Source organism: Sus scrofa, chromosome 1 (genome assembly GCF_054392235.1).
Source record: "Sus scrofa isolate SSC_HxYL_T2T_F1_AM1 chromosome 1, Sscrofa_HxYL_maternal_Yorkshire_Landrace_v2.0, whole genome shotgun sequence".
Taxonomy (NCBI): Eukaryota; Metazoa; Chordata; class Mammalia; order Artiodactyla; family Suidae; genus Sus; species Sus scrofa.
The window spans coordinates 23,142,437-23,214,525 of NC_139383.1; positions in this window are offsets into that span (position 1 = coordinate 23,142,437).

Below are 72,089 nucleotides of genomic sequence, written 5' to 3' on the forward strand. Positions count from 1 at the left end.
TAAAATTGAAGTAGTAATAGCTATCAGACATGGTTATGAGGCTTAAAGAAGATTTTGCATGTCAGGTGTCTAACACATGGCCAGCATGTGGTGAGCATTAAGTTAAGGGGGCTATATTTTAATCTTGGAACAGTGAATATTTTTATTGATGATACTTGTTCTGGTGTTTTATAACATTTCATTAAACAATTTTTGGTTTTTTAGAGCTTTGCACTTGTATGGTTTTAAATTCATGTGCCATTTGATTGGAAAAACTAGAGGGAAATGCTATAGCCATGATATGAAGTAGGAGCTGGGATTCTGCTGTGTTCAGAAATGATATATTCACTCCTGTTGAGCAAGAGCTGGACTTAAGGGAAAAGTTGACATTTGGTAACTTCCTTGACAGATCCCATGTACAGTGTGTTGTCGGATACCCTATCCCTGCCTAGGTTGTAAAGCCAAATATAGCTTCCATGGTTATTTAATGGACTTGATTCCCTAGATGCTTATCTGCATGATAAGGATTAATTTAGAAAGTTAATAAAACATCACAGATAAGCCATATTTATTTCAAAGAAAAATAGAAAAAACTTTTTGAAGTGAACTGATTGCAAATGCACTAATTTGAATTAGTTTGCTTCACCTGATCTGTTATACTTTTTGAGATCATTAAGTGTGAATAACAAATTGATCTTGATTCTCATATTTAGAGGAGCAGGAATAGATAAATTTGAGCAGTCTTTCACATTTTTAAGATTTATTCTGGAAATTTTCCATTTTGTAAATGGAAGTAATAAAAATAAAATCTAAATTGTAATGCTAAAAGTGGTCTAAAAGGTGATTCTCTTATTAACCAAAGGCTTAAAGCCCAACCTACTTAGAAATGAAACAAAATGTCATTCATTTTAAAGAAATAATAACTTTTATAGCACTCAATAAGGTACTAGTATAAATAGCTTAAGCAAAGTAACATAGTAACAAATGATATTAAATTGAATGTCATAAGATATTACTTGAGTTTTTCTTCTTTAGAATTTCAGTCCAAAATTCATATTTAATGCGACAAATCATGGGAGTTGGACGAAATTTAAAAAAGCTTCTTTGGTGATTTTTCAAAGGCATTGTTTTTCTTTTTCATGACATCTCATTATACCTTGAGAATTAATTCTACTTTCTAGCTTTCTCTCACAATATACATTTCCAAACAATAATGGAATTAAAGATTAAGCCATTCTTCTGCTTTTAAGTAAGGAATGTTTTATTTCTTGAATTTCCCTCTCATTCACATTAATGTGGTTTCATTTTTTCAAATGAAGGCAGAGTGCATACCTGTACTTAAAAATGTATGTGGCAATCATTCTTTGTAAATGCTATTCTTTTCCCTATTGCTATATTTCACCATCAAAATCTCAATTTCTCTCAAATAATAAGTAGCGTGTCCCAAAAAGAATGTTTGATTTTGCTTTTAGAGCCAGAGTAAACTACAATCTGAGAGCTAAATCCATCCCATTTTCTCTTTTTTGTATATCTGTGAACAAAGAATTATTTTTATATTCTTAAATGGTTGAAAAAAATAAATAGGATAGTAGTTAGTGAAATGTGGAAATAACATGAAATTAAAAAAAATTTTTTTTGTCCGAGACTGAGGCCTGTTCCCAGGCTCCCAAGTTCACAGGCCAAGAATCAAACTTGTGCCACAGCAGTGACCTGAGCCGTACAGTGACAACACTGGATACTTAACCCTCTGGGCCAGAAGAGAACTCTTGAAATTTAAATTTTATATCTATAAATAAAATTTTGAACTTTGAAAATTAAATATTTGTGGAAATGTTCTTTCTTTGTATATAAATTCCATATCATATTCTTGATTTTGTTTCTTGGCCAGCAAAGCCTAAATATTTAATAACTATTCCTTTAGAAAAACTTTGGTGACCCTTGCTTTAGAGAAATGGATTGAAAATTTTATGAAATACTACTCTCTCTTCTTTCTTTTTCTTTTTTTTTTTTTCAGAAGGGGGGAACATGCCTCCACAGCATGTGGAAGTTCCAGGGCCAGGAATTTAACCTGAGCCACAGCAGTGACAATGCTGATTCATTAACCACTACACCACCAGGGAACTCTAAAATACTACTTTTTAAATGATTTAAGTGAGAAGATATGCATTCCAAAAACAGAAATTACGTTAATCTTAAAGGAACTATGCAGGATCTTTTATATATAGAAAAATATTGTGCTTTTACGTAATCCTCTGGTGAGAGGATATATTCATGCTGTAAGGTTTGACAACAGAACTATTCTCTAGAGACAGTTTAGGAGACATTAAGATACTGGGCTCTTGAACTTATTAGTTCTGAAAAAAAAGATTTTTTTTCCCTTCTTTTTCACTTTCTAATTTCTTCTTCCTTCTTACTCCTGCAGTTTGAGACAGATAATATCTATTCTTCTTCCATTGACATTTTCTCTGTAACCTCCATTCAAACTTCTTTGTTAAGGTGTCATCCACAGGCACCAACAGAATTTATCACTTATATGCAGAATCTAAAATATCACACAAATGAACCTACCTACAAAACAGCAGTCTCATAGAAATAGAGAACAGACTTGTGGTTGCCAAGGCAAAGGCAGGAGGGAGTGGGAGGAACAGGGAATTTGGGTTGGTAGATACAAACTATTACATTTAGAATGGATATGAGCAGGGAACTAAAATTTCTTGGGATAGAACATAATGAAGATAGTATGAGAAAAAGAATGAATATACATTCACCAGAATGTATGAATGGGTCACTATGCCACACAGCAGAAATTTATATAGCACTATAAATAAACTAATATAATTAAAATTATAAAATAAAATGGGTATATGATCATTATCCTGCAATTCTTAATTTGTCCAACTGCTACATCCTATTAAGATTCTTTATTCAGAGCTGACCACTTTCTACATTTTCAGCCTAGTTTTTCACTCTTCTCCAAACCGAACCAGTTACATGGAAAAACCTGCAACTCCTAGATAATGCTGTGTTTACTTTTGCCTCACACTTTGCATAAACAATTTTTTCTGGGTAAGAAGATTTTGCTCTGTGGATCTACTCATTCTTTCAGGCTTTACATAAGGACCAGCTCTGAGACATCTTACTCTTCACTTCTGCTTAGGCTGAAGTTAGTAATAATCCTGGGAATTTCTTCAGTATTCTGTACTGAATTTATAGCTTTTGTAGCATTCCCAGTGTTGTAATAGTTGAATTTCTCATTCATCTTTCTTCCCACTAATGTGCAAATTCCTAGAAGATTTGACTAAGAGGCAGCTTTCTCTGTAGCCTCATTTACAAGTGCCTCATATTGCCTTCCATATACCAAAATGGCAGTCTTTCTTTCCTACAATTTTTTATTTGAAAAATGTTCAATAACTCAGAGTAGATCTATGGTACTGTAGAAGTGGATACTTTGTAAGAAAATACATGAGAAATTGTCTGAAAGCTTGTGTTCCCTCAAAATCTCATGATGAATCCCAATATCCATGTGATGGTACTTTAAGGAGTGGCATTTGGGAGGTGATTAGGTCATGAGGGCAGAACTTTCATAAATGGAATTAGGGTCCTTATAAAAGAGGCTCAGAGAGAGAGTTCCTGTTCTCTTTCACCAAGCGAGGTGAAAGTGAAAAGATGACTCTCTGTGAACCATGGAGCTGACTCTCACCAGACAGCTAATGTGTTCAGCACCTTGATCTTGAACTTCCCAGCCTCCTAGTCTGTGGTATTTTGTTACATAAGCCCAAACAGACTAAGACGCTATCTGAGAGAAAAAAGAGTGGAAGCTTTATGTATTGCTGGTCAAAAGAAGAGTAAAATAAATTCATGTCAGTTGTGTTGTGCATGTCATAAACTGATAAGGTGCTAATAACTGGCTAAGCATTTATGGTGTCATTCCTGGAAATCAGGAACTGTCTAAATGTGAGATTTTGTGACAAATGTGTCAAACCAGTGAATTGAGAGAATCCACAGTGTTTTGTACTCATGTTTTTCCATTAAAGTATGTATGTGAGTATGATATATATACATGATGTACATATAAAAGTATTGAGGATTACATTTATTTATTTCTATTTTTTTGAATTTGTCTTTGTGCCCGCTAAATTATTTTTTTACCAATGATGTAAATAAAACACTTAAGATAGTGATACTTCAAAATCATGGTCCCTAAGGGTAACAGTGAATAAAATACACATTGTTTAGTCTCATTGAACAATTTGCTCAAATTGAATGCACTAATAGTGAAAATCGTTTACCTCAACAAATGCTCCATTCTGAAATAGAAGGAACTATTCTGTATGGTTTTCAAAGTCATTCTTCATCAGTTGTTTTCAAGCTAAGTAGTTATTTGAGACAACATCCCCAGAATACAATTATAAAACAATTTCATATTAGAAAATACTGAGATTTTCTTTCTTTCTTTTTTTTTGCTATTCTTTTTTTTTCTATCTTTTTTTTAATATATTTTTTTAAATTTTCCCACTGTACAGCAAGGGGGTCAGTTTATCCTTACATGTATACATTACAATTACATTTTTTACCCCACCCTTTGTTCTGTTGCAACATGAGTATCTAGACAAAGTTCTCAATGCTATTCAGCAGGATCTCCTTGTAAATCTATTCTAAGTTGTGTCTGATAAGCCCAAGCTCCTGATCCCTCCCACTCCCTCCCCTTCCCATCAGGCAGCCACAAGTCTCTTCTCCAAGTCCATGATTTTCTTTTCTGAGGAGATGTTCATTTGTGCTGGATATTAGATTCCAGTTATAAGTGATAGCATATGGTATTTGTCTTTGTCTTTCTGACTTACTTCACTCAGTATGAGAGTCTCTAGTTCCATTCATGTTGCTGCAAATGGCATTATGTCATCCTTTTTTATGGCTGAGTAGTATTCCATTGTGTATATATACCACTTCTTCCAAATCCAATCATCTGTTGATGGACATTTGGGTTGTTTCCATGTCCTGGCTATTGTGAATAGTGCTGCAGTGAACATGTGGGTGCACGTGTCTCTTTTAAGTAGAGTTTTGTCCGGATAGATGCCCAAGAGTGGGATTGCGGGGTCATATGGAAGTTCTATGTATAGATTTCTAAGGTATCTCCAGACTGTTCTCCATAGTGGCTGTACCAGTTGACATTCCCACCAGCAGTGCAGGAGGGTTCCCTTTTCTCCACAGCCCCTCCAGTACTTGTTATTTGTGGATTTATTAATGATGGCCATTCTGACTGGTGTGAGGTGGTATCTCATGGTAGTTTTGATTTGCATTTCTCTTATAATCAGTGATGTTGAGAATTTTTTCATGTGCTTGTTGGCTATCTGTACATTTTCTTTGGAGAAATGTCTATTCAGGTCTTTTGCCCATTTTTCCTTTAGGTTGTTGGTTTTTTTGCTGTTGGGTTGTATAAGTTGTTTATATATTCTAGAGATTAAGCCCTTGTCGGTTGCATTATTTGAAACTGTTTTCTCCCATTCTGTAAGTTGTCTTTTTGTTTTCTTTTGGGTTTCCTTTGCTGTGCAAAAGCTTTTCAGTTTGATGAGGTCCCATGGGTTTATTTTTGCTCTAATTTCTATTGCTTTGGGAGACTGACCTGAGAAAATATTCATGATGTTGATGTCAGAGAGAGTTTTGCCTATGTTTTCTTCTAGGAGTTTGATGGTGTCCTGTCGTCTATTTAAGTCTTTCAGCCATTTGGAGTTTATTTTTGTGCATGGTGTGAAGGTGTGTTCTAGTTTCATTGCTTTGCATGCAGCTGTCCAGGTTTCTCAGCAATGCTTGCTGAATAGACTTTCTTTTTCCCATTTTATGTTCTTGCCTCCCTTGTCAAAGATTAAATGACCATAGGTGTCAGGGTTTATTTCCGGATTCTCTGTTCTGTTCCATTGGTCTGTCTGTCTGTTTTGGTACCAGTACCACACTGTTTTGATGACTGTGGCTTTGTAGTATTTCTTGAAGTCTGGGAGAGTTATGCCTCCTGCTTGGTTTTTGTTTCTCAGGATTGCTTTGGCGATTCTGGGTCTTTTGTGGTTCCATAGAAATGTTTGGATTGTTTGTTCTAGTTCTGTGAAAAATGTCATGGGTAATTTGATAGGGATTGCATTGAATCTGTAGATTGCTTTGGGTAGTATGGCCATTTTTACAATGTTGATTTTCCCAATCCAGGAACATGGAATATCTTTCCATTTCTTTACATCTTCTTTGATTTCTTTGATTAAAGTTTTATAGTTCTCGGCATATAGGTCCTTTACCTCCTTGGTCAGGTGTATTCCGAGGTATTTGATTTTGTGAGGTACAATTTTAAAAGGTATTGTATTTTTGTATTCCTTTTCTAATATTTCATTGCTGGTATACAGAAATGCGACTGACTTCTGAATGTTAATCTTATATCCTGCTACTTTGCTGAATTTATTAATCAGTTCAAGGAGTTTTGGGGTTGAGTCCTTAGGGTTTTCTATGTATAGTATCATGTCATCTGCATACTGTGACAGTTTTATCTCTTCTCTTCCTATATGGATGCCTTTTATTTCTTTTGTTTGTCTAATTGCTGTGGCCAGGACTTCCAAAACTATGTCGAAGAGCAGTGGTGAGAGTGGGCATCCCTGTCTTGTTCCAGATTTGAGTGAGAAGGCTTTCAGGTTTTCCCCATAGAGGATTATATTTGCTGTGGGTTTATCATAAATGGCTTTGATCATATTCAGGAATGTTCCCTCTATACCCACTTTGGCGAGGGTCTTGATCATGAATGGATGTTGGACTTTGTCAGATGCTTTTTCTGCGTCTATTGAGATGATCATATGATTTTTGACTTTTTTTTTTGTTAATGTGGTGTATGATGCTGATTGATTTGCGTATGTTGAACCATCCTTGTGAACCTGGGATGAACCCAACCTGGTCATGGTGTATAATTTTTTTGGTATGTTGTTGGATTCGGTTGGCTAAGATTTTGTTGAGAATTTTTGCATCGATATTCATCAATGATATTGGCCGATAGTTTTCTTTTTTGGTGGTATCTCTGTCTGGTTTTGGAATGAGGGTGATGGTGGCATCATAGAATGTCTTTGGGAGTATTCCTTCTTCTTCAACCTTTTGAAAGAGTTTAAGGAGGATGGGCACCAATTCCTCTTTATATGTTTGATAGAATTCACCTGTGAAGCCATCTGGTCCTGGACTTTTATTTGTAGGGAGTGATTTTATGAACTCTTCAATTTCATTTCTAGTGATCGGTCTGTTCAGTTGGTCTGTTTTTTCTTGATTCAGTTTTGGCAGGCTGTAAGATTCTAGAAAATTTTCCATTTCTTCCAGATTGTCAAACTTGTTGCCATACAGTTGTTCATAGTATTCTTTTATGGTTTTTTGTATTTCTGCTGTATCCGTTGTGATTTCTCCTTTTTCATTTATAATTTTGGTTATTTGGGTTCTTTCTCTCCTCTTTTTAGTGAGTCTGGCCAGGGGTTTGTCAATTTTGTTCACCTTTTCAAAGAACCAGCTCTTGGTTTGATTAATTTTCTCTATTGTTTTTTGAGTCTCTATTTTATTGATTTCTTCTTTGATCTTTATAATTTCCTTCCTTCTGCTGCCTTTAGGACTTTTTTGTTCTTCTTTTTCTAATTCATTTAGGTGGAGGGTTAAGTTGTCAATTTGGGATCTTTCTTCTTTTTTGAGAAAGGCCTGGATTGCTATAAATTTCACTCTGAGCACTGCTTTCGCAGCATCCCATAGGTTTTGAGAGGTTGTGTCTTCATTATCATTTGTTTCAAGGTAGTTTTTAATTTCCTTCTTGATTTCCTCATTGACCCATTGGTTTTTTAGTAGCATGTTGTTTAGTCTCCATGTAGTAGGTTTTTTCTCTTTCTTTTTCCCATGGTTGATTTCTAATTTCATGGCATTGTGGTCAGAGAAGATACTTGAGATAATTTCTATGCTCCTAAATTTGTTGAGATTCGCTTTGTGTACCAATATGTGGTCGATTCTTGAGAATGTTCCATGAGCATTTGAGAAGAATGTGTATTCTGCTTTTTTTGGATGTAGTGTCCTGAAGATATCAATGAAGTCTAACTTTTCTATTGTTTCCTTTAGGCTCTCTGTTGCTTTATTGGTTTTCTGTCTAGAGGATCTGTCCATTGATGTGAGGGGGGTATTAAGGTCTCCTACTATGATTGTATTCTCATCAATATCTCCCTTTATGTCTGTTAATATTTGCTGTATGTATCTGGGTGCTCCTGTATTTGGGGCATATATGTTGATGATAGTAACATCCTCTCCTTGGATGGATCCCTTAATCATTAAGTAGTGTCCTTCTTTGTCTTTCTTTATGTCTTTTGTTTTAAAGTCTATTTTGTCTGATATGAGCATTGCGACTCCTGCTTTTCTGTCATGTCTATTGGCGTGAAATATTTTTCCCCACCCTTTCACTTTCAATCTATATGTATCTTTTGTCCTGAGGTGAGTTTCTTGTAGGCAGCATATTGAAGGTTTTTGCCTTTTTATCCACTCAGCCACTCTGTGTCTTTTGATTGGGGCATTCAGTCCATTGACATTTAAGGTGATAATTGATAGATGATTATTTATTGCCATTTGAACCTCGTGTTCCAGTTGATTCTATGGTTCTCCATTCTTCCTTTCTTTTTTTTTTTTGGTTGGATGATCTACTGTTATTATCTGCTTGAGTATATTTTTTTTTTCATTTTTTGCAAATGCAATATTTGGTTTTGGCTTGTGGTTGCCCTGTTTTTTAAGTATGCTAACCCCTTCCCATAATTGTGTGTTTTAGCCCGATGGTCCTGTAAGTTCAAACACTTCATTACTATATTAAAATTAAGAAGAGAAACATACAAACAAACAAAAAGGGTTATTTATTTCCTAACATCCCTTGCCCACATTTTATGGTTTTGATGACTCTTTTTTATTTTTTTCTTTTTAATTTTATTTTGTTTGAAGCATGTTCATGATTAAATCTGTACGCTGGCTTATCTGAGTGACTGCTCTCTGATTGCGGTTTCCTCAGTCCTAGTTCTTCCTCTTCTTCTTCTTCTTTTTTTTTTCTTTTCTTTTTTCTTCCCTTTCCTTCCTTTCTTTTTGGTTTAGAGAAGCCCTTTCAATATTTCCTATAACCTGGGTTTTGTGTTGCTGTATTCTTTAAGTTTTTGTTTGTTGGAAAAACTTTTTATTTCCCCTTCTATTTTAAATGATATTCTTGCTGGATAGAGTATTCTAGGTTGCATATTTTTTCCTTTTAGCACTTTAAATATCTCTTGCCATTCCCTCTTGGCCTGTAGTGTTTCTGTAGAGAAATCAGCTGATATTCTTATGGGGGTTCCCTTGTAGGTAACATTCTGTTTTTCTCTTGCTGCCTTTAGGGTCCTCTTTATCACTAACTTTTGCCATTTTTATTATGATGTGTCTTGGTGTGGGTCTGTTTGGGTTCAGTTTGTTTGGGGCCCTCTGTGCTTCTTGTATCTTGAACCCAGTATCCTTTAGATTTGGGAAGTTTCCATCGATAATTTCTTCAAATATATTTTCCATCCCCTTATCTTTTTCTACTCCTTCTGGAATTCCTATTATGTGTAGATTGGCCCGCTTTATATTATCCCATAGGTCTCTTATATTGCTTTCCAGTTTTTTGATTCGGTTTTCTGTCTGTTGACCAGATTGAGTGATTTCCATTATTCTATCTTCCATATCACTGATTCGTTCTTCTGCATTATTCATTCTGGTTTTTACTGCCCCTAGTTCAGTTTGCATCTCTGCAAATGAATGTTCTAGTTTTTCTTGGCTCCTCCTTATATTTTCTAGTTCCTTTCTGAGGGTATCTGCATTACTGTTCATATCTTCTCTTAATTCCTTCAGTATTTTCACTATTTCTCTTTTGAACTCCAGGTCTGTCAGACTGCAGAGATCTGTTTCATTGTTGACTGTTTTAGGTGAGTTCTCCTGTTGGTTTGACTGGGGGTCGTTTCTCAGCTTCTTCATCTTGTTTGTTGTTTTCTTTCTCCTGAGGGAGTTGTACTCTCCGTTATCGGGCAGTGTTTGCCCTGTCACTGCCGTGGAATATTTCCTGAGGGCTGGCGTTGTTGGTCAATCTTTTTTGAGGCAGTGTGGCTTTTCTGGAGTGTTGATGGGTCTAACAGTGTTTCTTTGAAGCAAAGGAGGGCTTCCTGAGGGCAGACAGGACTAGGAGGTCCACCCCACGATGGTAGCAGATTTCACTTGGTCATGCAGAGCTTGCTCTGGTGTTTTTAGGCTGTGGGGTTCTTGCAGGGGGTTGGCGGTGTTGGGCAGCTGCTCTTCAGGGGTGCATCACCCCCTGGGGGCTGGAGCAGCTATCTGGGTCACTGAGAACCTAAGAGGCTCTTCCCTAGGGCAGCCCAACTCAGAAGGACAGCCTGAGAATGTAGGCGGATCTTTTCACAGTCTGGCCGAGCTTGTTGCAGCTTTTCTGGGCTGCAGGGGCTCTTCCAGGGGGCTGGTGGTGCTGAGCAGCTATTCCGCAGGAGTGGGGCACCCCCTGGGGGCTTGGGCAGGTAGCAGGGCCACTGGAAACTCAAGAGGCTCCTCCCCAGGGCAGCCCAACTCAGAAAGACCGTCTGAGATCTTTCCCGACTCGGCCAGGCTTGTTGCAGCTTTTCTGGGCTGCAGGGGGTCCTGCCTGGAGCTGGCAGTCCTATGCAGCTGATCCACTAGGGCACCCCCTGGGGGCTTGGGCGGGTAGCAGGGCCGTTGGAGACCCAAGAGGCTCCTCCCTGGGGCAGCCTGACTCAGAAAAACCGTCCGAGAATTAGGCCGATCTATTCACAGCCTGGCTAGGCTTGTGCTAGCTTTTCTGGGCTGCAGGCCTTTTCTTGGGGACTGGTGTTGTTTGTTGCTGCTCTGCGGAAGTGTAGCCCCTCCAAAGGGCAAGCAGGCCTGTGCAGGGACAGTCCCTGCAGTGGTAGGCTTCAGGCAATTGTTGAGGCCAGCCCTCCTGGATGGCAGGCAACTCCAGGTCTGGTGAGAGCATAGGGGGTGGCAGGGGTGGGGGTAGGGGATGCACTGGGAAGGACAGCTTTCTGCTGGCTAGCGGGCCTGTAAGCTTGCTGTGGCGTGGGGGGTATTCTATGGGGACCCACCCCTTCTTCTCTCCCCTCCCCAGCACGGGCGCAGACCAGGCTCTTCTCCCAGGTTCCCTCTGATGCGGCTTTCCACTTCCCCGCCCCTACAGTATTGCTCCCTTCCTCTGTGGCAGCTTTGTTTTCTAGTCTCCCAGGCAGTCTCTGCCCCGTCAAATGGTTTCTAGACCTCCCAAGCAGTTTCCGCTCCGCCCCGCCCCCCCCCCAAGCCTGGGGACTAACCTCTGGAGCCGAGGATTCGGTGCCCAGCCCCCACCCAGGCGTCTCAATTTTTGGTGACTGTGCCCATAGTTCAGATGGTCCGTTGGGTTCTTGATTGGCTTTTCCGTACTCCAACTTACTGCTACACTCTTCTCTGCATCTGGAGATTCCTCCGGTTTGTTTGATCTTTCCCCCGGTAGGTGACTTTCCAGGGTACGGGATCCCTTTCTCCTCCTTTCCCTTTCGGGAGTGCCCATCCCGCTCAGATTCACCTTCTCTCACTCTCCTCTTTTCTCCCGTTCTGCCCAGTAATGTCACAAACTTCTTGCCGTTATTGGAGTTTAGGTTCCTCTGCCAGCGATTGGTTGCTGTTCTGTGCAAGTCATTTATTCTGTAGATGTGCTTTTTTTTGTTGTGTTTGTGGGAGAGGGCGAGCGTGTCCCCCTACTCCTCCACCATCTTGTCCTCTCTACTGAGATTTTCTTTGCACAGTATACACACAATTAAACATCCACTTGCCTACAAAAAAGTAAGCATCCTATTTATTTGTTTATATTGTTATTATTAATTGCAAGTGAACAGCATGATTGCTCAACAATCTTTTCTCTTTAATTGATATTATATTCTTATTTGCAATAAATTGATGGAAGTCCCTAAAATTTGTGCATGACATTTAAATAAACATTTTAGTATCAAAAGTATTCCCAATTCTACAAAGAAGACTAACATTTTCTAATGATGTGTTATAGCCTTGTGTTTGCTCACCTAAAGAGTATGACGCATTATTGATTTATGTCCACAGATTTACTCCAAAATTTATTCTGCTTACTATTTTGTTTTTTATTATGTTTGACTTCTCTTAGATTAAACAGTGATTACTCTGGTTAGGACCTCAAAGTCCAAATTCCTAATTTTCTAATATTTTCTAATGATGTAACTAGTCAAAGTAATACAATGTTTTTTCACAATGTATTATATGAAATGTTATTTTTCAATGTATTAGCAAATTACAAAATTAAATTAGTATCAGTAATAATTTTAAAACACTAAAACGTAATTAGCACAACATTTAAAACATACTCTTGTGTACCATTAAAGACCTTTTATATCAGTCCTAGCCAGTATCAAGTACTGATTCCTTAATATAATTTTTTCTTGTACAAACGCTATAGTACACAACTTTAATACTGTTTATTTAGGAGGTCCCATCGTGACTCAGCAGAAACGAATCTGACTAGCATCCATGAAGACACAGTTTCGATCTCTGGCCTCAGCTCAGTGGGTTAAGGATCTGGCATTGTCGTGAGCTGTGGTGTAGGTTGCAGACTCAGCGCAGATCCCATGTTGCTGTGGCTGCGGTGCAGGCCGGCAGCTATAGCTCTGAGTCAACCCCTAGCTTGGGAACCTCCATATGCTGCAGGTGAGACCCTAAAAAGACAAAAAAAAAATACTGTTTATTTAAAATAAAATTTATTTCTTTATTGTATATGATGTGTTTTTAAAAAAACACTTAAATAACAAAGTCTATGCAGCTCTTTCATTTTCCTAAAGAGTTAATTTTGAAACTTTAGTTTGAGTAAGTAAACATATCTGCGCTTGGAATAATCATTCATATATATGCATTCTTATATTTGTTCCTCTATAGGTAGGGTGTTTTTCCCCCCTCTGGCTTCTTTCAGAATTTTTTCTATATATAATATATGTTTGTTTGTTTGTTTTTCTGTACAATTAGGTGTTTGGCAGCAGTTTCTTTTTCTTTTCTTTTTTTAAATTAGAGTGTAGTTGATTTACAGTGTTGTGTCAATTTCTACTGTAAAACATAATGACCCAGTCACATATACATATACATTCTTTTTCTCATACTATCTACCATCATATTCTATTCCAAGAGATTGGATATAGTTCCCTCTGATGTACAGTCGGACCTCATTGCTTATCCATTTTAAATGTTATTGTTTACATCTAGCAACCCCAAGCTCCCTGTCCATCCCATTCCTTCCCTTCTCCTCCTTGGCAACCACAGTCTGTTCTCTATGTCTGTGAGTCTGTTTCTGTATTGTAGATGTGTTCATTTGTGCCATATTTTAGATTCCACATATAAGTGATATCATAAGTTATTTGTCTTACTTCACTTAATATGAGAATCTCTAGTTGCTTCCATGTTACTGCAGAAGGCATTATTTCATTCTTTTTGTGTCTGAGTAGTATTCTATTCTATACATGTACCACATTTTCTTAATCCATTCATCTGTTAATGGACATTTAGTTTGTTTCCATGTCTTGGCTATTGTGAATACGGGCTGAAATGAACATAGGGGTGCATGTATCTTTTTGAATGAAAGTTGTCTGGGTAAATGCCCAGGAGTAGAATTGCTGCATCATATGAATTTTCTATATTTAATTTTCTGTGGAACCTCCACATTGTTTTCCATAGTAGTTGTAACAATTTACATTCCTACCAACAATGAAGGAGGGTTCCCTTTTCTCCACACCGTCCCCAGTATTTGTTATTTGTAGACTTGTTAATGACGGCCATTCTGACAGGTGTGAGGTGGTATCTCATTGTAGTTTTCATTTGCATTTCTCTAATAATTAGTGAAGTTGAGCATTTTTTTTATACAACTACTGGATATCCAGTATGTCTTCTTTGGAGAAATGTCTATTTAGGTCTTCTGTCCATTTTTTGATTAGGTTGTTTGTTTTATTGTTTTTGTTGAGTTGTATGAGTTGTTTGTATATTTTGGAAATTAGGCCCTTGTTGGTTGCATCATTTGCAAAGATTTTCTCCTATTCCATGGGTTGTCTTTTTGTTTTTATTAAATATCTTTGATTTTCTGTAGTTTGAAAATGATATGCTTAGGTATAGTTTTGCTTTCTTTTTGCTTTTGGCTTTATCCTACTTGGTATTATCTGAGCTTCCTGGATCTGTGGTTTGGTGTCTAACATTAAATTGAGGAAATTTGTTGTCATTATTTCTTCAAATATTTCTTGCATTCCTTTCTTTTTCTCCTTCTGATATTCCCATTTTACTGTGTTACACTTTTATAGTTGCCTCTAAGTCCTTGGATATTCTGTGTGCATGTGTAGGGTGAAGGGAAATTATCTTTGTTCTTTTGCTTTTCAGTTTTAGAGGTGTCTATTGAGATAAATTCATGCTCAGAGATTTTTCTCTGAGCTACGTCTAATGTACCAGTAAGCCCATTAGAGGCAATTTCTGTTTCTGTTACAGTGTTTTTGTTGGTTCTTTCTTTGCATTTTCATCGCTCAGCTTACATTGCCTGCTATTTTTTGCATGTTGTCTATTTTATCCATTAGAGCCCTTAGCATTTTAACCAGAAGTTATTTTAAATTCCTTGGCTGATAATTCCAACATCCCTGCCATGTCTGGTTCAGATGCTTGTTCTGTCTTTTAAAATTATGTTTTTTTACCTCTAGTATGCCTTGTAATTTTTTCTTGATAGCCAGACATGGTGTTCCTGGTAAAAGGAACATCCCTAAATAGGTCTTTAGTAATGTGGTGATGAGATGTGGTGGGAGGGAAAGTGTTATATAGTCCTATGATTAGGTTTCAGTCTTAATGAGTTTATACCCTTCTGGACTGTAAATTTCCCAGGTGTTTCTCAGATTTTTTTTCTTTTTTGACCCCCTTTAGGTGGAATAGGATAACTAGAGTTGGCTGGAGTTGAATACTTCCATTCCCCCAAATAGAAGACTAGCTGTATTCCTTGTATTCTGCTTATTTTATGCCATTAGTATTTCTTATATTATAAAATGCGTGACTAAGCACCCAATAAAAATAGCGATGACTAGGTAACTTGAAATGATTGAACAAATATATCGTCCTAGAAGATCAATGATTATAACAGTGTAACTCTAGATACAGGAAGAAATAACAAAAGAGAATTATTTCCTGAACCGTAATAGACTAATAAGACAGGTGGTCTAGAGGCTTTCAGCTACTATTCGCTAGTCCACTAATAACACATTGAGTGTCCTATTAACAAAAATCCTTGTCTGAACTATGATTGAGCTTTCCTAGGGATGTAGGACAAATCAATCATAAAATTCCTCCCAAAACTTGGTTGAAATTAAGTCCAAAATGAAGGGGGTAAAGTAAGGAATGTTGCCCACCATCCAGTTCTATGAGAATCCAGTTACTAGCCAACATATTCTCAGACTTAACAATTCCAATCCTGGAAGGAATTTGGGATCAAGATAAGGATGAGGTGCTCTGTGGAAAATAGCAGAAACAGTCTTCAAATAATTAGAAATTTTTGGGAGAAAATTTTATGAACCCAGCTTCTTGCATCTTCCCCTCCTTAGAAAGGCACAAAAACCATTAGAAAAATATCTGTTCCTCATGAATAACAACAGTAATATTCTTCCAAGATGTATGCTGGATTGCACATATCCCTTTGCTAAAATGACACACACACACACACACACACATTTTTTCAGGTTTATTGGAATGCTTTTAGTGTTTGCTTCTTCTCTTCCTCTTCTTCACAAAATAAATATTCATTAGCTTATGTAGAAGTAAGCTTATTTTCTAGAGTATTCCCAAACACATCTCACTCCTCCAGAGCAGAAACAGCCTCAAGTATATTTGCCAAATGCCTTAATCTCTTGATTAAGTTATTTGTTTATGCCTTTAGCAATAAATTAGTGGCAGGAGAGGGATTAGAACAGGCACTCCTGAGATGCTTCTGTACCTGCTGCTTCAGTTATGGAAAGGAAAATAATGAAGATTTTTCTGTTGCATGCTTTTTGGTAATTAGACTTTCTAAATAATAATTGGTTTCTTATTCAATCTATTTACTTAAGGTGAAATACAATTTGTGTTCTCTTCATGACTTTTTCCGAAGACGACAAAACAGCTAATGAATGGAAGGCGGTTCAGTGTTTTCAGTGAATGCAAACCAATGGATATATAAGGAGTTTATATATTTTATTAGGGCTTTTTAGATAACAGATGCATCTTGGTTTGCATAGATTTACCATTATTAAAAATCTCTAGCATTTCTAACAGGCCATAATGGGAGAACAGAATTAAACCTGTGATACATTTGAGCAAGGATCCCTACAACTCTCTACATCTTCCCTATCTCCTTCAGGCTATTCAGCTCTCTCTTCACTACATTAATGTGCTTGAAAGCCCATCAGGCATGACTCTTCCTGCTGTGGGCACACTGCACGCATGCGTGTGTGCATGTGCATGTGCGTGTGCGTGTGTGTGTGTGTGTGTTTGTGTGAGTTCAGGTTCCTTCAAGAGGCAAAGTCATCACATAGTCATGGTGATAATAACTTTCTGTTTGCAGCCATTCAGAAAAGCTAGAGACTGCCTCATGCCTATACCAACCACTCTTTATTGATGTAGGTGGTGTTTTTGTTTTGTAAAAAGATGCTCAAGTTTCTTAGAAGGAAAAATGATCTGGTAAAATTGGTTAGGCCTTTTTTGTATGATGAAAAAAATAAATAGCACAGTATGAGTTTTTTGTTTATGTTTTGAAGTAGTTTAACTCACAGTCAGTTGCAATAATAGGTATAGACCTTACCTCTGATCTCAGGTCTCCTTCTACTCAGCTCTTCCCACCAAGGTGAGTGTAGTATATTTTCAAAGCCAGGAAACTGACCCTCATACAATGCTATTAACTAAACTACAGACTTTATTCAGATTTTACCAATTTTTCATGAACTTGTTTTTATTGTTTTGTTTTCCAGCATGCAACATAATAACAGTTTTATCATATGTACGGATCCATGTAACCACCTCCAAAATTAAGACATAAACTATTCCATCAACACAGAGAAAAACCCCTAATCCCTGGCTCTTCCACCACAATTTTTTTTTTTCATTTCGAGAATGTTATATAAATAGAAGCATATAGCATGTAAACTTTTACAGTTGGCTTTTCCCACTCAGCATCATGCCCTTGAGAAACATCCAAGTAGCTGAGTCTTTCACTAATTATTTTCCTTAATTTCTGCCTAGTATTCCATAGTATGAATAGTCTATTTTTTTTAATTCCTGGGTTTTTTTTTTTGCTTTTTATGAGGGACATTTGAATTATTTCTAAATTTTGGTTATTATAAATGAAGTGACTAAGGACATTTATGTACAGGTCTTTGTATGGACATTAATTGTCATTTTTTTTGCTGGAATAAATATCCAGGAGTGATATTACTGGATTGTGAAATAATATGAAAACACACACACACATGCACTCACAAACCCACACACAGATTCATCTCTGAAGTATGTAAAGATATCTGGAAAGGAATGACCATGAAACAATCTACCTTGCAAATGCATTTAAATTTTAGTAAGCACATTAAATATTATATCCAAAAGATATGTCCAAGTAGACTTTCTAAGTACTCTGTTCTGTAACCACTCTCTGATTGGCATCAGAAGCAGCCTTACAAAATCTGATCACAATTTTGGATGTATAAAAACAAAAAGTCTATCCACCAAAAATTTTCTTTTTACATATTTGTGCTTAATGCATGTGGAAACACATTTTTATATCATTTCATATATAGCTGTATTCCTAACCCCACCTTTGATAATTATCGCAGTATAAATTTCAGAGTAATTCATCCTTTTCTAATCTGGAATGTCATTTTTGCTATGTATTAAAATTCCTTACTCACATTTCTATGTTCTGTATTTATTCTGGTACTATACTTGTTTAATACTTTCACTAAAATAGTGTTGCAAATTTTATAGTATCTTAAGATATTATTTTTGATTTTTGAAATGTCTATCAAGCACTTTATGACTCTTAAGCTATTATGCCCTTTATAAAAGAATACAAACAATTCTGAAGTTTTGCAGTGGATAACTAATTCTGAGTATAGCCTTTTTTTTTCCATTTCCTAAGTCCACAGTAAATACCAAGGTTTAACTTACTTTTGGAGCCTACATCCATAAGCTACAAGCATAATGCTGCAGTATAATTAAAACTGGCTTTTGAATTATAGAAAGAACTAAACTATAGTTTGGGCCAATTCTTTGTAGACATGTTAATTATACTCAAGAGACTAATTATCTTTCCCATTTTGATGTTTTAAATTTTGTAGTGTGGGTTCTTTGCCTTAAGGTAATTAAGCAATTTTTTATTTTTAAGGATAAACCCAAATGACTTACTTTAGAGGACTATACCCCAGGAAAATATTGCTTTTCTTGAAAGGAAACAATGCAGAAATGCTAAAATTTCATTGTCTTTATTTATCTTAAGCATAATATTTACTTTGCTATAAAATAAAGGATTTCTTAATTATGACCAATTTTTACTTTAAAAAAGTTATAAAAATGCCCAGTTTACCTACTAATGTTAATCAAATGTAAATAAGTTAATTATACAATTCATTTCAATTAAGGTAATCAGAAAACCTCAAAACACTTTCACATAAAATAAAGGGCAACCAATCTTAAATATTAAACTAACTTATCTAATCATGTATGTTTCTATATTTTCATGAAAAGGGTACCTACTGATAAAGTACAATATCTTTTGTTTGATTTGAGCTTTTGAATCTTGCTTGCTTCTTTTAAAATTGCAGATGTGAATTTCTCACTTTGCACTCTTTTGAAAATTGTATCATCTTGACAAGATGCTAAACCTGTATTTATATTCTAACTATAATAATAATGTAGTGACATTATTCAACAGCTTATCTTCAAAGAGCTCAAAGGCTGTAGATAATATGTTATCACACACATCATAGCATTCTTGTGAATTCTGATGCTTTCTTTTCTTTTCTTTTTGTTTGAATTAAATAATCCCAGAATAGGGTGTTGAAAATGAAAACACTTCATACTGGAAACATTATGAAGAGCTTAGTTCATTATTTTCTTAAGCTCTAAAATGGGATATTTGAATTTGTAGGTTTAATCAAAAGTTATAGGGACATTTAATTAGAAAAAAATCCAATTAATCTTACTCAACCTCTCTTGTACAGCAGGATGACCTTTTACTTTACTCCATACACAGTGTCACCCAAGTGTAGTCTCTTCCAGTGTTAAATAGCTCTACTTCCCTAAAATACCTTTTTAATTTTGAGCTGAAATCTGTCTACATGTTCATTTTACCTTTTGGATCCAGTTCTTTACTATAGAACAGCACATCACTCTCTTAGCAGTCGCTGACCCATTACTCACACAGGATTGAGGCATTTCATCTAATGAATAAAGGCTTAATGGTAGAGTATGACCTGAGGGCCTGAGTTTACAGTCTCTGAGCTTTTTATAAACCATGGACAACCAATATTTTTTTAAGGATGAGAAAGATTTTGAAGGGAGAATGTTGCACTGAGTGAATAAATTGTACATAGCAGAGCCTGAGTGTACAGAAAAGGTTTGCACAATGACCTAGGAAAAAGAGAATGGGAACCTCAACCAATAAAATAACAAAAAGGGTGAAAAAAGGGGAAGAGTTTGGAATTGCTTAGAGTCAGCTTAAAGATATAGTGACTCAATAGATTTGTGGCAGAATCACATCAAAGATGACTAATATTTGGAGCCTGATTGACATCGAGAATTACAGTGACATCAAGAGAATATCTCATTTAATCAATAGTTACTGAAATTCATCTTGTAAAAAATATATATGTATATATCACCCCTGCTTAAACCTTTTGTCTGTTTGCTCATTACACACAGAAAAACAACCATGTTCCTTACCATGTTCTGTAAACGCTTCATAATCTGACTATTCTTTTCTACCCTTTGACATCATCTCATGTCACTCCAGCCCCTATGTACTGTCTTCCATCCTCACTAGTCTTAGACACTTTATACATTTACTATTTTGCACATTTTATGATAATCTTGTTATTGTACTAGTGTTCAATAAATTTGCTGTAACCCATCCCTGAAATACTCATTCCTGAAATCTTCATAGTTATTCAGATCATAGGTATAATATCGTCCTCCTAGAGAAGACTTTTTTGACTAACAATCCACATTTTTTGCTTGCTTTGAATCAAACCATGGTTTCATGGTTTCTTAGTTTTGTTTTTTAGTTTTATTTTAGAAGTATTTTTTTTGCCTCTAGTTTATGAATGATACTGCTGCAAACATCCACATTCAGGTTTTTGTATGGACATGTTTTCAACTTCTTTTGGGAAGTGCCAAGGAGTGTGATTGTTGGATCATATGGTAAGAGTATGTTTAGTTCTATAAAAATTACTAGACTGTCTTCCATAGTGGGTATACAACTTTGCATTCCCACAAGGAACCTATAGTTTTTTTTTTTTTTATGTTGAGCAGTAGGGTTCAAGCTTCACAAATTTCATGTATTTTTGCCATTATCATAGCATCTTATGTTTAAATAGCATCCTTTTCCTTATCAAGTTGTCTTAGGACTTTTGTTGAAAATCAGTTGACCTTTTGTGTGTTAGTCTATTTGTGAGCTCTATTCTGTACAGCAGTAAGTATTAAATATTTTTAAATTTTTGAATAATGATTTTCTCCTTTAACAATAAGAATAAAGTAAAAGTAAAAACCAATAAAATTATATATATATATGTATATACATATATCCCTATCCCAAAATATTTTTCTTTTTCTTTTTTTTTATCTTTTAGGGCTACACCCACGGCATATGGAAGTTTCCAGGCTAGGGGTCCCATCAGAACTGTAGCCACCAGCCTACTCCAGAGCCACAGCAACACAGGATCTGAGCCACGTCTATGACTTACACCACAGATCAGGGCAACGCCAGACCCTTATCCCACTGAATGAGGCCAGGGATTGAATTCACATCCTCATGGATGCTAGTCGGGTTTGTTAACCACTGAGCCATGTTAGGAACTCCCCAAAATATTTTCAAATGAAGGATAGAAGCACATAATACTGTAGGGAACAGTGAATTCTGGGCTCAGGAAACAATCAGATTCTTAAATCATTCTCCTAATTGAGGCATCAAATTCTGCCAACTCCAGTTCCTTGTCAACTTTCATCCACGCTTCAACTCAAACTCCATATTTCAACTCAAACTTCAATTCAAAACAGAAAATAATTGTTTAATGCTAAGCGCAATGATATTTACTACAAGTGAATGCTGGTGTGAGCTTTTTTGAATGGCTGGAGAAGAGGCTTTTGGTTTAGCTTCTGGTACGGATTACCAGAAGACACCACAAAATTGCTCATCAAAGGAACTGCTATCTCTATGACATTCACAAAGTTGGGAAATAAAATTGCTGCTGTCCAACTTATGCTCACTGCACTGCACCAATTTAACCTTGATTTCTGGGTCAGAAGAAGCCTGCCACGCATATTTATTCCAGCTCTTTGTCAACAAAATGAATATCATGAATACAACATGTTCTTTTCCTACCCAAACCACTCAATGTAAGTCTCCCACAAGTGCACCTTGTTTGTTTAGCTTTTTGCAGCATCTGCAACATAGGAATGCACACCGATGTAGGAACAGATGTTGAAAAGGTCATCTGTCATACCCATTTTAGAGCAGTGAACTCAAAATCTCTAGCTATGTCAACCAAAGGAGAAAAGAGTGTGTTTTGGTGGACATGTGGGAAAAGAGTAACAGTCTATCTTTTCTGAGTGGATGGTTTTTTTTTTTTTTTTTTTTAACAAGTCATGTCTTTGTGCTCTGTCTTACTGGAGTTTTATTTAGAAAACTTTTCCTTTTCCATCAAGAATATGTCATAAGTTCCAAGACAGAGTTTTTCTTTTCTGTCAAGAATGTTTCCTAGCTAAAATTTAATTAGGAGCTACTGATTTGAACTACTTGTTTATTGACTAAGGATGTTTTTAAAAAGCATAATTTAAAAGGTTATAGAATTTATACAGAAAAAAAAAAACCTTAGGATGTATACAGAACAAAAAATCAACCGAGATAATTCAAAGCTAGAACACTTAGTAGACAGCAGTGCCAGCAGTAGGATGAGTGAAGATTTTTTTTTTTTTATGTATATCTCTTTGTAATGAAACCCATGTCTTTTTGGGTTTTTTTTTTTTGTCAAATAGTTCTGTCAAAACAGGTAAATCTACAACTTTATTAGGCCTTATCATTTTGTAGGTAGAGGAGTTTATTTTTTCATTTTTTAAATAGAGAAATGGATTAAGGGAGTATGGCTTAAGAACTAATACAATTTTTATTGTGTTTATTACCAAAATATATACAACATTCTTCAGAGATTTTACAATATCTCAAAGAAAATAAAGCACTGAAACCATGTGGGATCTGCAAAGGTAACAAAATTTAGTTTCTTTGTAAAGATTTGAAATAAAGTGGAAATAAAATTGTTAGATTTTATAAGGCAGGGGTATATTAACTTATCAAATAAACATCTCTATCTTGTGCTTTTCAGGATGAAGCTGAGATTACGAAACTCTTGAGGGAGAATGTTGGAAACAAATCAATAAAACCAATTATAGTCTGTTTTCAGCTTTCTTAGAATTGGGATGATTGTATGACAATTGAGTTGAGCTAAAAAAGAATAAGAGTAGTTTTATTTGATAGATTTTATGATGTAAATAGCGTTTATGTATTTCAGTAAAACATTTCTTATTCTAAAAATTTTATAAAACATGTAGACATATTTCCCAAGAGTTCTAGTTTTTATAGATGGAAAATAGAATAAATGGAGACAAAAATATATGAGCAATATTTTGGGAAGAAGAAAAAAAATGTGTAATACATCTTCATTCAGTCTTATATATTAGCATTCTCTTTAACTAACAAAATTTACCCATATAACATCCTCATATGCTCTAAGATATGCCTAAAATATGCACCAGTAAAAAAATGATACCCATGAAAACTGGGTTTATTCTAGGTGTAGAAAGTGAAATATGAAATGTGTGATTTTTATTCTACTATACTGAAAACTTTAGTCAGCTTAACAGATACTCCTCTCACAAAATAAATATTAGGCTTTGCTTTGTTGTTGGTGGTGTTACCATTAAAAGCTTTTTGAGAGAGAAATCTTATCTTTCCTCCAGATATTTCTTTAAAGGAAATTTTGTTACTGTTATTGTGCCATTGTATATCAGGGGCTTTTATCAACATGGAACTGAAATGAAATATTGATGTAAGATTAGTCTTATTTGAATCGGTATAAAAAACGAAATCTTCAGAAATAACTTGCAGACTCTAACATCAAAATATCTTCTCTAACTTCTTTCTGTTTTGCTCCATCTGGTCACCAGAAGAATCCACAGCTGATAATATACAGAAAAAAAGAAAGAAAGAAAGAGAGAGAGAGAAAGAAAGAAAGGAAGGAAGGAAGAAAGAAAGAAACAGAGCTCTTTTCACAGGCAATAAGATTTCCTTTTTAACAACTGTGGTTTATCACCATCAGTTAAGTTCTACTTCTGAAATAGTCAGTTGCTGAGAGGTGTTTTGAAATTTTTAAATTCTTTCTATTTTGTATCAGAGGGGGCACCTAGATTTGTATCAATGAACAAGAAAAATTGATCTACAGAGAAGTTTAAACACAACAGAGGTATAATCAAGCAAATCTTTTGGAAGTAAGAAAAATAATTAGGTAAATATAAGGCCATTTGTTTATGCTGTTTCTCCCTAAAGGAAGATATTGGTTCAAACAATGTAAAAACTGAGGAAGGGACAAAATAAAAAGTAATCTCTTCTGTCTCTCAAGGCTATAATATTAACATAATTGACACATGCAACTTCATAAACAATATTTTCCTGCACATTTTCTTTTTATTCCTACAACTCACTTAAATGAGTATAGTAAGATAGATGGTATTTTGAACAGATAATTAAATGAGGTATAGGAGCTGGTTTTGGTGAGAAACAAAATAAAGATGGCATGGATGTGGGGTCAGAAGTTCTGTATCTGAGGTATCTTCATTCGTCTTCCCACAGGCATCTTGTTTTCTCACCATAGGAAGGATGCTGCTCTGTTCGGTTGTATTATAGGGTGACATTTGGTCCACATCTGTATAGGGTGGAATGATTATGTATTAAAAGAGCAGGCTGCATGGGTGTGGCTTTTCTTGCTTTTCTCCCTTCTGCAAGGTGGAATAATAAGGACCAGGGATTATTTCTCCATGGGAAGAGGTAGAAATCTCTCACAATCCCATCCTGCTGTCCTACTTAGAGTTACAAAGTGATGGTAATATTGGCACCATGTTCCAACTTGTCATCTTTTGCTCTACGTCTTTAGTTCCATACCCCCAATACTGGGTGAATGTTCATCTCTTAAAAGACTGAGACATCTTCTCGGCCTATCTGAGCTTGCAACTCTTAGTCCTAAACCATTTTAGGATAAAGTTGCGTAGTGCAATGAGGCTCACTAGTATTCTATGTGTTGAGTTATATGACTCCAGCCTGGGATCATTTTGCCTCTCATTTGATTGCAATTGCAACTTCTGAAAAATGCTTTGTGTTTGAAGACCAGATGGAGAGGTATGATTTCAGTCTGAGGAACAATATTCAGAAAATTCTGGATTTCCTGGCTCTAATATATAATAGCCTAACAATTTCATCCTTTCTTTTTACACTGGGGACCACAGAGTGTTGTTTTAAACCAGTAACTTTTAATTTATACATAGGTTCTTAAAAACATGGTCTTTCATGTTGGAGAGAATTGGGTAACATAAGAGAGGTAACAGAAAATTCAAAAAAAAAAAAAAGGGAAAATAATAGGACCTTATAAAAAGATTAAAGAAAGAAAATGTAGGCTTGAAGATTTATTGAAAAATAATTATCCAGGCATTGTCAAATTATGAGTTGTTTTACAAAATCTAAATATAGATCTGGTTCTGTAATCAATATTGGCAAGTTACTTTTAAGATGTCAAGTTTTCAGTACATCCTTTCAAAGTGAACTTTAAAAATAAAGATCTGTATCTTATAAAACAAACACAAAGCCATTAGGATAAAGTTCAGAAGATGACTTAAAAGGATGTAAAAATGAAATGCCTTTCTATTGTTCCAAATGCAGAAAAATCCTGTCCCTGTTTTGGTGAAGAATTTTGAATAACTTGAATACACCAGTTATCATATCCAGAAGCCTTGGCTGTTTCCATTGTGATTTCAGTCCTGCGGACTTTCTTAGCAATTCCAACATTTATTTAAAATAAATCTGATGCTGCATAGACAGCTCTACATTGCTTTAGGCTGATTGTAATGTAACAGCTTATGCCAAGATGTCATTAATAAATTCTTCTTCTCCTTGCAATTCCCAAATTAAGCTACCCAAATCTGCTTATTCTACTTCTGAACTGTCCTCTATTTCTTTCTGAATTCCCATGCTATTATCTTATTACATTTTGTGTGAATCACTGCAAAAGCCACTGTTGCTCTTCTTACTCTAGTTTTATCATTCTAACTTCAGAGTTATATTGTATTACATGTGGATTTCTGCTATGACAGGTATTGATGAATGTGGGATTATTATTTGCTTCCCAACTAGATGAATGAAACATTACCCTAAATAATATTCATCAACCTAAAGCAGTTAAAATAACTTCTTCAGGATATTGGGCACTGGCAATACCTCCTCTGTGTCAGCAGAATTCAAAATGTTTAAGAGGTGATAAATCCCCTGCCTCTTTCATAATATACCAAAAGCAGCTAAACAACCCAATAGAATATTCCCTTTATTTTCTCAAACTTTCAATTATATTTAAAAGGTAGTGGGACTTTATATAAGTATGTTGCATTCCTGGCCACACTAAGGATAATTGTTTGTAGATGGCACTGGTGACCATCTGAATCTCTATGAATTAGTGAGATACCTGTGATGGAATGCACAGTAATTCCCTGTGGAGCAAATCAACTATAGTTTGTGTATTTAGACTTTAAGTCAACTTATTTGTCTGAGATCCCTTGTTAAGAAAGATGTGTTCATTAAGAATATTATAAAATATATGGTAAATATTCTATTAGGAGAGAAATGTCTACAAGACTCACTCTATTTTAATGAAAATGTTTTCTCTTTGATATCTCAGTTCGAGCAGACAATCTTATAGACAAAGAAATACAAAGTAGGCGTGCTTTCACATCTGCTTTCTAATAATTCCCTATCATACAGTTTTGATGCTTTATAATAATGGGATTTATCATGAAGGAAAGTACTTTTTTCTCAGCTTTCTCATTGTGATGAAATAAAATTATTTTATGATAAAGTATAAATATAACTTTAGCCAATATTAGTGAGGGCTAAAAAACTGAAGATTAAATATATACTCAGTTTCTCTTTTTCCACAGAACTTTTTCTGCTTTAAAAGATGAGTGGACAGGGAAGACTCTAAATTCTAAAATCATACTATTTGTACAATATGAATGTTGGCTGGAGCATAGGGGTGTAGCCATCAGCTTACTCCTACACAATAATATTAGAAAACACTGGTAAGGATTTCAGTGGGATTCTTCCTGAAAATGTTATGAGGGAATAGTAACACAGAACTGGGTAAAATATTTAGCTAAGTTTTTACGATAGAAAAAGCTCAGCTTTTTAGATCATGTTTACTTCCCAAGGAGCAAGGAATGGGGGAAGGAAATGGAGCAAGTTTCCTCTTGAGTGGTAAGAAGAACTACAACTCCCCCCTCCCCATAAATTGTCTTATCCACAAACTCTTAATAAGAACACACATTATGTATCTGCCTCTTCAACATAAGCTGGTCAGGAAATCTCAAAAACCTGTGTTCCTCCTACAGAAAAGGGAAATCCCTAACTGAGTGTTCAAGCAAGTCTTGGAGGCAGAGGCAATCAGCCTCTGGAGAATCTATCAGGGAAAGAAAAACAACAAACAACTTCATAAAAAGTAAATACCACTCTTGATAACACATAAACATAGCCCAGGGTTGCAGGAACTTGCCTTAGTTATAGGCAGTATAGTCCGGTGGTTAAGAGAGATGAATCCAGATCATGTTACCTGGCTTTGAACTCCTGCTCTACAATTGACCAGCCATAGGGTCTGGAACAAATGTACTTAGTTTCACTGTTTGTCCATCTTCTTTCCTGAAAGATGAAAATAATAATACCTACTCTGTCAACATTTGTGGGAGGTTTAAATGAGTCAAGACATATAACATGCTTGGGAATAGTGCCTACCATATAGTAGGTGTTTCATAAATATTATAATAAGTATTATTAATGTTGCTGTCATTGAGCTTCTGGTATGTTATTTACAAATAATATGCCCATCAAGAGAAGAACTGGAGAGAAAATTATTCCTTTAGTTTTTCCTCAAATCAAGGAAAAGAGATATACTCCTTCCCACCCACAGACAAGTAATAGTTACACTGACCTACTAATAGATGTATATTTAATATTGTGGCATTATTAGATGGTATTATTAATTATGTAGCATTATTAAATACTACATACATCACTCTTGAAATTTCTTAGAAATGGAAATGTTTACTCTAGGCACATGTACCACCTGCTGTTAGCTTCTCAAACTGATGGTCACAGAGAAGCACATGCCCCATGTATGCGATGTGAAAGAAACTGAGATAAGATTTTTCAGCCTACTTCTGACTTTACATATGCTGTGTCATCTTCCTACACACATGGTCCTGGGTAAGATGATCATAAAAGAAGCAGTTCAATAGAGACAGATGCCAACAAGATGACAGTAATGATTATGCAAATAAATGAGAAACAGCTAATTTGTTTTTTTTTTCTTGTGTAACGGAATATGTTTCTATCATAGAAGATAAATATTTAATATATAAATATAGCCTCTGGAATTTGGAAGACTTAATATATGCAAATACAATAGGAGTATCCAAAAACATTGAAGAACTCAATAATTTTACTGAGATAAATGAGAGAAATTCCAATAGGAAATGTTAAGAATATTTTTTGTTAGGCTTATTTTAGAAAATTTTATATTTTAAATTAAAATTTAAATTGTATATGAAAATTTTTCTGGGAGTTTGTCTTATTATGTTTTTATAACTGAGTCTCTCTGATACTGAGAAACATAACTTGTATTAGCACTCACTAGGGAGGGGTTCCTCACATCTATTAATTATCCAGTTGTCTACTATTCAGCAATATGGTCAACTTAGAATTAATTTCCATCATTTATTATGACATAAGAATGTGAAATATATAGCAACTAAAAAGAAAAACTGAAGTTTTTCCCACTCTTGCCCTGTTGCTACCCTTAACAAAAACGCTTATGTCCCTTTATTCTAATTATTTATTATTTAACTGTTTACATATGATGCTTAATTACATCATCTGTGTAAAATTTCAAGTAAAATGGTATACTGTAAAGATTGAAATGGTATCTTGCTCTATTCAATTGTATTAATCTTGCCAAAGTACAATACAACTTAAACTTGGAATATATCCCTCTCAAGACTTCTGATAGCGTTTATATATGTATGTGTACCTAAATGATTTCATATTCTTTATAATGCTCATTTTATTTTTTTATTAGCATTTTCTGTAAGATTTTCTGCCCCTCAATTTTTCTTTGAAATTTTATGAAAATGAGTACTTTAAAAAATCCTACTTACTACCTTGCGATTTTTTCTCATCTGAAAGCTTCTTTCTCTAGCCTTCACAAACGTTCTTTACATCATTGTTCCCCACCCCTTTACTTTCTTTGATGCTTTGCTTTAGTGCCCCATTAGGTGAGACTGGCTTTCTGAATTGATCTTCCATCACTCTCATATTTTTTTTCCTTCATGCATATTCTATCTTCATATTTTGAGTTTACTTTTGGGGTGATTTGCTTGGTTTTTCTTGCAATATTTATTTAGATGTTTATGTTAGCAAACTTTCTCTACATAATATTATAGTAACAATTCATTCTAAAATCTTAATGGCTTAAAGTCTTTTATTTTGGGCTAATATTACCCTGTGGCTATGGCTCTGCTCCACATATTTTCTTCTCTTTGAGACCTAGGATGAAGACAGAGACAGTTATCTGGTACCTACTATTTTCCAGGTAATATGAGAAGAACAATGGTGGATTCACGCAATGTCTCTTAAAGTTTATTTTTAGATGTAGTATTTGTCAGTCTGCTCACATATTATTGTCCAAAACAAGTCACAACAGAAGCCCAAGTCTGACATTAGTAGGGTGGGAAACAGACTAGGATGAGTGCCCTATAGGCCCATCAGAGAATTACAGATCTACTTGAGCCTGTAATAAGGCTATCATGCATCTTTACATCTTTCTTTTCCTCTGATTGTCTCCTTTTCATTGTATACTGACTTCTACTATCACTGCAATATTTAAAAATCTTTCTAAGAATTCTAATTGGATTTTTATTATTATTGTTTTTGTTTCCTTCTTTTCAGTATATTTTTAATGTTTATTTCTGGGACAATTTTTCTATAGCTTATATTGATAGTTTACATTTTGGCTGTTGGTTTCCCTCCATTCCCTGGTTATATCTGATCATATTTATGAATGATAGATTTGCTTAATTAATTAAAAACCAGGAATCTATTTTCAACACAGTTACCAGCTTCATTTTTAAATGAAGATCTTTTTCTCTGTGTGTGTCTGCTTACCTCTTGACAGGTTATACTTTATTTGAGCAAAATACAAGAAACCTGAAAATACAGGCTTTTAGCCTCAAATGTCAAGTTTGGATGGGCATCAACCCTGGCCCTGGGAATGGCAGCCCCCACCCACCCCCACTTCCATTACTGACAGCCCATTCCTAATTTCTCTGGAAGTTATTTCTCTGATTTCCACCAAAGGGGGAATATTAATAGTGGCAATGCAGGACTTTGAGTAGTAACTGTGTGTTGAGGGCCATTGAGGGGTAAATCCTACATTGATTCTATAGCCAGTTCACCAGTCAAATTGCTTTGGTGCCTAGTTGCCTGGTACTTCAGGAGGGTTCTACTAGTTCTACTGCTTCTTCTGTTTTTTCCTTCACGTGTTCTGTGTGCCATCCTCCTGAGCTTTGAGTTAAGGATCAATTTCATTCCACTAATACTTTTAACACCTTTTCCTCACCTACAGTTTATTGATTTGCTGAGGTATCTGTTTATATTCAGTGCTTAATAAACTAATTCCTTTGTAATACTTTTCCCTCCCTTGATATAAATTGGCCAAAGACCTTAACAGATACCTCACCAAAGATGATATACAGATGGAAAATAAATGTATGAGAAGATGTCCTACATCATATGTCATCAGGGAAATGCAAATTAAAACAACAATGAGATACTACTGAATGTGTATTAAAATGGCCAAAGTCTGGGACACTGAAAATGTCAAGTGCTGCTGAGGATGTAGAGCGACAGGAATGCTCCATCGGTAATGGGAATGAAAAATGGTATAGATACTGTCAAAGACAGTTGGGAATTTCTTATAAAAGTAAACATCCTCTTACCATAAGATCCAATGATCACACTCCTTGGTATTTACCTAAAGGAGTTGAAAATTTATGTCAACACAATAACCAACACCTAGAGGTTTATAGTAGCTTTATTCATGATTGACCACACTTGAAAGTAACCAAGATGTCTTTTAGAAGGTGAATAATAAACTGTGATATATCCAGACAATGGCGTATTGTCCAGTGCTAAAAAAAGAAATGTGCTATCAAGCTATGAAAAGACATGGAGCAACCTTAAAATGTATGTTAGTAAAAGAGGCCAAACTGAGAAGGCTACATATTGTGTGATTCTAACTATATGATATTCTGGAAAAAAACCTTTGGAGAGAGTAAAAATTGTCAGGAGTTAAGAGGAAGGAAGGGTGAATAAATGGAGCACAGAGGATTTTTAGAGCAGAGAAACTATTCTACATGATTATATAAATGGTGGGTACATGTCATTATGCATTTGTCCAAAGACATGGAATGTACAAAACCAATGTGAACCCTAATTTGAACAATGGACTTTGAGTGATAATGATGTATCAATATAGGTTTTCAATTGTAACAAATGTACCACTGCAGTGGGGTTGTTGATGTGAGTGAAGCTATGCGTTTGTGAGATAGGGAGTATATGGGAAATCTCAGTACCTTCCACTCAATTTCACTGTGACTCTAAACCTGCTCTTTAAAAAAGGGTGTATTTAAAAAATAGATTTTTTTTAATGATGGAAAACAAAGAGACGTCTTTTTTTCTAGACTCTATATTGAATGCATCTGTGAAAGAATGTTGTTTATGATGTTTGTTTTCATTGCTAATAGTAATTAAGGACTTTCTCATAATTTCTGTCATTACTGTTATTCTTTTTTCAGGTCATAAAGTTTTGAAGAAGCTCAAAAAAAAGGGTAAGATTTATCTTTTCTATGGTTTGGCATTTGTAGATTATTTGAACTTGGACTGTCTAACAAAATTAGCATGTATTTAATATTGAAATATTACTAAAATTCTTGTTTTGAAATTTTTCTAAGTAACATGTTAACACATAGTGATAGATTACACAAAATATGGTGATTCCAATGAAAGTTGAGTAATTTAAAAGAGAAAAATTGCAATCCATTTTGTGAAAACATCAAAATTAATGATATTTTGTAGTCGCAGACTCAAACATCTCTTTTCTGTACCTGTGTGTTTGTTTCTGTTTCATTACAATTGTTCATTTATTTATTTATTTTTTTAGAGTCCACATATAAGTGGAAGCATACAGTATTTGCCTTTCTCAGAGTATCTTTATATAATGGAAGACTACATAGAAATGAAAATAAATGAAATACTAGTACATACAGCTATATGAATGAATATCACAAATATAATTTAGAGTGAAGTCAGTCACAATAGGGCATGTACTCTGTTCATATGATTTTTCTGCTATAGGCAAAACCCAATCTATTGTGATAGAAGTTAGCAAAGTGTTTAACCTTATCAAGGTACAATAATGATGAGTGGGGAAATGAGTGCAGACTCTTTGTTTCTACAAATTTCTTGATGTGGGTGATTTTTATAAGAGTATATTCATCTTGTATATATTCATTAAAGAAATACACTTAAGATTTTTCCTTTTGCTGTCTTTCATTCTAACAGTACCTTAAAAAAGACAAAAAAAAACCACACATAGGGTAATATGACACTGAAAATAATAGGAGATCCATTCAATTAATCAATCAATGACAAATTTATTTTACAGATGATTTACTAATTATCCATAAGGGTTTGCTACAATATGTTACAGTATCTCTAACTAATAGGTTAGTACATTTTTAGGAACATAAAATTTTGATTGAAGAAATAACTTTGAAAGGTTTCTTTCGAACAAAAAAATATGTTTCTATTTTCTGGAAAAAATCCCTTATGCATTCATAATTAGAAAGTCAGATAATATTTTAAAAGCTTTTGGAATTCTTTTATTCCTTTGTGATTTTATGCTGGAATTTGCCCTTACATCTGTTTGCTATAGAAATGTTATTTGACTCAAATATGAAATTGCATTTCTTCTTAACATCATTATCGTGGCTCACTAAAAATGTATCTCAAACTTGTAATGTCTTTTTAAAATTTTATCTTGCAGCTAGCTCTGGCATTAATTTAGAACGATGTGCGGCCTATGAGCAGCAATTTTGACATTCAGATAGATCATTTCTCTGTTCAAAGGAGCTTCTAAGTTGTAGGCATAAAATTGTGTGTGTTTCAGCATCATGGAAAGTTTCATTTTATGAAATTTTATAAGAATTAAAACCCAACAAGCTGTAGTAGAAAAGTCTGGAAAATTATGATACAAATATATGTGTTCTATTTCCTTTGAGAAGAAACAGACACAGACACAGCTACAGTTGAATTTTTTAAAAATAAGCAAGCTTGCTGCATCACAGATATTTATCAGTTTATCAAATAATATTTTTAAATGGCTAACAACATATTAAAATGTAAATTATCTGTAAGAAGAAAAACATTGTTCAAGAACTTATATTCAAAATGTAGGAGGTGTAAAAGAAAGCTTTAATGCAAAGCTGTGAGTATATCTAGATAATGAGTAATGTCAAGTTAAACTGAAACATGGAACTCTGACAATATTTTGCTTATTAATTGAAAATGTTAGTTTCTAACATTTACTAATTTTAACAAAACTCTGTTGTGTCAGCATAAAGATCTTCCAAGTAACCTAGATTTTATTTTTTTCTCTTTAGAGAGGTTGTGGTAGACTCTTTTTTTTTTAAATTTTTGGTGATGTGACTCCCCCAGGTTTGATGGTATTCATGACCTCATATACTTCTCTCCCACACTGATTTTGGATTTATCCAATTTTTGCATAAGTAGGCATGACTCAAAGGGGCCGTTGATAAGCACACATACGTTGGTACATGTTCCTTTGGAACATTCTTGAGACCCAGACATTATGTAAAGAAACAAGGTAGCTACATGAGGATATTAAGAGACATTTTCATTTCAGATTAATCTCGCCTATAAATTGAATGACATTGTCTGAATTCTCTAACTCCTGTAACTCCTCCACTACCTTACAGCAATTTTTTTCCAGTTTCCCTTAAACATCTCATGAAATTTATTTGACGTATGAATATATAAAGTAGAAACTAGAGCTCTAAATTCAGGCCAGCATATTACCTTTATTATTATTATTTTTTTGAGCCAGGAGAGTGGGATTATCTTTAAAATTATTCATAAGTGCTTTTAGGTGAACAAACACAGTGTGACTGACCCTGGGCTTTGCTATTTCCTATGATGTCATGCCTAAAATGTTTCATATTATTTTACCTGTCTAGCCCCTATAAGAACTTGTAGTTTTTGCATTTGAGTAAATGCAGAGGTTCAAACTGCAGGATGGCATGGTAAGAGTATATTCATTTTTGTAAGAAACAGTTGAACTGTTTTCTAAGACAGCTGAACCATTTGGCATTCTTACCAGAAATGTGTGAGAGTTCTTGTTGCTCCATATCCTTATCAGAATTTGGGGTTGTCAGTGTTCTAGATATTGGTCATTTTAATAGGTGTGTAGTGGTATGCCGTTTTGTTTTACTTTACCTTTCCTCGATTACATATGATGTAGAACATCTTTTTATATGCTTATTTGCCACCTGTGTATCTTTGGTGATGCGTCTATTAAGGTCATTGGCTCATATTTTACCAGGTTGTTAGTTTTCTTGTTGTTGCTATATAACATATAATGCTGAGCATCTTTTCATTGCTCTATATTTTTCTAGGACAAGAAAAGTGAAGTCCCAGTGATTTTGGATAAGCCCATTGATGTATCAAAAGTGCAGGTAATATCTAGCATTAGTATAAAAAAATAAAGTGACATATGAAGGAGGGTGGAATCAGTCTATGACCTTACTTGGTAAGCTCCATACTGATCCCATTACATTCTTCTGTGGCTCTTGGTGAATGGGAACTTAAAATATCAGGTGCCATTAAATGATATGGGGTCCAAGGTAAGCTGTATGCAACAGGTGATACCTTCTAAAATTGTGATAGATTTATAATCCAGAATTTTTATTAATGGACATTACCCTGTATGTGTTATAGAAGTGAAAAGAACTTTTGGAGAAACAAAAAATACTATATACATTTATATGCATATATACATATCTTTATCAGTTTGTCTATCCATCTATCCAATCCATTTATCTGTCCATCCATCCATCCAACCATTCATCTATCTATCAACACTTCTATATCTTAAAGTTAAATTTCCAAAGTAATAGAAAATTAAAATGCTGAAACTATTTAACACCTTTTCTTTCCTAAGATGGGTAAGCATGGGGTATGCATGCTGACAAGGCCGAACACATGATTAATTTTTATGCCATTTCTTCCTTGGAATAGCAATGAAGTATAAAAATAGTCTCTCATTTATTCCATTCACATATAATTCCTTAAACACTGAAATTTTTTTTCTCTCTCAATTTATCCCTTCACTACCCCCATCTAGCTATTAGTGTTTCTTTATCATTAGCAGCATAAAAAATAAACAAAAAACAGAAGCTCAAAAACTCTATTTGTGGACTTCAGTCTAAAGACAATGAAGTATGCACTCTTTGATACATTTCCTCTGTTTCAAACATGAGAATTGAGCTGGCCATAAAGGAAGACAAAAACAAAGTAGTGAGCAAGATGTATCTATCCTTAGGCTGATGGGCTGTTGGTCTGGAAGCAACTACAGGCAGTTTAAAGATTTGTTCTTTGAATTAAAAGGGTAAAAATTTGCTCCATGGGAGGTAAAAGATTGAAGCTAATCCCACTGCTGCAAATCAAATCACATTTTGGGATAGAGTTAAACACTGCCTCGGGGCTCAAAATATATAAAATTTCAGATTGAGGGAAGGAGGTATTCTACAGAACGGACACCAGAAATGGAATAAATTTCTGTACTGTCTCAAAGATTGTTTTGGCAAATTGCCCTTTCTGTTGTTGCTGAAGGAGCTTGTAAATGCCAATTAAAGTCCAGAGTCTGAACTAAGGTTTGATAGCTGGTTGAAAAAAAGAACAAAACTGCTTACTGCTTGTGAGGTCAAGCAGCAGGGGGAAAGTAAGTGAATCAAAAGAAATGAAAAGAAATGAAAAGAAATCAAAAGAAATGAGGCCAAAGTTAAACTAAGTGATGACTATAAATGTTAACAAGTACTGCTAATGAAATCAAGGATTTTATGATAATCTTAGTCTAGATGGAAATTAAAGTGATAGAACAGCTTCACAAACATGAAAGAACAAATGTATTTAGAATGTTCAAAATGATAAATAAATGGATACTATGTAGAGATTGTATTAATTTTCTATGATTGTATAATAAATTATTTCAGACTTGGTAACAACACCTAATTATTATCTCTCAGTTTCTGCAGGACAAAAATCCATGGAAAGCTGAGTTGGGTTCTTGACTAAGAGTCTTAGAAGGCTGCAATCAAGATGTTAGATGGAATCAACTATACTTAAATAAAAAATAAATTAAGGAGTTCCTGTTGTGGAACACAAATAGATGAGCATATAGAATATTTCACTGATCCACTAAAAAGCCTCTTTCCACCCATACTACCTTCCAGAATACATACATGAGGATGCGGGTTCAGTCCCTGGCCTTGATCAGTGGGTTAAGGATCCGGCATTGCTCTGAGCTGTGGTACAGGTGGCAGATGTGGCTTGGATCCTGTGTTGCTGTGGTGTAGGCAGTCAGCTGTAGCTCTGATTTGACTCCTAGCCTGGGAACTTCTACATGCTGCAGGTAGCAGCCCTAAAAAAGAGAAAAAAGTAATAATTAATTAACTTAAAAAAGATGTTACATGGGCTGGACTCTCATCTGGGGGCTTGACTAGGAAATAAGTTCTTTCGAAGCTTATTCAAGTAGCTGGCAAATTCAGTTCCTTGAGGTTATAAGACTAAAATCCCTGTTTCTTGCCTGTTGTTATCTGGGTACTTCTCTTGGCTTCTAGAGGTGGTCTGCAGCTCCCTCCCATGTGACTGCCTTCATGAGCAGTTCACATCTTGGCTACACTTCTGGTATTTCCCTTCAAAGAAGGTCTGCACCCCTTTTCCAGTTCTCACATTAGGTCTCAAGTTAGGTCAGGTCCACCCAAGACTGTCTGTCCATGAACACAAATTCGCTAATTAGGCATCTTAATTACATTTCTAAAATCCATTTTATATTTGCCATATAATGTAGTCTCATCACAGGAATAAAATTCAATCATATTCACAAGTCCCATGGAGGAGAAGGGTTTTATAGTGATATGTATTTTTTAGGGCATGGAGATTTGGGGCACCGCCTTAGAATTCTTCCTAACAGACCATCTTTAATTAGAGGTCTAGTGAGTTCTAATTGGCTTAAATTTCTTTTGCATGTCTTCCAAGTTGATTTCAAATTAGCATACTTACTAAAAATGATGACAGATACAGGAAAACTAGAACTTCCATAACCTGATATCTTAACTAAAGGCATAAGTAGTTATATAAAATCAACAGCTTGCAGAAGGTATAAAATCTGTACATTCTACAGTATAAAATCTAGGGTGTCATTATTTTTTTCACAAGTCCCATGGAGGAGAAGGGTTTTATAGTGATATGTATTTTTTAGGGCATGGAGATTTGGGGCACCACCTTAGAACAATAATATCAAAGCAATATTGTCTCCTGTTCCTAGAGTGGAATATCTTATCATTTCAGTTTTGTTATTTAATCTCTCTCAATTCTAAACTCTCCTTCATTCATTCTTGCTACCACATATTTAGGCCAAACTTCTATCATCTTTTATTTGCTCTAATAGCTTGCTTACTAATTGCAAGTTACTTTTGTACCTACTTTCCCCCTCATATAGTCACTTCACAGCAATTAGGGATATTTTTCAAACAAAATCTCAGTAAGTTACCTACATATTTAAAATTCTTCTAAGGCTCCCATTGTTCTAACAATCAAGAAGAAAGACAAATAAATATGAGTAAGACCAAGTGAGGTGGCCTCTGCTTACCATTTCAGCTTCTACTGAATCCAGTCATTCTTGTTCTGTCTTCACCAGATACAGGGGCCTTCTCACAATACGTTGGGTGCTCTATTCTGTCTTCTACCACAGGGACTTTGAACATGTTTTTCTTTTCTCAGGAATGTTGTTCTCACCTTCTCTTTCTTTCTTAACTTGGTGAATACCTAGTTATTATTCTAATCGTATTTCTAGCTTCACTTCTTCAGAAAAATTTTCCCTGGCCTTCCAAACTAGATGAATTTTCTTTTTCATGGAGTTTCACAGATTTTTCTCATAGAAAACTCAGTTTCCTTCTGAGTTTTTCTCAGGTAATCATATTTTAATTAGTGCGATTATTTGAAAAAAACTATATTCTACTAAACTGTGTAGTTCAGGAGATCGAAGACTGACTTTTAATCTTCGTTAGGTACACAGTGTTCATCAACTAGTAAATGTCAATATTTCTTGTATGAATCACTGATTTTGCTTCATGACACTGAGTATTTTTAGTCCTCTGAGTTGAATGCGTCCAGTTCAGGGACACAAACCTGAAAGACAAAGAGCTGATCTGGGTCAATATTTTCCATCTTGGTAGTCAGAACCTGTGGTATACCAGAACTTGGGCCAGTTGGGCAGTTAGTGTTAAGCTGGACTTGTAAAAGTATGTCAGTTACATGCTGGATGGCTAAGGTCTATAATGATCAGACAGGATACTAACCTGTAGGAAAAATAAAAGAAAAACTCAACAGGCCTGCCAAAAAAAAAAAAAAAAAAAAAAAAATCAGAAATGCAGATCATGTGGTCCTTGAGAAAGAGAGAGGCTTGTTTCTAGTTTTTCTACTCCTAGCTCTAGTTCCCTTGGCTGTGTTTGCTGCATTTGGATTCTGTGAAATTTCCCTGTTTTGCATGTCATGAAATCCCAGTGGAGAATAATTCTGTTTGACCAATCAAACATACTTTGACTCTACCATTTCATATTCCAGTTTTCAAATATAAAAATGATCACCTAAAAGAAAGCAAAGGGATAAATATAAGCTTATGATTTCTAGACCTAGTAAATAAATATGTCTAGGGTAATATTCTTCTAACAAAGGACAGAGCTCATTTGAGAATGATTCACAGAGGAATATATTTTTTAAACTTTAAGTTAGTAGAAGGAAAATCATGCTTTTCAATAAGTTCTTCATTTCAGAATGGTTTACAATTACCCCGTACATATGTTTAAAATTCTCTGAGATGCAGTCAACATTTCCTTAAAACTCTCTATTTTCAGTGAAATATTATTTTGATTTTGGTGCTAATGATATACAACTGTTTATCACTCTCCAAATGTACCCAAAGATCCTTTCCATAGTGTCTCCTACTGAGCACAAAATATGCTAACATAGTCATTAGTGTTTCTAATTTAAATCCACTAAGAAGGGGAAGATAATATTGAAGATGTTACCAATTTGCAAAATAACCTAATTTATATGCATTTTCTACTCTATTTCTCAACTATAGCTATGTTGGCAGAGCACTAAAATCAATTTAAACAATTTTCTCAAAATATCCTGAGACCATTTAAAGTCAAAAGACACTTGTGATTCAGTTATTCTGTAGAGCTAAAAGAGGAATATTAGCAGTTTCCTTCAAATTAATACATGAAGGATGTATATATATAAACACATGTATAGTATAATACTCTCCTTCCTGTGTTCTCTTAAATCACTACTCAGAGTTCTTTGGCTCTCATAAAGTCTTCCATTTGTACTATATTTATTTGCTTTATGTTCACTCCAGAGATTTTGTTATTTAGATTGTACATTTTTCTTTGTCAAAAGTTTTTTGGAAAAATGTTTAAAGTTGTCATGTATTAACAGGATTTTAAAGATTTTTCAATTTTTTATCCATGTGGATAATAGGTGATGAAAACTACAGAAGAAAAAAGCAATATTCTCTAAGATTGTGGACTTTTGAAAGCAAGAATTCTAAAAAATGAAGTGTGGCCTGTGACAGGCAGTGATTTATCTATGCTATCACCTTACATGAGTGGCTATGGTCCTTGACCCTGAAAGCAATCCATAAGATTTATAGAATCAACAAGTTTGAAAATCTTGTTGCAAATTGAGGTTGCTTTTCTGATTCTACTCTTAAAAATATTGTGCTAGATGACCTTGAAAGAAATTGCTTATGTTCTCCAGTCTTATTTATTTTCTAGGAAAACAATATTTGCTATTGAGACTAAATTATTTTAAAAATTGCCTGTATAGATAGATGAATACACTTGGTATTTCATTTTGTTATTTATTATACTGCCTCAACTTAGGATATGTGTAGAATTCTTTCTATTTTCTAGATGGATGATGTATTACAATGTTTATGTGGTGTTTGAATAAGATGCAGATTTATTTCAGATTTTAGTTTAACAGATGAATTATCCCTCTTCCAAAATATACTCAAACTCACAATGGGGACAGGGACATCAAGCAACTCACCATGACACTGAAAACTATGCAGCTTTATTGTTGGTTTATTTCTGGCATAAAAGTATAATGCACTTGGAAAATAAAATAGCATTTATACTAGCTTAATCTGTCTTCTTTAATTTATATGAGATATTGCATAACTGATACCTAAGTCAATTTTAACAATATTTTAAAAACATCAAAATATTTTTAGTGATTGAAACACACTGACATATGGAATGCAGAAAAATATTTTATGGCATAAAAAAGATAATTTTTGTGCTATCATCTCTTATCCTACTTACTCAAGTCACACTATGTAGTATCTTGGTTCAGATTGGAATTGACCACTTAAGAAGTTCTGGGGAGAACAGAGGGAGGTCCCTGAGGGAAACATTAAAAAAAGATGGGAGTGGGGAGTGTTGTGTGCTTCATTAAGTATGGCCTGATGCCCTCCTCCCACAAAATACAATTTTTTAAAGATATTTTTTGAGAGAGGATCAAGATGGCAAAGGAGTAAAATGTGGTGCTCACCTTCTCCCACAAACATATATAAAAAAAAATCTATGTGTAAAACAATTCTCATAGAACATCTACTGAACACTGGCAGAAGACCTTATACCTCCAAAAGGGTAAGAAACCCTCCCCATGACCAGGTAAAGCAAAAGAAAAAAAAAAAAAGAGAGAGAGAGAGAGAGAAAAGGATCAGGATGGGACAAGCATGCCTGAAAGGGAGCTGTTAAAGAGGAAAGGAACCCACACCCTGGAAAGCCACCTAAATGACAGGGAGATCAGCTAAGATGGAGGGACCTCAAAGTCACCAAGAAAAGTCAGCTGGACTGAGGAGGGCAAAGAGTGAGAGCTGCACAGACCATCCACTGCCCCAGACACCACAGCCTGAGATGCTCGGGCAGGGGCTTGGTGCTGAGACTCGGGCTCTGGAGGTCAGTTCCAGGGAGAGGACTAGGGTTGGGCTGTGTGGAGATAGCCTGAGGAGCTAGGGAGCAGTGAGCCACAGGCCATGATGCTGAGCATCAGAGCCAAGGGAACCCAGGCAAAGGTCTGGGCCCATAGAAGAAGCAAGGCACAATTGCTGGGGAGGACGAGTGGAGGATAGGCAGACTGACATAGGAGTCTCATGTGGATACTCAGAGGGCAGGGCACCTCTGACACAGGCTATGTGTGGCGAGGCTCCACTTGCTCAGGATATGGGAGACCAGGAGCCTCTTGTGTGGGTTATGCGTGGCTGGGCACCTCTTGTGTGGGCTAAGGCAACGGGGGGCTAAGCACAACGCAGTGCCTCTTGCATGACCTACAGGTGTCGGGGATAGACCACAGCAATCGCCTCAGAAACCAAAGGTGGGGAGTGGCCCACCACCACTAGGGGTCTGTGAACAGGCTCCACCTGTGGTCCAGGTCACCTCAGAGGTCGAAAAAGAAGGCACTGCAACAGAGCACCATCTGTTGTTGCTCTCACTCTCCTGGAAACACACCCACGCTACTGCTGCTACCCCAAATGCTCCAGGTACTGCCTATATGTCATTGTCACTTCCTAGAACCCTGCAACCAGGAGCAGCCTGTGCAGCACCTCCTGTGGGCTAAGGGGGATGGGGTGCTTCTTGAATGGTCTACAGGTGGCAGGGGCAAACCACTGCAATTACCTCTGACTCCAGAGTGGGTGTGGCCCACAACCAGTAGGGGTCCAAGAACAGGCACCACTTGTGGCGCGGATCACCTCAGAGGTCACCACAGAGGAGGGCATTGTGACCAAACACCACCCATTGTTGCTCTCACTCCCCTGGGAACTCACATACACTGCTGCTGCCACTGCCAAAGGCTCTGGCGTCGCCTAAATCTTCCTGAGGCTCATGACGACTTCCCGGAGCCCTGCAACTAGGGGTAGCCTGTGCTACCTTCTGGCAGGTCCTTGATACTGTCAAGAGCCCAGCAACTAGGCACTAATAGCTTTTCCCATTGCTTTCTCCCTGGAAACACACACAGCACTCTATTAAGGGGATAACAGCCTGATCACACGGAGGAAAGAGACAGCAAATATCCAAACTCCCATGCCAAAAATAAATAGTAATTCCCCACAAAATACAAAGGGGCATTTGTTGCATTGAAATAGTCCTCCAAGACTACAGTAGTTGGTTTCCCTAAACTCACAGAATAAGAAAAATATAAGTAGCCAAGGAAACACTCCCAGTTAAAAGAACAAGAGAATTCACCTGAAGCAGCAAACAATGAAACAGACCTCTGCAGTCTCATTGACACTGAGTTCAGAAGGGAGCTAGTGAAAATACTGAAGGAATTAAGGATGAATATGAAGGAATTAAGAATGGATATAAACAGTAATGCAGATTATTTTAGAAAGGAAGAAGAAACTATAAGGAGGAGCCAAGAAAAATTAGAAAATTAATTTGCAGAGACACAAGCTGAGTTAAAGGCACTAAAAAGCAAAATGAATAATGCAAAGGAACGAATTAGTGATGTGGAAGATATGATAATGGAAATCAGCCAATCAGGACAGCAGAGAGAAAACCAAATGAAAAAATGTGAAAGCAATATAAGAGATCTATGGGATAATATAATGCAGGCCAACATAATAGGAATTCTAGAAGGAGAAGAAAAAGAAAAAGGGATTGAAAATATATTTGAATATATATACAATGGAATACTACTTGGCCATAAAAAAGAACAAAATAATGCCATTTGCAGCAACATGTTTGGAACTAGAGACTCTCATAATAAGTGAAATAAGTCAGAAAGAGAAAGACAATACCATATGATATCACTTATATCTGGAATCTAACATACAGCACAAATAAACCTTTCCACAGAAAAGAAACTCATGGAGTTTGAGAATAGACTTATGGTCGCCTAGGGGGAGGGGGAGGGAGTGGGATGGACTGGGAATCTGAGGTTAATGATGCAATTATTGCATTTGAAATGGATGAGCAATGAGATCCTGCTGTATAGCACTGGGAACTATATTTGGTCGCTTGTGATGGAGCATGATGGAGGATAATCTGAGGAAAAGAATGTATATATGTATGTGTGACTGGCTCACTTTGCTGCACAGTAGAAAATTGACAGAACAGTGTAAACCAACTATAATGGAAAAAATAAAAATCATTTAATCCCCCCAAATAAAATGTATTTGAAGAAATTATGTCTGAAAACTTTCCAAATCTAAAGGAAATGGATATCAAGACACAGGAAGCACAGAGGGCCCCAAACTAATTGAACCCAAATAGGCCCACATCAAGACATACTATAATAAAAATGGCAAAAGTTAAAGTTACACAGAGGCTTCTAAAGGCAACAAGAGAAAAACAAAGCATTAATTGTAAGGGAACCCCCATAAGGCTGTCAGCTGATGTATCAACAGAAACACTACAGGCCAGAAGAGAGTGGCAAGATATATTCAAAATTTTAGAAGGGAAAATTTACAGCCTAGAATAAGCTACCCAGAAAGAATATAATTTAAAATAGAAGGAGAAAAAAAGAATTTCTCCAACAAATAAAAACTGAAAGTGTACAGCAATACTAAATCCATTTTAAAAGAAATACTGAAAGGGCTTCTCTAAATATAAAAGAAGTAAGAAGACAGAAGATGGAGGAAATCACAATTGGAAAGCATCACTTAAATAAGCCAGTGTACAGATATAAAAGAAAAAAAATTATTGTAAAAATGATGATAAACACAAGAAACAGCGAAAGGACAAACATGAAGATGTTAAAAAAGGATTTCAAAATAATAAAATGTGGAGAAGGAAAGTAAGAAACTCTAGACTCCTTTTTTAATTTTTAATGTTACTTTTAAATTTTTTTAATTAAATTTTATTGGCGTAGAGTTGACTTACAATGTCGTATTAGATTCACGTCTACAAACAGCAATTTTTTTTTTATAGCCTAAAGAATGTATGTCCCACATTAGATCCAGAATCCTCAAAGATCAACTTTTTTTTTTTTTTTTTTTTTTTTTTTTTTTGTCTTTTTGCCTTTCCTAGGACAGCACCCGCAGCATATGGAGGTTCCCAGGCTAGGGGTCAAATTGGAGCTGTAGCCACTGGCTTACACCAGAGCCACAGCAATGTGGGATCCAAGCTGCATCTGTAACCTACACCACAGCTCACCGGCAATGGTGGATTCTCAATCCACTGAGCAAGGCCAGGGATCGAACCCACAACCTCAGGGTTCCTAGGTGGATTCGTTAACCACTGAGCCACGACGGGAACTCAATAAAGATCAACTTTAGAAAGCAAGTAACATTGCTTTCTCTATCATAAACCTGAATACAACTATAAGAGGCTGTTCATTTCACTTGCCAGAAAGATTTACTGCAAAGACATAGGTATTAGGGAAAAATTGCACTGTGAAACAGATACTGAATGCAACATGAAAATTCAATGCATTGGAGTTCCCATCGTGGCGCAGTGGTTAACGAATCCGACTAGGAACCATGAGGTTACGGGTTCGGTCCCTGCCCTTGCTCAGTGGCTGAATGACCCGGCATTGCCGTGAGCTGTGGTGTAGGTTGCAGACGCGGCTTGGATCCCGCGTTGCTGTGGCTCTGGCGTAGACCGGCAGCTACAGCTCCGATTCGACCCCTAGCCTGGGAACCTCCATATGCCGCAGGAGCGGCCCAAGAAATAGCAACAACAACAACAACAAAACAAAACAAAAAAAAAAAAGAAGAAAAGAAAATTAAATGCATTAAGTGTTAGCATTTCTTCCAGTCAGTGATGTTATCCATGGCTTTATTAGCTGACAGGTGACAATGATATGTGAGAGTTGATTTCATATTTTTTTTTTTACATTTATTTTTTTATTTTTAATTTTTTTCCCTTAATTACATTTTTTATTACTCAAATGAATTTATCACATCTGTAGTTGCATAATGATCATAACAATCTGATTTCACAGGATTTCCATCCCACAGCCCAAGCACATCCCCCCAAACCCAAAACTGTCTTCTCCGGAGACCATAGGTTTTTCAATGTCTGTGAGTCAGCATCTGTTCTGCAAAGAAGGTCAGTCTGTCCTTTTTTCAGATTCCACATGTAAGTGAAAGCATTTGATGTTGGTGTCTCATTATATGGCTGACTTCACTCAGCATGATAGTTTCTTGGTCCATCCATGTTGCTAAGAATGCCGGTATTTCGTTTTCTTAATGGCTGAGTAATATTCCATTGTGTATATGTACCACATCTTCTGGATCCACTCCTCTGTTGATGGACATTTAGGTTGTTTCCATGTCTTGGCTATTGTAAATAGTGCAGCAATGAACAATGGAGTACATGTGTCTTTGCAAGTTGTGGTTTTCTCTGGATAGATGCCCAGGAGTGGGATTGCTGGGTCAAATGGTAGTTCTATGTTTGGTTTTTTGAGGAATCTCCATACTGCTTTCCACAGTGGTTGCACCAATTTACAATCCCACCAGCAGTGTACTTGGGTTCCTATTTCTCCACACCCTCTCCAGCACTTACTGTTTGTAGACTTTTGGATGATGGCCATTCTGGCTGGTGTCAGGTGGTACCTCATCATGGTTCTGATTTGCATTTCTCTAATCATGAGTGATGTTGAACATGTCTTCATGTGCTTTTTTGGAGAACTGTCTGTTTAGATCTTCTGCCCATTTTTTGATGGGGTTGTTTGTTTTTTTGGTATGGAGCTGCTGAAGGTGTTTATAAATTATAGAGATTAATCCCTTGTCAGTTGATTCACTTGCAAAGATGTTCTCCCATTCTGTGGGTTGTCTTTTTGTGTTGTTTAGGGTTTCCTTTGCTGTGCAGAAACTTTGAAGTTTAACCAAGTCCCATTTGTTTATTTTTGTTTTTACTGTCATTACTCTAAGAGGTGGATCTGAGCAGATGTTGCTGTCGTTTATGTCAGAGAGTGTTTGGCCTATGTTTTCCTCTAAGAGTTTTAGAGTGTCTGGTCTTATATCTAGGTCTTTCATCCATGTTGAGTTTATTTTTGTGTATGGTGGTAGGGAGTGTTCTCATTTCATTCTTTTCCATGTGGCTGTCCGGTTTTCCCAGCACCACTTATTGAACAAGCTGTCCTTTCTCCATTGTATGTTCTTGCCTCCATACAATGTAGGTGTGTGGGTTTACTTCTGGGCTTTCTATCCTGTTCCACTGATCTATAGTTCTGTCTTTGTGCCAGTACCATATGGTTTTGATGATTGTTGCTTTGTAGTATAGCCTGAAGTCCGGGAGCCTGATTCCTCCAGTTCCATTTTTCTTTTTCAGGATGTCTTTGGCTAGTCTGGGTCTTTTGCGCTTCCAAACAAACTTTACAATATTCTGTTTGAGTTCTGTGAAAAATATCCTTGGTGATTTGATAGGGATTGCATTGAATCTGTAGATTGCCTTAGGGAGTATAGTCATTTTGATAACATTGACTCTTCCAATCCACGAGCATGGTATGTCTTTCCATCTATTTGTGTCATCTTTGATTTCTTTCATCAGGGTCTTCTAGTTTTCAGAGTACAGGTCTTTTGTCTCTTTGGGTAGGTTTACTCCTAGGTATTTTATTCTTTTGGATGTGATGGTAAACGGGATTGCTTCCCTAATTTCTCTTTCTGCTCTCTCATGGTTAGTGTATACAAATGCCGTTGATTTCTGTGTATTGATTTTGTATCCTGCGACTCTGCCACAGTCATGGATGAGCTCTAACAGTGTTCTGGCAGAGTCTTTAGGATTCTCTAGGTACAGTATCATGTCATCTGCAAGTAGGGATAGTTTTACTTCTTCCTTTCCAATTTGGATTCCTTTTAGTTCTTTCATTTCTCTGATTGCTGTGGCTAGGACTTCCAGAACTCTGTTGAAGAGTAGTGGCGAGAGCAGACATCCTTGTCTTGTTCCTGATCTCAGAGGGAATTCTTTCAGCTTTTCACCATTGAGAATGACGTTTGCTGTGGGTTTGTCATCTATGGCCTTTGTCATGTTGAGGTAGGTGTCCGTTATGCCCACTTTCTGAAGGGTTTTTATCAGAAATGGGTGTTGGATTTTGTCAAGGGCTTTTTCCGCATCTATTGAGAGGATCATATGGTTTTTATTCTCCAGTTCGTTAATGTGGTGTATCACACTGATGGATTTGCGGATATTAAAGAACACTTGCATCCCTGGGATAAATCCCACTTGATCATGATGTACAATCCTTTTAATGTATTGTTGGATGCGGTTTGCTAATATTTTGTTGAGAATTTTTGCCTTGATGGTCATCAGTGAAATTGGCCTGTAGGTTTCTTTTTTTGTGGAGTCTTTGTCTTGTTTTGGTACCAGGGTGATGGTGGCCTCATAGAATGAGTTTGGGAGCATCCCTTCCTCTGCAATGTTTTGAAATAGTTTCAGAAGGAGAGGTGTTAGCTCTTCTCTAAATGTTTGATAGAATTCGCCTGTGAAGCCCTCTGGTCCTGGACTTTTGTTTGTTGGAAGTTTTTTAGACACTCCTTTTTTTACAGAAGGTGTTTGAGTCTGTGTGACTATGAGGCTAAAGCAAGCAGATATAGGAAGGGCTTAACATAGTTGAAAAACAGGGAAACCACAAATCAAAACCAAATATTATGTTCACAAAAACTAAAAAGAAAGGACACTACATAAAATAAAAGGAAATATTCCAAACAAAGGAAAGACATAGAAGGACATAAAGAAAGACAAAGTAGAATACTGTTTAATGATAAAAGGATCCATTCAAGAAGAGGATATTACAATCATCAGCATATATGCCCCTAATATAGGAGCACCCAGATACATATGGCAGATGCTAACATAAATAAAAGGAGAAATTAATGGGAATACAATAATAGTAGGAGATTTTAAACACCACACTCACATCAATGGACAGATCCTCTAGACAGATAATCAGTAAAGCAACAGAGATCCTAAATAATGCAATAGAAAAATTAAACTTAATTGGGAGAAAATAATTTCAAACAATGCAACTGGCAAGGGCTTAATCTCTAAAATATGCAAACAACTTATACAACTCAACAGCAAAAAAACCAACAACCCAACTGAAAAATGGGCAGAAGATCTGAATAGACATTTCTCCAAAGAACATATACAGATGGCCAACAAGCACATGAAAAAATACTCAACATCACTAATTATTAGAAAAATGCAAATCAAATCTACAATGAGAGAGATTGTCAGAATGGCCATCATTAAAAAGTCAACAGGAATTCCCGTCGTGGCGCAGTGGTTAACGAATCCGACTAGGAACCATGAGGTTGCGGGTTCGGTCCCTGCCCTTGCTCAGTGGGTTAACGATCCGGCGTTGCCGTGAGCTGTGGTGTAGGTTGCAGACGCGGCTCGGATCCCGCGTTGCTGTGGCTTTGGCGTAGGCCGGTGGCTACAGCTCCGATTCAACCCCTAGCCTGGGAACCTCCATATGCCGCGGGAGTGGCCCAAGAAATAGCAACAACAACAACAACAACAACAACAACAAAAAGACAAAAGACAAAAAAAAAAAAAGTCAACAAATAGCAGCTGGAGAGGGTGCGGAGAAAAAGGGAACCTTCTTACACTGTTGCTGGGAATGTAAATTGGTACAACCACTATGGAAACCGGTATAGATGTAAATCAGAAAACTAAATTTAGAGCCACCATATGACCCAGCAACCCCACTCTTGGGCATATATCTGGACATAATTTTCCTTGAAAAAGACATATGCGCTTATATGTTCATTGTAGCACTATTCACAATAGCCAAAACATGGAAACAACCTAAATGTCCATCAACAGATGAATGGATTAAGATGTGGTACACACACACACACACACACACACACACACAATGGAATACTACTCAGCCATAAAAAAGAACAAAATAATGCCATTTGCAGCAACACAGATGGAACTAGAGACTCACATTACGTGAAGTAAGTCAGAAAGAGAATACCATACGGTATTACTTATATCTGGAATCTAATATATAGCACAAATGAACCTTTCCACTGAAAAGAAACTCATGGAGTTGGAGAACAGACTTGTTGTTGCTGAGGGGAAGAGGGAGAGAGTAGGATGGACCGGGACTTTGGTGTTAACAGATGCAAACTATTGCCTTTGGAGTGGAAAAGCAATGAGATTCTGCTGTATAGCACAGGGAACTATATCTAGGCACTTGCGATGGAGCATAATGAAGGATAATTTGAGAAGAAATACATACATATATATATAAAACTGAGTCACTTTGCTGTACAGTAGAAATTGACAGAACACTGTAAATACACTATAATGGAAAAATAAAAATCTTAAAAAAAATGTAATATTTTTCAGCTAAAGTCTATCTATTCTATAGTTTCAGCTCAAAGATCATCTCCTCCATACAAATTTCTTTGAATCTCTTGGTTGCATCACCATAATAATAAAAGCTAATATTATGTGCCAGGCAGTCTTATAAGCACTCTCAGATGTTAATTAATTTACTTCCTACACATATGCTAAAAGTTAGGTCTTCATTTTACAGATGACAACATGGAAGCTTTCAGAAGCCAAATATTTTGCTCTGAGTCTGCTAGTTGGAATTCAAAAAGAGTATCCAGAATCTGTACAATTAATCCTCATGTTTAGATTCCCTGTTTTCCTTTGAACTCTTAAGTTACCTATTAAACTTACTTAACTCTCTTTTATTTGGTACTATTACTTATATAGATATATCTTACTTCACACAATGGAGTGCAAGTTTCTTGAGTATAAGGACCCAGAAAAGAATCATACAATAAGGCTGAAAAAACCTACTTAGTTTCCTCTTGAGTAATGACAGTAAAGGGACATTCCAGAATCTGCTGGACCTACTACCTCCCTCCTGTATATTTCCCTAACTTAGACCAGAGTTTCTCAACTTTGTGCTGTTTCCATTTTGGATTGGGTAATTCTCTGCTGAACGTGCTGACCTGTGCACTGTAGGATGTTTATGTGCATCTTGAGCATCAATAGACTAAATGCCAGTGACATGCTACTTTCTCTCATTCAGACTTGTAACGAAATATCTCCAGACTTTACCAGATATCCCATTTGGCAATAAAAATAAAAATAAAAATAAAAAAATAAAAAATCACCCTACCTGCGAATTACTACTTTAGACAGAGATTTCTTGCCTAGTATATGGACACATTTTGCTTCTTTAAAAATTCAGCTTCTGTCATCATATAATCAATCAAGTTCAGCCTTCTAGAGAACATATATTCTGTGTTCTCATTCATTTTCATGGGAACCCATGAACCATTCCAAGTTATCCATCAAGAGTGCCCTTAGACTTGCTTCTTCTAGGGCCAAACATAAATTATTTCCTTAACTTTTTTTAAAGGTAATATGTCTCCATACCTTTCAATATCTTGCTTTCCCTCCTTTTAGCCTCTTTAGATAGTCCATGATTACTATAAACAATGGAACTGAAAACTGAAGAAATTGTTGGACACCTGTTTCCAATCATTGGAATATTCTACAAAAAATATTACCTTAATTTTATTTTATTATTATTATTTTTTATGGACATGCTTGCAGCATATGGAAGTTCCTGGGCCAGGGATCATTCCGAGCTGCTGCTGCAATCTATGCCACCCATATCTGCAGCAATGCCAGATCATTTAACTCACTGCACCAGGCTAGGGATTGAACCTGTGCCTCTGCAGTGACCTAAGACGCCACAGTCAGATTCTTTTTTTTTTTTTTTCCAAACATTGACAGACTTTATTGTGGGGGGTTCCCAGCTGGGATCCCACCCCACAGTCAGATTCTTAATCAACTGTGCCACAGTGGGAATTCCTTTTTTTTAATTTTATTTTTATTGTTAATCTCATGACATTTAATGTAGTACTTTTTTTTCTTTTGTCTTTTCTAGGGATGCACTCAAGGCATATGAAGGTTCCCAGGCTAGGGGTCAAATCGGAGCTATAGCCTCCAACCTATAACACAGCCACAGCAGTGCCAAATCCAAGCTGCGTCTGCGACCTACACCACAGCTCACGGCAACACTGGATCCTTAACCCACTTAGCAAGGCCAGGGATCGAACCCGCAACCTCATGGTTCCTAGTAGGATTTGTTTCTACTGCGCCATGATGGGAACTCCTAATGTAGTATTTTTATCAAAAACATTTTAGATCTTTTATTTTTGGAGATTTGAAATAATCTAACTTTGTAAAATTAACATATTAATGTAGAAATCAGTGCTGTTTTTGCTATGTAGCTATTTAAAATTGTTTCTGTAAGTGATAAATTCATTTGTTCATATATTTTAAGTCATGTATTTTAATATATACTTTTCTGAGTTTTCATTTCTAATGACATGTTTGGCACTTGGCAGGTGAAGTGAAGATATGAACTTTGGGCGGTGGATGTCAGCGATTTTGAAATGACTATGTGAGTTTAATAATTCATGTGGGACCTAAAATTAAAAGTTACATATAGGGAATGAGTATTCATTCAAAAATAAACTCATTCGTAGATGTATTATTTTGTTAAACCCCATGAGTTCAGTATGAAAGAATGTGATGGGTCATAGGTGAGTTGTGTCATTTAAAATAACTCTGTGGAAGCCAAAACCCAGAAGGAGGTTTGAGAAAGAGTTGATTCATCTCAAAAAAAATTAGCGGTTTGTTTCAAGGTTGTGTTGGAAAAGAACTGGATATAATATATCACAAAGAAGAAAAATGGGTGAAATTGTAAAAGATAAAAATGTTAACTTGTTTAAGGAGATGCAAAAGGCAAAAGGAAAGATTTTGGGGGAATAGTGATACTCTATATTTTGACTGAGGCAATTGTTACATGACTATATACAGATCTCAAATTTCATCAAACTCAGAACTTCTATGTGTGAATTTTATTACATGTTGATTATACCTAAATAAAGAGGTGGGAGGGGGGAAACGTCATTGGTCTCAATGACAACTGTGCTAGGTAATTAGGGTTGGAAACAATTGCTTCAGGTGCCTGTACCCCACAGGGCAGACTCAACTAGGTCTGTTAGTAGAGTGTTGTCTATTGCTAAACAAGCTTTTTCACTGAAAACACTGACTATTATTATTTTCAGTTTTCCTGTTCTTGGAAATACGACCTATAATGATCCTAGTGGAGCAGGATAAGAGATTGAGACTGATATAACCAAAATCTTTGAGAAAAGACATACTTTTAAGCTGTTGGATAAACATTGCTGTATATGTATATAGTAAAGGTATATGAGGTTTTTAACTTGCTTAGTGTTTCAACATCACATATTTACAAATCATATAATATCAGCTTTCTATATTCGTCCTGATACTACAATTACAGCTCCTCTAGCAAATGTAAGAAAGAGGCAGTAATGCTGATACACAAAATTGCATTGCAGATTAACTCATTACCATAGTAACCAGATGAGATGTAAAATTTCATCATAATTTGTTTTAAAGAGCATTGCCTTAGAAGTTTTGTATACCAATAATAGTCAGTCTAAACATGAGGAATTTCATAATTCTTCCACTTTAAGAAAAGATACTTTTATTTAAAAAATTATTTTGTCTTTTTGTCTTTTTAGGGCCTCACTCAGGGCATATGGAGTTTCCCAGACTAGAGGTCAAATCAGAGCTGTAGCTGCTGGCCCATACCACAGCCACAGCAATGCCAGATCTGAGCCCTGTCTTCGACTTATACCACAGCTCACGGCAATGCCAGATCCTTAACCCACTGAGCGAGGCCAGGGATCGAAACTGCATCTTCATGGATCCTAGTCAGATTCGTTTCCGTTGAGCCACAATGGGAACTCCCTAAAGGTTTTTTTAATTTATGTAAGCCCACTAACTTCAATTTAAAAATCAAAAGTAAATATAGCTTTGGATGTTAAAATGGATTTTTATGTGGGTTCTATGAGTTGAATTCTTAGATTGGTTTTTTATAAGGTCACAGAAATTTTCCAACTGAAGATAAACAAATGGTTTATAGAGAAAAACATCCAAGAAGAAAATAAAAATTGCAGATAACTAAAGTTTAGTCAAAGTTATCAACAACATTATGTATTTTTTTGAAGTTAGTGAGATTTTCCATGTATAGCAATCATTGTGCTAGTCCTTCATGTATTCAGAGATTAATAAATAATATTCCTATTTTTAGAACCTGTAGTCAATCAGAAAAATGTGCAAGAAAACATAATTAAAACTAGTAAGAAGAGTGCTTAATTCTGTTTAGATAAGTTGGATAAATTTTCCTGAAGTGGTACCGTTGATTGATTTGAGATTGCAAAGAATGAGGGTTTTGACAGATGCATTAAGTAAGCAAAACCGTTAAAGCAAAAGGGAAAACAAAGTGAAAGTTCATAAAATATAGCTGGATGAAAGGTGTGTCATATTTGAATAATTATGTGGCTGGAATATAAGATGCATAGGAAAAGGAAAAAATGAAATAACTTGAAATATTTTTAAGGGCATATTCATTAGCTTGGGATATCATAGTAAAATGTCAAAGACTGGGTGGCTTAAACAGCAAAAATTAACTTTTTCGTAGTTCTAGAGGCTGAAAGTCTGAGATCACAGTGCCAATATCATCAGTTTATGCAAAGAGCTCTCTTCCTGGATTGTAGGTAGGCATCATCTCTCTGTGTGCTCACTGCGAAGAGCAGAGGGCATATGGCCTTAATAAGGAAGAATCTGGACAGCTCCTGAGAGTGTCTACCAAATTCTGTTTAGCTTTACTCTCTCTTTTTCGTGGAGCATATCCTTCAGTAGATTTCTGCAAAAGAGTGCAAGGGAGGTAAAAAATTTGAGACCTTGCCTGTCAAAAATGCCTTTGTATAGCCTTCTACTTAATTGAATAGCTGGGTATACAAATCCAGGCATAAAATTATTTTCCCTCAGAAATTTGAAAGAATATCACAATTTTCTTCTAAATTATGTTGCTTTGAGAAGTCTAATGTATCAATTATTTTTCTTCATGGAGTGTACCTTTGGTGGTGTATCTAAAAGTGTCGTTGTCATGTCCAAATTAAACAAATTTTTTCCTTTTTATCGTCTAGGAATTTTTTTTTATAGTTTTATGCTTTACATTTAGGTCTATGATCCATTTTGAGTTAATTTTTTGCAGAGTGTAAGATCTGTGTCCAAATTCATCTTTTGCATTTGAATATCTACTTGTTCTAGTACCATTTCTTGGAAAGACTACTTTTATTGTAAATAGGTGATTGTTTTGTCAAACGTTTTTTCTGCATTTGTTGATATGATCATGTGATTTTTCTTTTTTAGCCTATTGATGTGATAAATTGAATGTAACTGATTTTTCAATTTTGAATCAGTTTTACATATCTGGGATAAATCCTACTTGGTCATGGTGTGTAATTCTTTTTATACATGGTTTCATTTGTTTTGCTAATATTTTGCTAAGGATTTCTTTTATCAACATTCATGAGAAATATTGTTGCATAATTTTCTTGTAATATCATTGTCTGGTTTTGATATTGGGGTAATGCTGGCTCCATGGAATAAGTTAGAAAATATTCCCTCTACTTTTATCTCCTGTAAGAGAATCTAGGTAATTGGTACAATATTTTTTCGTTAAATGTTTGATGTAATTCACCAGTGAGCCTATCTGATTGTTCTAGTCTGTTTTTAATATATTTGTTATATTTATTTTATTTTATTAATTAACTTATTTTTTGTTTTTTTGTCTTTTTTTTTAAAGTCACACCTGTGGCATATGGAGGTTCCCAGGCTACGGGTCAAATCAGAGCTGTAGCTGCCGGCCTACATCACAGGCACAGCAACTTGGGATCCAAGCCCTATCTGTGACCTACACCACAACTTACAAACTCCAGATCCTTAACCCACTGAACAAGGCCTGGGATCGAACCCGCATCATCATGGATACTAGTTGGGTTTGTTTACCACTGAGCCACAATGGAAACTCCTGTTATGTTTATTTTATAATTGATGATAGGGCTGTATTAACCTCGTTTGTTTTAGATGCCATGTTTAATCAGAAATCTGACAATTTATGAGTTAACTGCTATAAAAAGATGTCTTTTTTTTAGAAGATGTATTTTTTTTTTGCCATTGGGAGAAGCTAGAAGGTCAAGAGACAGGTGATTCATAAGTAAGGTAGGAAGTTTACCAACTATCCAGATGACAGATATAAAAACTTGGTTAAGGAAATATGAGAGTAAATTTTTGAGAGAATTAGTTTTAGATTGTGTTTCCTAAGCCAGGAAGAATAAATATTTAAGAAATATCAGCTGGTTAGTAATATAAAGTGCTGAAGAGAGATATTTAAATTGAAGACTAAGGATAGACAATTAGATTTGGTATTCAAGGGATCACAAATGATTTAAAAAAGGGGGGGTTCATTATTGGGCAGAAAAAGCATCCAGATTCCACAAAATTGATGGGTTATCTGTATAAATAATTTTTTTTGTTTTGTTTTGTTTTGTTTTGTCTTTTTGCCATTTCTTGGGCCACTCCCTCGGCATATGGAGGTTCCCAGGCTAGGGGTCCAATTGGAGCTGTAGCCACAGGCGTATGCCAGAGCCACAGCAACATGAGATCCAAGCCACATCTTCAACCTACACCACAGCTCAGGGCAACACCGGATCCTTAACCCACTGATCAAGGCCTTGGACTGAACCCGCAACCTCATGGTTCCTAGTAGGATTCGTTAACCACTGAGCCACGACAGGAACTCCTAAAAATTGTTTTGATTGACTTGATAATATCAAATCCTTTGAATTTGATTCCTGTATTATGTTAGAGACTCAGTATACTATGGCACTCCCTGTTTACTAAACCTGTAACTCATTCGCTAATTTAAAGTTGTATTTGTTTTAGCTGACAACGTTAGACATGGGAAGAAATAGCAACACTACCATCAGGATAATATATTTTAAAAAACTGAATATTGAGTATGTTGACATTTATGAAAAGGAATAAGAATAATTTGTGTATAATATAAGAGGTAGATATTTATTCCAGTTCCTTGATTCTCTGTATATTCTGAATTGGATACAATTATACTGACAGAAGTATAAATCTGTGAACCATGGTTCAGAACCCTCTACAAGAGAGTTTTCAGTGAAAATTATTGCAGTATTATACATTTGATTTTACAACACTGAGTAATATAAATGATCTTTCTTTTAACTATAAAATCTTACTGAGTTTTTGACTATTATATTGAACATATGCCAAAGGTACAATGTAAGATTTTGTCAGGTGGTTTTGAGAGCAATTGAAATTTACATAGACTAGGATAAGAGCAGAAATGGAAAATATGACAGGCACTGCAGGATAACTTTGGCTAAAATTCTAATTCTTAACTACATGTGAGCAACTTCATGGGGTCTCTCAGAAATGACAGAGAGAGACTTTGAATGGGACTAGAAGCTCTTATGTGAGTAAGGTTAGGGACCATTTCTTTTTTTGACAGCGTGATGACTACTACCATTAACTTATTTCTACCTAAAAGGCAAAGATGTGATATATATATATATATATATATATATATATATATATATATATATATTTATATTTATACTATCTTAAATTTCTGAATGCATTTGAATTTTCTTTCCAGAAATCTTTTCTTCTCAATTATTTCATCTGCTCTATACTTATTCTAAGCTGTTTCCTGAAAATAAATTAACATAAGTCATATACAGAAAAAAAAGATTTGTAAAGGATATCAGAGATAAGGTATTGATAACAAAGATATATGAAGAACATAAACTTCATTAGAAAGAAAACAACTCAAAATAGGTTAAGAGTTTTCTTTTTTTTTCTTTTTAGGGCCACACCCACAACATATGGAAGCTCCCAGGCTAGAGGTCCAGTCTAAGCTACAGCTGCCAGCCTACCTCACAGCCACGGCAACAGCAAGTCCAGATCCAAGCCACGTGTATGGTCTACACCACAGCTCATGGCTACGCTGGATCCGTAACCCACTGAGTGGGGCCAGGGATTGAACCTGCATGCTCATGGGTACTAGTCAGGTTTGTTAATGCTGAGCCACAACAGAAACTCCATAAAAGTTTTGAACAAAACTTTCCTGAAGAATATATACAACTGGCAAGTAAGTACATGAATGTCATAAATCATTAAGGAAATACAAGTTAAAACTACATATATATAATACTACATGCTTAATAGCATGGATCTGATAAATAAAAGCTGATTTTAACAATTTCTTGTAAGGATGAAAGCAACTGGCCTCTCATAATTGCTGATAGGAACACAACACGCTACATCCACGTTGCAAAATAGCTTGACAGATTATTGTAATGTTAAACGTCCATTTACTATATTATACACAAATCTCACTCCCAGGAACTTAACAAAGAGCACTTAAGACACGTTTGCACAAAACCTATATGCTAATATATTTGGGCCACTCTGCTGATCATCCCTCAAGCTGGGAAAAAATCCCCACAAATATCCATGAAGAGGTGAACTGATTAGCAAGCTATGGAATATTTATGCATAACGCTCAGCAATAAGAAGGAATGAACTAATGACATATGTGAATCTCAAAACAATGATGTTGAGTGAAAGAAAGTGGGTGTTAAAGCACTGTATCTTATAATACTCTATTTATTTGAATTCTGGGAAATTATAAAACTAGAGTGCAAACATTCAGTGTGTGGTTGCTATAGATTAGGGTTGGTGGACAGAGACAGACTAAATAATCAGGGAACTTTTAGGTGATGACAGTATTTTATATCTTTGATTGTGCTTGTGTTATTCAATTGTGTGAGTTTACAAACTCACAAAACTGAGTGTACATCTATAAAGTTTTCACTTTATGTAAATTATACCTTTTTAAGTCTGACAATTTAATTTGAAAACAGAATGAAAATAATACAGCTTTTGAGTGATTCCTAGTATTATCATTGTACATTATTTGTCATGTGTATAATTTTTTACCTCTCCTTATAAAAAAGTATAACCTATAGTCTTGGTCAATGTATGTCTCTTTATTCCTAAGGATTTTCCAAACTAGGAAGTATTCATACATTGGTATCTCTTTTTTTCCAATCAACATAAAGTTCTTAAGTTTAAATTTTATATTCTATTATTAAGCCAATTCACGATCACACAGTATCATTTTATTTGTATACGCCAAAAGCTGCTCCTAATTTTTTTTTTGCTGACCAAAATTCATAATACCAATTTTGTTTTTCACTAAAATAAACTTATTACATAGGAGAGGTCAAGGGAAAGTATGATACTGTACACTTCTCATTTTTATAACTACCAGTTGGCATCCAGGCATTCCATTAGTTTGTAGGTACTTATTTAATAGTAGACAGATTAAATTATTTCTGAATTGATAGTCTTTATGCCTTTTAAAGAATTTAGAAAATTCTGCATCCTTATGGGTAACATTCCTTGATCTTAGTCTGTTAATAGGCTTCATTTTAAAGGTAGGTGCTGTGATGTGTCATCTTCAGTTAGGTAGCATATCCCTAAAATATTTACCAGAACTCAAAATCTATACAGCTTATTTCTGCTTCCAATTATTTGTGTATAATCTGTGATAGGTTCTACAAAATAAATCATTTCCACCATTTAAACTAGGGAAAAATTGCTGATAGGAAAAAAAATCATCTTATTTTAGAAGACATTAGACAGAAAAGAGACCTTTCCAGTTAAGAGGAAGTTGCTCCCTCTCCAACACCCCAATTTTTTCTCAACGGGCATTTGCAGATCTGGGCATGGACTGAGGATCAGGTTTGCCTTAAGCAAAAAGCCTGCTGGGGTACAGATAAGCCAGTGAAGCTTTTGACTGCTGATTTGGCTGAAGTGACAATTGGATATCTGGAGAGCCTAAATGCAGGGCTGCCAATTTTTTCCCAGTGGACTGTAACTGAGTGCTAGGCAACTTGGAGTTGAGATGGAAACATGGAATGAAATTCCACACAGTTGAACAGTGCTTAAAACTTGCTGTCCTGGCAGAGGGACAGGTGTTCAACAAACACACGTCAAGTCATATTCATAAGATCTTTTAAGCCAGAGTGAAAATGAAACTAATGCCTGCTTTACTCCATTCCTGGTCATGCTTATTTCTTGACTGGAAAATGTGATCAGTCCATCACCAGCTACCTAAAATAAAAACAGGTATACTGTCTCAGGGGAAATGCACCTTAAGTTCAGCCTCTGTCATTTGAGAAGCAATGTCTGACATAAAAATGGAGAGATGTACTGAGAAGCAAGGATATATGACCCAAAGCAAGAAAATGTGGTCCAAGGAAAACAGAGCCAATACAATAAAAAATTTGCATAATTCATATGTTAAACTTAGCAAAGAAAGTCTAAGTATTCCTCCTATAAACATAGCAAAAAAAATTGGAGAAAAGCTTTAAATATGATGGATAAAAAAACTAGTAATTTCAACAGAGAAATAATATTTATTTTGAAAGAATAAAATATGCAATCTGATACTAAAAAATTAGTAGCTAAAATTAAGAATTCATTGGATGTGTTTATAAGAAGTGAATAGCAGAAGAAATAATCAGAAACCTGAAGAAAATCAAACCTGAAGCTTAGAGAAAATAATTTTTTAAAAAATAACAAAACAAAACACATCAAAGCATAAGATACATGAAGGGACACTGTCAGATTCTAACGTGTGAACTTTGAGTTCCAAAAGGAAGGGAAAGAACAGAGCAAGAAATTGTGTTTTAAGGAAAAAAACTGAAACATTTTCCAAAACTGGTGAAAGAGAGCAGCAACACATTTAAGAACTTCATTGAATTTGAAGAAGCATTTTGAAAGTAATTGGGGGTACAATTGATTATTTTAAACATTAGAATCAAATTTCTGAAAACAGAAGATAAGGAGAAAAATCTAAAAAAATAATTGAGAAAAAAGACAAGTTAAAAGGACAATATTAAATCAGATGGCAGACTCTCTTACAGACTTATAGAAGCCAGAAATCAATAAAATGATACCTTTTATGTGATAAAAGAAACATTTTGCTCCCTACAATTCTATAACTAGCAAAAATATCCTTGAACAATCAAGATGCCATATAGATGTTTTAAATAACAGAAGTTGAGAGAACTTGTCACCAACAGAACTGCAATACTATAAATACTAAAGAAGATCTTTTGAGCTGAAGAATAATGATCCCAGATGGGAGCAGAAAACTTAAGAAATGAATAAAGAAAACCCCAAGTGGAAATTATGTGGGTTTATATAAATAATGTCAATGATTATTTAAGTATCAATAGTAACACTGTCTTACAGATTTTTAAAATTTTTAAAAGAAAAGATATATAATAGTAATAATGGTTAATAATACACTATTTTAGGTGTGTAGTTGTATAAGTTTTAAAATTTGGATAGATTCATGTAACCATGACCACAAACAGGATATAGGGCAATTTACCTCCCAAACGTCCTTATATATTTTAGAGTTCTTTACATATTCAAGATTCAATCTTCTGTTTGATATGTGATTTTAAAATATTTTCTCTCATTCAGTGGCTTCTCAAGTGGAATATATTCAACAAATTATGTACAACACTTGTACACTGAAAAGCATAAATCATGTTTATAGAAACTGAAGAGACCTAAATGGAGAGATTTATCATAATCATGAATTGGATGACTCAATATCACTAATATCCTCCCAGAATTGATTCACAAATTCAAAATAATTCCAATCAAATTGCCAGCATCATTTTCATAGACACTGATATGCTGACTAATCATTTACATTTGGAAATATAAAGAAAAATGAATACCCAAAAACAATTTTGAAAGAGGAAAACACTGTTGGGGGATTTCACTGTCTGATTTCAAGTCTTAATATGAAGGCATTACATTCAAGACAATGTGGTGGTGGCATAAGCAAATACACATAGCTCAATGAACTTCTCTGGAATAAGAAATTTACAAGTTCACCCATACATATAAGGTCAATAGATTTTCAAAAATGGTGTCATTTTAATTCAGTGTGGAAAGGACAGTCTTTTCATCAAATAGCACTGAAATAATTGAAAAATGAACCTCATATTTTTCTTTACACAAAACTGAAAAATAAACATAATCATGTACTTAAATGAAGATTTTAAAGATAAAGATTCAGGAGAAAAAATAGACACTTGGTATAAGCAATTATTATTATTATTATTATTATTATTATTAGCTTTTTAGGGCTGCACCATGGTATATGGAGGTTCCCAGGCTAGGGGTCAAACTGGAGCTACATCTGCTGGCCTACGCCATAGCAACACAGGATCCGAGCTGCATCTGTGACCTACACCACAGCTCACAGATCCTTGGCCACTAAGCGAGGCCAAGAATCGAACCCTCAACCTTATGGTTCCCAGTTGGATTCGCTTCTGCTGCACCATGATGGGAACTCCAAGATTTATTAGACAGTATACGTTAAAAGTACTTTTTATAGGAAAAAACACATTTAACTTCATCAAATTAAAACTGTCTTGTCTTCAAAAGATATCACTGAGAAAATTAAAAAAAAATAAAATAAAAAAATAAAAAGGAGTTCCCGTCGTGGCTCAGTGGTTAACAAATCCGACTAGGAACCATGAGGTTGCAGGTTCGATCCCTGCCCTTGCTCAGTGGGTTAACGATCCAGCGTTGCCTTGAGATGTGGTGTAGGTTGCAGACGCGGCTCGGATCCTGTGTTGCTGTGGCTCTGGCGTAGGCCAGTGGCTATGGCTCCGATTAGACCCCTAGCCTGGGAACCTCCATATGCTGCGGGAGCGGCCCAAGAAATGGCAAAAGGACAAAAATAAATAAATAAATAAAAGAAAGTCCTCTCTTAAGAGGCAAAATTTGAAAAAAAAAAAAAAAAAAGAAAATTAAAAGGCCTGTTAAATACATTGGTGAAAAATAAAACTAAAATATATGTACCAAAGCTTTATATCAAAAATATATATAAAGTATATATGCTGTATGGCAGAAACTGGCACAAGATTGTAAATCAAGTATACTTTAATAAATTTTTTTTAGAATTAAAAATAAATGTATAAGAAACTCTGACAATCCAATATGAGAATACAAAAAAACTCAATAAAAAATTTCAAATATTTAGACTATTCACAAAAGAAGATGGACAATTAGCCAACAGTTTAACATAAGTAATTATCATGGATATGTAAATTAAAACTACAATGGAATTCTTCTACTCTTTAACTTCTATAATGGTCAATATTAACAATTTCAATAATACTAAGTGTTGAAGAAGTTGCATAATTAGAACTCTCATACATTCCTGGAGATATTAGAATATTATACAACCACTTTATAAAAAATGTTCAGCATCTTCTGGTCTTTTAAGTTTATAATTTAAAAATCCAGAAATTAGTTGAATGATAACAAAATGACTTAAGAATTTTTATAGCAGCATTATTCATAATGGCCCCAAACTAGAAACAACTGAATATCCATCAACATGTCAATGGATAAACAAAGGTGGTACATAATGTATTTGTACCATTTATTTGAAAGTCCATAATAGACAAACTCATAAGACAGAAATTAGATGAATGGTTTCCAGGAGCTAGAGGGAGAGGTTATCAACATCAGCTACTAGAGGGTAAGGGTTTCTTCCTGGAGTAATGAAAATGTTCTAAAATTAGACAGTAGTGACAGTTGACTGACTCTGAAAATATACTAAAAACCAATAAATTTCATGGTTTAGGAGAGTGAATTCATGATAGATGAATTTTAATTCATTAAAACTGTTCAAAAATATATTGTTATAATAATAAGATTGATTACAACACAGCAATAAAAAGAACTACTGATACCACAAGACGGATCAATTTTAAAAATGTTTTACTAATGGCAGGAACTAGAAACAAGAGAGCACAATTTTGGAGTTCCCTGGTGGCTCAACAGGTTAAGGATCCAGTGTTGTCACTGCTGTGGCTCTGGTTACTGCTGTGGCATGAGTTTGATTCCTGGCCTGGGAACTTCCATATGGTGCAGGCATAGAGGAAAAAAAGTGCACAATTTTACTCCTTTTTTGTTAATTTAAGAAGATTCAAAGTACATTGATGACAGAAGTCAAAATATTGGGGATAATTAGAAGTAAGTCAGATTAAATGTGTGTATTCTGGAAGGTGGTATGGGTGGAAAACGGTCTTTTGAGTGGATCAGTGAAATATTCTATATTTTCATCTGTTTGTGATTAAGTGCATATAGAAGTACACATCTCCAAGACACACACTCAGGATTATTGTACCTTACGCAAATTATTGCATGTATTAAATCTTTACAAAGAAAGCACTATTTGTTATATTGTGCAATTTTAGAGGAAATTATATTCAAAATTTCATATTTTGGAAACCTCCAATGGTTATAGAAGAATTATTTCATTTATATTATCATTATTATTTATGAACTTATCAATAATCATTTAACTGCAAATAGTTCAATGTCTTAATTCTTTTTTTTGTCATGTCTTTAACGAGATTGTGGCGGATGAAAAACTTATGGGCAAATCCTGAACAGCTTCAAGTCTGAAGGATAGCATTTGTTCAGGGTAATACTTTTACTGTAACTCTATTTGTAACCTTTCCAAAAGAGAAAAAAATACAACCCATTGGAGTAATGTGTAATAAACTATGCTCACAACATTATAAATGAAAAATATTCTATAAAACGCAATTGGATGAAAAGGCATAGAAATATAAGTCTGCAGTAAAACATTAAAAATATATATGGTAATCAGTGATGGGTGGAATTTTTCAGAAGTAATTCAAATGCTAATGAATCTGGTCAAATCTTTCAGCTGGGAAATGAGTGGACCTGTTTTTGTTGTTTGCTATGCCAGCTTCCAATTTCTCTCGGCAGAGAAAATCCTTTTATGAATTAATAAAAGCGTTCCAGACTGAAAATAGAGGGATATACAGCTTAATGGCTAGAATGTGTTGCCAGGATTTTGTAATGTAGACAGTTTGTTATGACTAGAACAATGCTCCAGTGCCTTGAACTTGAATGTTAAAATGTCAGTTTCCTTCTGAGCAGTTCAGGAGCCAGGCCTGAACTGCTTGCTTTTATAAAAGCTGTCATTTGCATCCACCTCGGGCAAGCAGAATTTGTGAAGTCAGAATGATGATAGTATTAGGCACTTTTCATCTTCCAAACATGATAAAAACATATTATTACAACCATTAAAAGAAGTATCCTCCACTTTCAATATTGAAAAAAGGAAGAGGGCCTCAAAAATCTAGAAAGAAAGAACTATAAATTGTATTTTATCTTGAATTCAAGCTTTTTCAAAACAAGAAGTGTTTACTTTCCTTGAAAAATATCATAATTTCTTAGTCATTACTGTGACCCATGAATAATAGATGCAGTTCAACATGTAGTGACTAAGGGTAACCAAAAATGGCTTGATAGTAAAGTCAATCCACAAAAAATAAAATGCTTTGCATGACACCATCTAGGAAATAACCTCTTTGAAGTTCTCAGTTTAACTCACAAGGCACTAAAATAATGACTAATGGGTGAATTGTTATTCTTGATGGATTTCTAGTGAGTAATTCAGAACAGGATTATTCTCATTAGAATTAACTACATAGCTTTTACCAAGTTAATCATTACCTCCTGTGGTGTCCTATCATTTTTATTCACTTATTCTTAGGATCTATCTAACTTTGTAGGAACTCTCCCCCAGAGAAATAGGAAACACATCTCCAGAGAGAATGGGGACACAGGATGCCAGTCATTTGGTTCTACTTTGTGAACCCACGGTAACGGAACTCTGGATTTAGACTTACATGATAATTGAAATCACACACATGTGCATCTTTGACTATATATGTAGTCATATATATATGACTACAGCTGTGGCATAAGGAGGTCCTCAGGCTGAGAGTCAAATTGGACCTGCAGTTGCAGGCCTATGCCACAGCCATGACAACACCTGATGCAAGCCACATCTGTGACTTACAGTGGATCCTTAACTCACTGAACATGGCCAGGGATCGAACTCACATTGTCATGGACGCTATGTCAGGTTCTTAACTCACCAAAGCACAGTGGGAACCCACTGACCAATATATTGATGTAAAGCAAAGCCTACTTTTAGTGAGTCCTTTTGGATGTCCTCTGGTATTTCTTAAATATCCATATCCATAACATTCTATATGTCATTTCCAGTGTGATTTTTATTTAGAGTGAAGTGAGAACTTAAAGAGAGCCGCAAAGCATCATTTGTTGAATTGTTCTCTCATTTAAAATATCACCCCAATGCTTTTTTTTTCATTTGTTTTAAGTTGAATGCATTTTTAAATTAGTTGTGCCAATGCTGACAGGGCATTATCGACTCTGAAACATTCTATTTCTTTTTCTCCAAACTACTAGCCTTTTTCTATTTATCTAATCAGTTTACATCATATTCAATGAAATCGTGTAGTCTCAATAACAACTTGGCATAAAGAGATGGAATTAGTCAAAGTAGAAGAACAAAGATTTATGGGAGAGTAGATAACAAAATCCCGGAGTCCATGGGGCTACCTAGTTGGTGTTCAATGGAAAATGCATAGGGTGAGTTTCTTTGGCAAACCAATAACGGATGTCACTTAGGAGGGTATCTACTATATAAATTCAGAGTAAAATAAGCCATATCCTTTCATTATATCATGATTGAATATGAAATCTTAACCAAGAATTTGGGTGAAGTTCTAACATGGGGTTGGCTATTATCCTGTTTGATGGTAACTATTACTTCATATATGAAATATCTGGGAACTTGGTAGACAGATTGTTCAAAGTTTACTCAAGAGAGAAGAAAAGATAAATGGAGAAGCAAATAAAACAGGGCTGGTCTTTTCAAATTGCTAGATTGCTTCAATTGTTGAGTTTCATTGGTATTCACTTTTGCTTCCATTTTTCTCCCCTGTAATTGTGTCTAATAGAATATGCCTGAAGACTTTCTTAAGCAATATGCAAGAAAAAAGTGCATAAATTTTTCATTTCTTTCTATATGATTTTCCCTATAGTATCTTATCTTACCATAAGAAAAGTATAAGGTACAAGTAATATTTATATTCAACTCATATTCTACTTAAACAATCTTAACTAAAAAGACCAAGAAGTAATCAATATTTTTAGATTTATTTTAGCATTACTTTATTAATTTTTTATAATTACTTTTCTGTCCACAATGCTACACACACAAGAATGATGATAATAACCATTTTAGTGCTCTTTATGTGCTAAACTTGTTGTAGGTATATATTTTGAAGACCCATGTTATTGTGTTGGAAGGTGAAAGGAAGATAAAATATGATAACTTACAGAGTATTCTGCATGTTTTCATAGTATATAATAAGTAAAATCAAAAGAGTAATGCAAAGGCAGTAGGATAATCCAATAGGTGGGTATTTTGTAATATCCAACAAGTATTTTATAAAGCATCTCTCAATGTTTTAAGGCCACTTAGATGATGAGGACCAAAAGTCATGTCTCTAAGAGGCTGTTACTAGTAGAAGAGCTTTAAATGATATTTAATTGGCAAATAAACACAATGTCTTTGGTAAACCATTTTTAAAGGAAATATAATTCAGAGATGTGGTGATAGCACTATGTTGCAGCTCTGGATTAGGTGTTACTTTTTATAATTTATGTCTCATTAACATTTTATGCAAATAGGCAGCTAAAGCCTAGTGATATTATCTAAGAAATAAGCATTATTGTGGTTACCGATTTTTAGTTTATAATAATTTTCAGAGCTATTTTCTAGCAATCTTAGCAAATAATGACATTACATTAGATCTAAATAGAAAATGACTTTCCACTGATTTTTACATTTCAAGCCAGTCAATTAATGTTGCTTTAGTGCTATTTTCCAAAGAGATATAGATATACTCATAGACATAGACAAAAATGGAGATAGAGCTGTAGACATAGACAAATATATGAATACAGATGAGTATATTAGTTACCTATTTCTATGTAACAACTCCAAAACTTAGTAACTTAAAACAATAAGCATTCTCTCACACAAATTCTCTAGGAGATTTGAAGTGGTTTGGCTGGTGGTTCTTGATCAGTATCTTTTATGAGGTTGTACTTAAGACACTCTCCAGGACTGCAGTCGTCTGAAGGCTTTGGCTGGGTGGAATTTCCACATCCAAGATGGATCTCTCACATATTCAGCCAAGTTCATGCTGGCTGTTGGTAAGAGGCCTAATTTCCTCACTACATGGAACTCTTAATTTGGCTGACTGGGTGACTTTACCATTTGGCAGCTGGTTTCTCCCCAAATGAGTGATCCCTGATTTCATTCAAAAATGAAGCTATAAAACAAGCAAACATACACGTATAAATTCCTACCAAATACCTCTTAGGGGTTGTGTCAACCTGTAAGCCTAGAGGGGTGAAGACAAACAGGCATAGCCTTACCTTCAGGGTTGAGTCAAGTTATCTACCAGTTTTGTAACTGAATCTACTCTCTGTTAATAACACCACAGGTTCATAACTCAAAAGCAATATTTTATTTTTGGCCACACTCAGGCATGTGGAAATTCCTGGGCCAGGGATCAAACCCACACCACAGCACCGACCCTAGCAACTGCAGTGACAATGCTACATCCATAACCCACCGCACCACAAGAGAGCTCCAAAAGCAATATTTTAAGGTCTGGTTTTCAGTGGGGAAAGTGGGACATAGACCACAACCTGGAGACAACTAAAACAATAAAATAAAATAAACATATATACACACACACACATAGGAAGCACAAGAAAGCAGAAAGTGAAGAGAGAAAATACAAAACAAAATAAAGCAAAAGTTTTCTAAAAGTGAGTCTGCAAATACAATCCCTATACATAAATAGCCATTAGCAGATATCACAAGCTAAGTGAGCCAGGAACATCTATCAGTAGAAGAAGAATTTTATTCAAATGCAATATTTTTAAGAGAAATCTGGCAAAGATTAACATGTATTTGGTCTATCTATATAGAGGATTGAATTCATGTGTACTTAAGTTCCATTTAAAATCCCCATGTAAGCTAGAGTAAGTGGGGTTTTTAAGGCATAAAACCATACAGACGGTAATAACCATCTAACCAGAATCCAGAAGGTAACAAAACTTTACCTTTGGAATATTACATTAAGCTTCTCCCTGTTCCAGGTATGATTGAAAAAACAGTTGATGGAACAATCTTCAAGTTTCAAGCAACCACCATCAGTGAAGGAAATGTACTCTATAAAATGTCAGCAAAACATAAGAGGCCAATCTCTGACCTCTGTTCAGCTAAACAACAGAACAGAGCTCTCTCAAGTGAATGTAGCATAAAGAGGAGTCCCTATAAGAAGAATACAGTTTAGATAAATTCTTGCTGGAATAAGTCTTCTTGCCTAAAATTAAGCCTAAAATCTTCTTTTTATCCTATCTATTGTTTATAATCTCCCAAGGCTACTGGTAGATTGGAATACCATAGAGTGAATCAGAGTTATAACGGTTAATTGTATTTTGTTATGATTTGTCCATTTAATCTCGTTTCATGGTAAAGTGGCCAATGATATCTTTTCACACATTTCCCTCTTTAGACTACAACAGAGTATTGTCACTCCTGTGAGAAAAATAGCTCACATATATGATTACTAAGTCTTCCCTCTGTGAAATGATATTTTCATCTTTGGTTATTGTTTCAGAATTGTTCTGATGGGAGTGTCAGAACACTCGAGATAATTTAAAATCATTTCAAAATAAAATAGTCACTTTAAACATCTGAATCACATTCTTCTAGAAGTTACAGATTGTGCAGCATATTTTCTATTTTTGAAACAGAGCAGCTGGCTCAGTGTATGTATATTTTGCCACTGAAGGATGGTCTTCCTTTTAACAAAATTAGAAATATGTGATTTTTTAAAAATAAAATATATCTTTAAAGAATTAAGTCCACACATAAAAAATATCAGTGTTGGGTGAGAGATATGTCCTTAGTAAGCTGACTCAGAAAGAAAGGATAGCATGAAAAAAGGGGTGTTGAGGGATAAGGTAGCCATGAGACAATTCTCTAAAACATCAATTTTTAGAATTTTTAAAGTCTACATTATTTATATCTTAAGATATACTCTGTGTTTCTCATGGGAGATTGTGACCAGTCCTGCAAAATGAGAAGATAATCCATGAAACCCTTAAGGGTAAATATGTGTGCCAACATTATAATAAAATTTATCCAGTAAAGTGGTTCTGAAGCAATGCAAGAAATGTGCCTTGCATAGTACTTGGAATGTGGTGTGTACTTGCTGGGTGAATGTGTATATCTTCCAAAGGTGCAAATAAAACTGAAAAAAGTGCAATAATGATACCAGATAGAAAATATTTAATGTTATGTGCTCTGTACCTGGGTTTTCAGTGCCCATCAAAAATTTTTTAAATTATTTAGATGTCAGACTTCCAAGGCTAGTGTGTAGTCTTTAAATAAATCAGTGGGGAAATCTAAAAAGGTCAAGGTAAATGCAATGCACATAGACCTGCAAACAAAGTTGCTGTGGTCAGATTCTGGGAGTAATAAGAGAAAATATTTAAAGAAGAGGTATATCTTTAAAATCAATCTCATTGATGAATGGACTAATAATGTAAAAAAAATTTGAGCATTAATACTTAAATTTTTAAATACATATTACCTTCCGAATTTAGAAGCTAGGTTACGTTGAATGATTGTTTTTGTTTGTTTTTTTGTTTGTTTTTGGGTTAATACATCTATTTAATCAGGCTGAGTATCAAATTTTCAGACCCTTTTTCCCTAAAGCTCAAATATATAACCGATCACTTTCTCTTTGGCATCAACATTATGCATTGTTGATATTTTAGTATAAATCCTATCACATTACAAATTGTATGTTTCCACATTTTTCTCCCTTAATAGTCTGTGAACACTGTAGCAGTGACATACAAGAAGAGAAAAGTGAAAACGTTATGATACCTCGTTGTATCAGGCATCAATTGCTCCTTCTGTATAAAGCGAGATATAGTAACAAGTCAAACATTCATATATAATATAAGCAGCTCATAGTAGGATTTGTTAATGATTTTTATTGATGCCTAGGGTCCCTATAAAGAATTATCAAGATATAAAAATACTTCAAACATGTTGGATATTGACATAGTTAATTTCCAGGAATGTCTATTCTTCTTAATGGTTTAATGGTTTAATGCTTCTCTCTCACCAATATATGAAGTGATTTAGCAAGTTTCTCTATTTTTCATAGATGATGCTATCTAAAATTTCTAAAATCCCTCTCCTTTATTGCTAATAAGTGCATCAGAACATCAATGATGAGTAATATTAAAAGAATCATAAATTAGCCCTCCAAATATTCCTATTCAAAAAAATGATATGTGTTAGTTGAGTCTATTTTGATCATCTTTATATCCTTAGTGTATAGGCCCATACAGTTGAAAGTCTTTAAATAAATGACTAAAATCATGTGTCAAACAAAAATGACATTGCCAATTTTGTTTTCTATAACCGGTTCATTTATTTAAAAAAAAAGTTTCAGTATCTGACACTCAGCTCTTTCAGGATTAGCTGAATTAAAAAGTACACATGCTATGGAGTTCTTATTGTGGCTCGGCAGGTTAAGAACTCAACTAGTATACATAAGGATGCAGGTGTGATCCCTGGCCTCCTTCAGTGGGTTAAAGATCTGGCGCTGCCACGAGCAGCAATGTAGGCCACAGATGCGGCTTGGATGTGGTGTTGCTGTGGCTGTGGTGTAGGCCAGCGGCGACAACTCTGATTTGATCCCTAGCCGGGGAACTTCATATGCCATGGGGGTAGCCCTAAAAAGATGAGAAAACAAAACAAAATCCCCCAAAACCATGTTATACCTCTCAATTTGAGATTAGGTATCTAAAATACAACTATTGCCTCTAAATAAATTGAGGTATAAAATTCTCCCAGTTGAGGCAAGTTTAGAAAAAAAAGAACACTTGTATCTAAAAGTTATTTTGAGTACAAAAACTAAAAAATATAATTAATTTTTCCTAAATCTTCTTTTGATAATGATGCTTAAAAGAAATCTATTGGACTATTGTATATAAGATTGTTATTATGGTTTAATTACCACCTGTATCTCTGTTTTATAAGGTGGATAAATGAAATATATAGGTTTAAGAAAAAGGTAATACGATATAGCACACAAACTGCTGTGTTTGAGAGTCTGCTATATGATTTGGATAAACTGCTGATGTTTGATTGTATTTCTATTCATATCTTAAGAAGTGAGTTAACCTTAAGAATGATGTTGTGAGAGTTTAACAAAAATATATATAACAGTTGTTTTGTACTTCATAGGATTCTGAAATTTCTATTTTTGTTTCCTAAACTATGTTAAGTTTTAGCTTGGAATTGTACTAAGATAATTAAACCTGTGTTACTTTGTAATCATATATATCTATGTATCAGTATGGTATTTTAATCTGGAGACTTCTTAAATGTTCAATCACAAAAGCCAAGGTAAAAGTAGAGAGCTACATGAAGGTCAGGTGATGGCAACACATAAAATGGGAATCATTAAGAGCAATCCTGTTGTTACCCTAGTATGCTTTTTTTTTTTCCCCCCGTTAAACTAGATCATTATGTTGAAAAGTACTAAAATTACTTCTGAAGGTACAGCTTTTTCCCTTGGAACTGAACACTCCATGCTTCAGATCACCAGAATTAATTTCCAATAAATTACATACCTTTTCATAGCTTATTTAGTAAATCCATTTCATTGAGGTAAAAATTACATACACATGTGGACCAATTTTAAGTATACAGTTCTATTTTCTACTTCATTTACTGATGCCACATCTTTTTATTCTTCTTCTCTACTTACTATGGGTTTAGTTGTTCTTTTTTATAGTTTCTTATAGTGATAGCTTAGGTCATTAATTTTAGATATTTCTTATTTTCTGATACATATATTTAACATCATGTTTTCTTCTACACTCTGCTTTAGCTGCAACCCACAAACTTTTCATATAAAATATTTTTATTGCCATTTAATGAAAAGATGTTCCAGTGTCTTCTCTGGTTTCATATTTCATTGAAAAACAAT